Below are 72089 nucleotides of genomic sequence, written 5' to 3' on the forward strand. Positions count from 1 at the left end.
CTGGTCAAGTACCTCCTTGGAACCCTTGTCTCCCAAGTACCACGATTCATAAAATATTGTTGCACTTATGTTATGGTAAATTGTATGGGCCATTTTGATGTATTTCTTTCTAAAGCCACTTCTGCCCATTTGCTCTTTCTCTCCATTAATGCAAAGAAGTCTGTGATGCTGAACAGAGGCCACACTGACAGTCACAGCAACTGCTAAGGACAATAGACCAAAGCTAGAGTTGGGGCTTACAGTCTCTCTGCAGCAGTGACAGTACTGTCTGCACCCTAGAGGTTTTGTGGCATCATTCCACCATGATCTTGAACTTTTCCAGCAGAACAGGAATCTCATTTTCCAAAAACCTTCATGACTTTCTTCTAGCAACTCTATAGATGTTCTCTATTCTTCCAGTTGCTTTTTTCTTAAATCAGCCACATTTCAATTTTTTTTTCTTCCGAATACCAGGTAGAGCTTCCCTCCTCACTTCCCAATCACCTGCAGAGAAAACTTATGTTCTTGTCCACAAGTCACGTTCTGAGGAAAGTATCATGCAATCTTCCTCACTCAGAAACACCATTTTTATTCTCCCATTCCCTATTATAAAAAGGATCACCCTAGGCTACGTCTGACCATTTGCTACTCTTCCCTTTAAGTGCTGAATTACCTGCAAAAGTACAAAGGAATTCTATCTCTCATTTTTAAACCCTGCTGGGCACAGACACACAAAAGATATTCAATAAATTTTTGATAAGGGATTAAATAAATATTTGAGTTAGCACACAGATTCACACTTCATCTCTAGAATACCCTGAAAAGGTACGAATGGCACAGTTAAAACATCATCACTGACCTTTGTCTTGTTATGTCAACTTAATATACAATATCCTCCTCGAATATTCTTTTATTTAAAAGAGGACCTTGGGTGGGGCTGGAGAGATACTATAGCAGGTAGTGTGTTGTACTTGTACTTGGTTAACCCAGGTTCGATCCCCAGAGTCCCATGTAGTCCCAGTAGTTCTTTGAGCAATGCCAAGAGTATTTCCTGGGTGCAGAACTAGGATTGACCCCTGAGCACTGCTGGGTGTGACCAAAAAAACGAAACAAAAAATTAATAAAAGTAAAAGAGGACCAAGAGGCTGGAGAAATAATATAGGGATTATGGCATTTGCCTTACTTGCTACTGACCCTATTTCAAATTCTGGCACCCCATGTGGTGCCTTCAGTTCTACCAGAAGTGACCCTTATGGCTAATAATTGATTAATAAAAGGGAACACAAGGCCAGCAGCCTAAAGTGTTCCTATTCCAAATATTTCTCCACTCCACTTCAAGAAAACTCCTGTGACTTCCTAATTGGGGTTTTAAATGTAAGTGGAAGTTACTCTTTTGCAAATTGTAATCCGTTGATGTGTAAGCAAATGCTGAATTCATAATCATACTTTCCCTTCGAAATCCAGATCTTTCTCCATCCATGCTCTTCATTCCAGCTGGTGGCATCAGGAGGCACGAAGTGAAGCAAATGTGCCCATTTGCAGTCTCTCTGATGCCCCTCATCTCTTACCCCGTTTTCTAATGAGAGTGCCACTGAGTTTATGGCTAAACTATACACAGACTTCACTTTTTTGTATATTACTCTGTCAAAATTCATATCCTCTCTCATCACTTCTCCTGTCTACCCTATCCACTCTTCTGCCTTTCCAGTCTATTCTCCATAAAATAGCACTGTGACTGTAGCACTGTCCTCCCATTGTTCATCGATTTGCTCCAGCAGGCCCAGTAAGTCTCCATCGTGAGACTTGTTGTTACTGTGTTTGGCATATCGAATACGTCACGGGGAGCTTGCCAGGCTTTGCTGTGTGGGTGAGATGCTCTCGGTAGTATCAGTAGTATTTCTTGAATTTAGGAACTTTACTCCGAGAGGGGTGGAGAAATCAAACCCAGCTGGGCCGGGCTGGCTGCGTGCAAGGCAGACGCCCTACCCGCTGTGCTATCGCTCCATAAAATAAAATTTAAAAAATTAAATGCGCAATAGAATTCACAACCCCTTTTCTAAAAGCTCTTTGTGGAGAGGGGTTCCCATTTGCCGTTTCAATAAAGCTAAAGTCCCTAGCATGACTATTTGTTCCTCTTCCAGCATACTGACTGTCAGCCAATATACTGATTATCCCTCTCCTGTTCAGCCTCTGGCCAAAGGCTGAACAGTATTATAATACTTTATAACACATAATACTTTTACTTCATAATACATATCGCCCTTTGTGGTAACAGTAGTGTGAATATTTGCTTCATTTCTCCTGATTATGAAAATGTGTGGGCTATGTCTATGGGTTTTACCACAAATTTACCTTATCTGGTAATAAGTGAAATCTCAAAAAAAAAATTTTTTTTTCATTGAGTGAATTTTGTGGTTGGAAGGACCACAGGGCAAGAAGTCCCATGAGACACAAAGGAGTGGGAAGTAGCATCTCCAATGAGGGTGAGTACACAGTTTTTCTTGAACTTAGGATAAATCAAAACTGTGCCTATAGAGATTTCTATTCTGACTGCAGAGATGAGAAGAAATATTGCAGCTGAACCGCCTAACATTGCAGCAGTGTTTAGCGTGATTTATGAAGCTGTTCTTTTGTTTTAACACACTGCATTCATTGTAAAGGAGAGTCATCCCCAGAGTTTCCGTTAATGAAGGCATTGTTATATCGTGAGACAGCATGAAAGCAAATGAGAGCTAGGGCTGTCCTTGCCCATGTATAAAGATTGTATTCCAAATCCTTTCTGGCCTTTACAAGCCCACCATGCCCTCCTTTGAAGGCTTTGCACCCTAATGTTCCGTTTCTCCAGGAATGTCTGCTCTTAGTCTTCTCTGCATACTGGAGTGCAGAAGGCTAATGAAGATGCCACGTGGGTATTGGAGTCGGAAGCACTGAGACCGGAATTTTTAGGTAAAACACATCCTCTGTTCTATCTGAGGTACTATCTGATACAGAGACCAGAGCTTTCAGTTCATGTTCTAATAGCTCGTTTTCTCCCCAGCATACATGGAGTTGCTTGGTTGGACTCACATAAGCAAACATACTGATGTCATGGAAAATGAGTTAGTCCTGTTTGTTTCCCCTTCCCAGCATCCCTCATTAGCCCTGTGCTTCTCATGGACTGTACTCTGAGGCCTACAGAGAGGACATGATGATTTTTTTATCATTTTTTTTATTAGTGAAACACCATGAGGTACGGTTATAGACTTATACATTTTTGTGCTTGGGTTTCAGTTATACAACGATCAAGTACCCATCCCTCCACCAGTGCCCATCCTCTCCCACCACGGGTCCTAGCATCCCTCCCACCCCCCCATCCCCCCCCCCCCCCTGTCCCAACCTGCCGCTGTGGCAGGGCATTCCCCCTTGTTCTCTCTCTCTTCTTTTGGGTCCTGTGTTTTGCAAGAGAGGCATTGAGTGGCAGTCATGTTTGGTCTATAGACTACTTTTAGCGGGACATGATGATTTTTGATTTGTCTGGGGCCTGTGCTGCCAGGGGAAGCCTCAGTGAGCAAGGCCACGTTTCTTTTACTATCTTGAGGTCATTCAGAAAATTCCAGTGACAGAAAATGTGATCCATCAGCTTTGTGTTTATGGTGTTTTCTGCTGCTTGAGGTCAAGACCAAGAAAAGTCAGGGATCAGTAAGATTCTCACACAGGAACTGACATAGAGCATAGACCCAACCTAGTCAGGTCATAAATCTGTTCCCAGCTTGGCAATCTCAGAGCTTTTTGTTTTCACATTCAGTAGTTATTCGCCAAGATGTTTCTATCCCAAACATATTCATCTTAGAATATTTGTCTCGCAAGGAAATTATAGGCACACTTTACCTGATACTACAAGTCATTCCAAAAGATGACTACATGTATAGTGACCATATAAAAAGTTTATATATGGTTCTGAATTTTTTTTTAATTTTTTATTAGTGAATTACCGTGAGGTACAGTTACACATCTTCATAACCAGGAGAAATGAAGCAAATGTTCACACTACTATTACCACAAAGGGCGATATGTATTATGAAGAAAAAGTGTTCTGTGTTATAAAGTATTATAATACTGTTCAGCCTTTGGCCAGAGGCTGAACAGGAGAGGGATAATCAGTATATTGGCTGACGTATGCTGGAAGAGGAACAGTAGTCATGCTGGGGATTTTAGCTTTACTGAAACGGCAAATGGGAACCCCTCCCCACAAAGGGCTATTAGAAAAGAGGTTATGAATTCAAAGATTAGGTGATCATATATTTGGGGGGCGGTGTCGATATATTCAACCCTGTTCCATTGGTCTGCGGCGCTGCTCTTGTCCTAGTACCATGCTGTTTTAATTATCACCGCTTTGTAGTAGAGTTTGAGGTTGGGAAGGTTGATTCCTTCCACTTCCTTTTTCCCAAGAATTGCTTTAGCTATTTGTGGGGGCTTATTGTTCCATATGACTTTTAGGAGTGTTTGTTCCATTTCTTTGAAGAATGTCATGGGCATCCTTATAGAAATCGCATTGAATTTGTACAGTGCTTTGGGAAGTATTGCCATTTTGACAATGTTAATTCTCCCAATCCATGAGCAGGGGATATTTTTCCAGCACCCATTTATGATGAAAACCCTTGCCAAAATGGGTATAGAAGAGACTTTCTTCAATATAGTCAAAGCCATCTACCACAAGCCTATGGCAAGCATAATCCTCAATGGGGAAAACTATTAGCCTTCCCTCTAAGATCAGGGAGGAGACAATGATGCCCACTCTCTCCACTTCTGTTCAATATAGTACTGGAAGTACTTGAAATAGCAGCTAGACAAGAAAAAGATATTAAGGGCATTCAGAGAGGAAAGGAAGAAATCAAGCTCTCACTATTTGAAGATGATATGATACTATACTTAGAGAACCCTAAAACCCCTACGAAGAAACTCCTAGAAACAATAGACTTGTATAGTAAAGTTGAAGTCTATAAAATCAATAACCAAAAGTCCATGGCTTTCCTATATGCAAATAACGAGAGAAAAGAAAGTGACATGAAAAAAGCAATCCCGTTCACAATCGTGCCTTAGAAAATCAAGTACCTAGGAATCAGCTTAACTAAGGAGATAAAAGAACTGTACAAAGAAAACTACAAAATGCTACTTCAGGAAATAAAAGAGGACACGAAGAAATGGAAAGGTTCTGAATTTTTATATACTTACTTTAATGGAACCCAACTCTTAATGTTTTGAAATAATGTGTGAATAGGATGACAGAACACATTGTTTTTGGACCACACCAATAAAGCTCAGTGGTTACTCCTGGTTCTGCACTCAGGAATTACTCCTGGTCGTGCTCAAAGGACCCAATATGATGTTGGGGATCGAACTCGGGTGAGCTGTGTGCCCCAAAATCACCCTACCCTATATATTTTTCTAAAATTATTTCATCTTAATACATCAAAATGGTCCAGAATCTTCTAGAACCCTTTCCCATACATTATAGCTTGTCTGTCTAATCACAGTACAACTAGATGAGTTGCAAGTTCTGAATATATTGCTTATTTTCTTCACTCTCTATTAGCTTACCACCCAAACTACGTAGTTCTCTTAAAATAGGAAATGTTCTATTCTCTGCTATAAACAAAGGTTTCAACTCTTGAGCATATTAAGGTGTGATTTGAGGGGCTGAAAAGAGAGTACATTGGGTATGGTGCTTGCCTTGCATCTGGTCTACAGGAGTACCTGGCATCACATATGTTCTCCTGAAACAAAAAGAAAGAGATGTGATTTGAATCCAGTTTTGCATGTTTGAGGAAGTGGAAAGTTGTTTTGATGTTCAAATAACCAAATTTCAGTCCAGGTTCCTTTTCTTTCTTGCTGTGTAAATTTGGTCATGTTCGGGGGACCATATGGGATGCTGGGAATCAAACCCAGGTCGGCTGCGTGCAAGGCAAATGCCCTACCCGCTGTGCTATCCCTCCAGCCCCTGCCTTAGTTTCTCTAGCAAATAAATAGGTAGTAATGATTACTTCTATTTTGTGGCACTGCCAGTAGTAACTGCAATTTTCTGAGTTCCAATCACAGGTTTGTCATTGTGCAAAATACTTTATGTAGGATGTCTCATTTTAACCTTCCAAACAGGCCTCAGCTAGGGTCACGATCACGATCACGACCATCCTGTTATTCGTCGATTGCCTCGAGCAGGCCCCAGTAACGTCTCCTTCTTCCTAGCCCTGAGATTTTTAAAAACGTGCCATATTCAAGACTCTTTCAGGGTTAGGAGAATGAGACCCATCATTGTTACTGGTATTTGGCATATTGGGTACGCCACGGGGAGTTTGCCATGTGGGCAGGTTACATTCGGTAGCCTGCCAGTTTGTCCAAAAACTGGCACAGGTTTGTCATTGTGAAAAATACTTTGTGTAGGATGTCTCATTTTAACCTTCCAAACAGGCCTCAGCTAGGGAACCAAAGAGGAAATGAGGTTGAACTCTCATGATGCTGCTTCCCTTCCTCCCTCTCCAGGGCAGGCCCCTCATACAGCTGCCTGAGAACAACTAGAGGAAGCTGTTGGCCGCAGATGAAGAAAGAAATTTGGCTGTGTTACTGGAGTAAACCTTTCTTCGCTCTGTTGCCTCTGAACAGGACTAGGGGAGAACAACAGGAGTGGGTGTACCAAGTTGCTCAGAGTTGGCACTGGTCCGGGGACATGTTTTGGGATTGTGTGAGACTTTCTCTGAAGGTTTATGCTTAGCTGCTACTTTCATCTTCTCTTTTCTTTTTTTTTTTTGTTTTGTTTTGTTTTTTTTATTTATTTATTTATTTTTTTTTTATTAGTGAAAAACCATGAGGTACAGTTATAGGCTTACAAATTTTGTGCTTGGGATTCAGTTATACAATGATCAAGTCCCCATACCTCCACCAGTGCCCGTCATCCGTCCCCATGGGTCCCAGCATCCCCCCCACCTTCATCCCCCCCCCCCCCTCCCATCCTGCCTCTGTGGCAGGGTATTCCCCCTTGTTCTCTCTCTCTTCTTTTGGGTACTGTGATTTGCAAGAGAGGCTTTGAGTGGCAATCATGTTTGGTCTATCGACTTCATCTTCTCTTTTCTCTAGACCTTTGGTTTTTTGTTTGTTTCTGGAGCGATAGCACAGCGGTAGGGCGTTTGCCTTGCCCGCAGCCAGCCCTGCTGAGCTGGGTTCGATTTCTCCGCCCCCTCTCAAGAGAGCCCAGCAAGCTACTGAGAGTATCTTGCCCGCGTGACATAGTCATTATGCCAAACACAGTAACAACAAGTCTCAAAATGGAGACATTACTGGGCCCGCTCAAGTAAATTGATGAACAGCGGGAGGACTTTGTTTGTTTGTCTTGTTTCTGATGACATTGACACACTGTCAGCAAATGTTAGTACCCAGTCAGTGTTATATTTCTCCTCCTAATTTCTCCCCAACGTTTTGTGTTTCTTTGTTGGTTTGTTTGTCCTCCCAAATGATACCCAGGAAACTTAGGGGCCCCTCTCAGCAATTCTCAGTGCTCAGGGGGCAATGCAGTACCAGGGATGAAACTGGAAGTGATTTGGCTACAGGCAAGGCAGTACCTTAATCCCTGCTCTATCTCTCCAGTCACCAAACTTGTAAAATGTAGAAATTAGGTTTGTGATATGTGTCAACTGTCGGGATCCTGGCCAGTCAGCCCGGCACACTGGAGTATGATCCCCCAAGCCTCCAGACTTACTCCCTATAGGAGAGGGAGTTGGAAGGGGAGAAGCCTCTGGCCTGCCCCTTAGCGCATCATGGACCCCCACCGCCACCGAGACAGAACCACACAGAGTGGGAGAAGCTGGAGGTCAAGCAGCTCTCTCTTTATGAGCTCCACACATGCATTTCAGGGCAATCCCACATTTGTCATGTTCACCTCCTCGGGCTCAGTATAGGTGTTAAGTAATAATTTACATTTCCCGCCTTCAGGGTTGGGTGTGTTAACATGGGCAGATGGTAACAGTTGCCTTCTCAATCGAAGTGTCTTTCTGGGTGCACTGCTGGCACAAGGCCCTGGGCCCTGTGAACAGAGCCAGCTCCTGTTTCCAGGGGCAGGGGATTTGGCCAGGGTCTCAGGCTGGCTGCTGAGACCCCAACAGTCAATGACGCCATGATTTGAAACACCTAATTTCTGATGAGGGGAACCTGATTTGAAGGAGCCTCTTTTCTCTCCAAGGTACTTTGTTCATCTTTAGCTATCTCCAATAGATTAACTCTTGAAATCGAACCTTTCCCTTCCTCCTGTGGCTGCTCCCTTTGCCTTGGATTCATATTCTGCTGAGAAAACTGCTGAGCTTCCCAGTATTTACTTCAAAAGCACAAAAAGCTCTGTTAATAGCTTCTATGAGTCCAGCCTCTACTAACTCAAATGCTCTCAGAGTGCAGCGCTCTTGGCCTCTCAGAGACAGCAAAGAATAGAATTACAAACAATGGAGGTCTGGAAATGTCCCTGAAAAAACCAAAGGTTGCTTATAGGGCAGGGTCCTGAGAGGAGCTTTGCAAGACCCAGACTCAGTTACCACTTCCACCAGCAGAACCTTCCAGGGATGAAATGTACAGCGACAATTTTTTCTCAGAACCTGCATGTGTATCATGGCACAGACCAAAATGCTTTGCAAGACTGACTTGGGAGTGGATCCATTCGGGAAACTAAATGATGTCTAAAATCCAGGCAAAGAGGCTCAGAGCTACTGTTATGTATTACTTTTTCTTTTTCTGCTTGTACCATGAAAATTGGCCAATATATCGTTCAGAGTTACTGGTGCAATTTGATTTTGGTCTACATTAATCCAGGTTTGAAAACTGACCACTGCTGATGCAGATTGATTGCTTTCCTGAGCTCTTCATTCCTCACATATATTATTCATCAGCACTAACTTCAAGTATTCTGTCTTCCTAACATACCCTTTGTTTTTCCCCCTATTGCTTTTTTAAGCTTCATTTTGAAAAATAATGCACTGATCAACTTTCCTCAAATTGTCTCTATAAAACTTCTAGCCTGATGCTAGATTGTAGCTTCCTATTTCAAAATTTTCAGTGACTCCTTTTTATGATCTCGTATTATTATTGTAACTTTTAAGAATAACTCACTGGGGACAGTGTTTGTTTATAGGAAAGTAGAGATTTTTCTCTTTAAAAAAAAAAACCACACAGCTGTAACATTTCTTAATTTTCACCCTTTTGCATTGCCACAAGTTTTAGTGGGTGCTATCTAGTTTTTGAAATGATGGACCAAAGAGCAGCCATTTTAGTTGTTATTATTAGCCGTTTTGTTCGTCTGTATGATTATGTAACTGACAGCTCAGCTGGGCATGAACCTGAGACCACATCTTGGGAAAGGGAACAGAACGAACAAAAATTTTTTTTTTTGGCTTTTTGGGTCACACCTGGCAATGCACAGGGGTTAGTCCTGGACTGCACTCAGGAATTACTCCTGGCAGTGCTCAGGGGACCATATGGGATGCTGGGAATGGAACCCGGGTCGGCCGTGTGCAAGGCAAACGCCCTATCCGCTGTGCTATCACTCCAGCCCCAGAGCGAACAAAATTTACAATGCTTGCAGAGAGTACCAGTCAGTCAGTAATCTAGTGGTCGGCTGGGCACAGAAAGAATGGAACAGAGGAGCACCCACAGATGGCACTAACCAGTCAGCTTACAGATGAGTTAGGGAGAAAGGACATTGTGGTTTTAGGGTACTTAAACCCTTCCACACAGTTGCTGGGGGTCGTACCCCAGCCATTTCTTTATGGGGTGCGGCCCTGGCCTGTTAGTCTGCAACACTCTCTCTCTCTGTAAAATTATCATAAAAAGAAATAATTTCTCAATACAGGTTTGAAAGAAGGAAAATAAAAGATGAAGACTGAACCCATGAAACCTTCACTACAGTCAGTATGACTTACAGCATTCTTATATTTATTTATTGGGGGGGGTAACTCTGGGAATGACACCCACAGCTGCACACACACAAGTGCTCCCATTGAGCCATGTTCCAGGCTCCCCAACATTTAGTTTGTTTTAATAATTGAAGGGGTAAGCATGTTCCTCATTGATATTTACCTTCCTTTTCTTTGATTACTAGTAGGTTATGTTTTACTAGCTGTAGATGCTCTTTAATTTCTGACTTTCTGCTGTCCCTAAAGTTGCTACAGAAATAGACCCATGGGGGGATGTCCTGGCTAGAAAGCACTGAGCTTCACGGTGATAAAAGAGCGATTTCAAAGGAAATAGGTTAATGAATTTCAAGCTGAGAGCTGATGACTCTATTAGATTCTGCGCCCCTCCCCCACTCCCCTTCTCTCCTCATGTTCCAGAACTAAAAACAATTGGTGCAAAGCTAAATGTGACCTGATGAGAGCAGTGATTAACCATGTCGCTTTCCCTTCCTTGCGGCAGCATGGTGGTTCAGCATCCATTTTGGAAAAGTTGGGAGTAGTTGGCCTTGATAGACTAATCCTGGATTGTTATGGTCTATACGTTAGTCTTTATGCTTTTTTTTTTATGGTGGAAAAGAAATTGTATTTAGGATTAGCCAGCTGGACTGCTTAGATGATCCTAATTTTGTTGGCAACATCCAAGGCATTAGAATCAGGAGCCAGAAGAACATATGCCTTTTTCTCTCCATCAGGCCTCATCAGGGTGTTGACCTTGGCTACATCAATGTCATAGAGCTTCTTCACAGCCTGTTTAATCTGGTGCTTGTTGGCCTTGACATCCACAATGAACACAAGTGTGTTGTTATCTTCTATTTTCTTCATGGCTGACTCAGTAGTCAGAGGAAACTTGATGATGGCATAATGGTCAAGCTTGTTTCTCCTGGGGTGCCCTTCCGAGGATATTTGGGTTGCCTTCTCAGCCACAGCATTTGGGGTCTCCTGAAGGTGGGTGATGTGCGAATCTTTTTCTTTTTCTGGCTGTGGATGCCTTTCAGCACTGCTTTCTTGGCCTTCAAAGCTTTGGCTTTGGCTTCAACTTTGGGAGGGGCGGGGGCTTCCTTCTTGGCCTTCGGCACCATTTTGTACAAAGCTCTTGATGCTTTTTCCTCTCCCCTTTCCCCTCCCTTGTTTGCGGTGGTTGCGGTGATGTTCTGGATGGTGGTGTTCTCACATTCAGTTGTGGCCCCTAGTGGAATTGCCCCTCAGGGGGCTGCTTTCACTCCTTTGGCTGCAGTGCTCCAGGGATCACAGGGTCAAACTCCTTTGGAGAAGTCGCTCAGACACATTCTGGTTATCATGTTTATAAGAGGTCACAGACTTTAGCTGTGGTGCTCACACACATGTTTGCTGAGCATGCCATTCTGGCTGTGGGGCTGGACCATTTTCTTTATTTGCAATGTTCACGGGAGCTTTGTGCCCGCTAATTGTGGTGCTTGCACACAGCTGATTGCAGTAGCTCCCCCCGTCCCCCCCTCCCCTGCTGCAGAATGGCTTGCAGGACCAGGAGTCATGGGTGGCAGAGCTGCCAGGATCAGACAGTGGAGGCAGTACCAGGGATCAAACATACAACCTTATGCTTGCAAGGCCCATGCTCTAGCCAATGAGTCATCTCCTGTAATCGACATACAGGGACTGAGATGGTGGGAGTGTTTGCGGATCCGTTTGTGAAGCATTAGTATCGATCCTCAGCATAGGAGCTATGTTGGAACAAAGACTATTCCGTGTACAAGGCCAAAATAAAGCTGGAACCACGAAAGAGGGATATGGGAAAATCCAGTCATGGTGCCTTCTCGGCCCATTCTCCAAAGACATCAGTGTGGAAGAGGCTGTAGGAATAAGACCAGAACTGGGTAGAGAGGCTGTGCTTAGGGCTTACTTCTGACTATGTGCTCAGGCAGTGCTCTAGCAACCGTGTGCAGTGCCAGAGATTGAATCAGGACTTGTCGCGTACAAGACAAGCTCCTTACCCACTGTCCTGTCTCTCCACCCCGGTCAGTGAAACAGAGGTGTCTTAAACACTTCTGTTGAAGCTGGGAGGCTCCAGGAGGCTGCCACCCAGAGACAATTCCTTATAATATCATTTCATGATCTTGCTTGCATTACTGATGTTAGAACATCTCTACACCCTATTTTCTAGCATCCTACAATGATCCTCTGAGTTTCCGTGTCAGTTCCCCCACCCCCACCCCACCACAAAGTTCCAGATCATCTGGATGTGCACAGCCATCCTCTCTTTAGTTAACGAAAGCGTTTCTTCCCCTCACAGCACTGGTCTCAGTGTAATGTCCCGAGCCACTTACATTACTGCTGAATTGTTTAAGATTTCTTTCAGATCCCTCTCAGGCCTGATTCTTGAAATGTCTGTTCACGGATAATAGCAAGCCACACTGTAGAAATGCCAAAGAATGGAAACAACCAAATCAGGAGTCTTGGCACCATCACAGCAAGTAGCAAATGCTTTGGGGATGGGCCACTTTCTTATTGTTAGCCCAAGGCTGTCATCTGGTGGCCATCAGAGGAAGGACACTCTGGTGTACAAATCTGAAGGCTCTTTTAGAAGACCCATGTATGTCTGTCTGAACATAGATGTAAAGTCTTTACATTTTCTTTTCATAGTCTCCACCAAGTTTCATTTTTTGAAACACCTACTTTAGATTATATTTTTACTTCAGATGATTTTGAAGAGACAATAGAACATCTACTGAGAAAAACCTAGAAATTGAGAACAGATCTTAGATATCACTTTTACAGAGCCAGATTTTTTCTAAGACTATTTCACCAAAATGCAAAAGCTCTGCTAGATCACTCTACTAACTCACGAGACATCAGATTGGACATTTTTCACAGGACAAATTTGCTTTGGGGAAGTCTTTTTTCTGAAACGGAATCACTTCTAAGAAAAGATTGCATTTGCTGCGCACAGCAGAAACCCACCTTCCTATGTTTGAAGTGCTTTCCCTGACACATTTTCCTTTAGGGCTTCCACTATACATTCATATCGACAGTTCTGATGTTTTTTCTTGAGCAAAGGAAGTCCTTCTTCCAAGCCCTTGTTATACACCCATAGTACTGTGTCACTATGTTGCTTCCTTTCTGAAATAACCTGTAAAGTTTAACTCTATCACTAAAAAAGCACAGAACTTTACACACAGACACACACACACACACACATACACACAACAAATAGGTTTAACAAATACTTCAGTTGTTCTCTGTACAATTTTGGATACTGTAGCAAACGCATAACCAGTATCAAGGTGTTTTTAAACTGTTCTTAAAAACCTAGTTGACACCTCCATCACCTCATAGATCATAAAATACCATTTCCTCTTGGAGTTTTGCATTTTGGTGGATGTGGTGAGAATATTTAAGCTGTACTCTCAGCAATTTCCAAGTATAAAATACAATAGTATTGCCCACAGTCACCAGACTGTACCTTAGATCCCTGGAACTTATTCAGCTTATTACTGGAATTTGTCCCTTTGACCAACATCACCCATTTTCCACACCTTCAGCGCCCATTTGGACTATCTTTCTATGCTCTTTCTATGAGCCAAATTTTGTGAGTTCCACATATGCGAGCACGTTGGATTTGTCTCTGTCCAGCTTACTTTTCACTTAACATATAGTTGTAAATGGCAAGACATGGTGCTTTCTTATGGTTAAAAATAAGATTAAATATAATCTAAATATATTTAAATGTATAGAGACCCGTGTAATCTAATCTGTTGGGCATCCTCTGTTTGAGCCTCCTCCTCCTCCTGCCTCAGTCTTGGCTCACCATAGTCCTGTGCCTCCTAGACCTGAGTCACTCCTCGATTCTTCCTTGTCTCCTGCCTTCTCTCTCTTCCAAGCTTGCTCCAGATTAGTGATTCTCAGAGGGAGGGAATAGGGAGTGGACAAAATGAGTAAAGGAGATCAAAACACCTAAGCTTCAAGTTATAAAATAAGACAATGCTGTAACAGATGGCAAGATGACTCTCGTTAATAAGACCGCATTGCTATATTAAAATTGGCTTAGAGAGTCGATCATCAAAGGGCTAAGCCCAAAGGGGGACAAAAGATTATTGAGGCAGCATGGGTTCACCCAACTGTGTTCGGGTTATACTTCTAAATATGTCACTGCACCATAGCCACCACCAGTACCCTCCCCGTAACCCACTGAGCCCCACCCCGCTTTTGTACCCCTCCCCCTCCTGCTCTGCACTCTCCATTCTGCAAAGTCCAAGGATTTGGTTCCGTTTGGCTTTCCCTCTTCCCTTGCTTGGTTTCTCTATATCCTACAGAGAGGGAGATCATTAGATATTTGTCTTCCTCCAGATTTATTTGGAGGAAAAATACCTAATTATATTTTAGGTGATTACAGAAGTGATCATCTTACCACCTATATAAATATCAAATTCTTTTGTATATACCTAAATGAATATGTCATATTGTTATTATACTTCCATTTACTGAAAAAAATAAATCAGGGATCCGATAAATCACTATACACACTATACATAAGCTACAAAAAAATTTTCCTCCCAAGTACACTAAGTGTAGTCAAATCTTCAAGCTGTTCTTTTCACTAAAAATACTACTCTCACTCTTATTCAAGCCCTTCAGCCTAAGGAATTTTATATTCTACAAAAGATAGCTCAAATATCCACACATGTATGAATCCTCTCCGAATCTCTCCTCTTAAGGCTGACTTAGTCCCTTATTTACGTCCATCTGGGCTTTGGCCAGACAAAGTGCTCTGCTAAACCACTTCTCCAAATTACACCATCAGTACCTGCACTCGTGTCCATATCTCCCACTAAAAGACTTGAGGGGAACAATAGCATTAATCTGTGCCTCCTGAGACCCTCGCACAGTGCCTGGCATGTGGAGACCACTCAACAAATGCTTATTGAATGAAAGAAAACTTAGAAGGAATGAATGAAAAGGGAACAAAAGAAGAAGAATCATGAGATCAAAAATAGTCAAAAATAGTTAGTATTTAGCATCAGGAAAGAAAGATATACCCAAGGCAAACAACTGACCTTGGCAAGGCTGAACTGAATAGTTTGAATTTCAGTTCTCTGGCCTTCAAGCCTTTTTTCTGGGTTATCACAGTATCTAAACTCCCAGATTTAGGAATAATGTAATAGTCCATACTTATATTTCTAGTAAAAGACAAGACTTGGTCTTTTCTAATAGCGGAGTAGTATTCCACTATAAATATAACCATTTCTTTATCCACTCGTATGTTCTTGTACACTTGGGTTGTTTACAGATCTTGGTTATTGTAAACAATATTGCATTGAACACAGGTGTACATCCTCTTTTCAGCTTTCTGTTTTTGTGTTCTTGGCATAGACACCTAGGAGTGGATTTGCAGGATCATATGGTAGACTTTTATCCCATACAGGCTAAACTAACATACATTGCACTAGCAGTGAATTAGGGTTCCCTTTTTTCATTTACATAAAGAAAAGTAGTGGACTTGACCAGGGCCTCCTAGCTAATAATTTCTCTTTCCGTTTTATTTGGTGAACAACTTCCCGGGTCTACCTTCGTGTGAACTTGATTTCTAAACATTTTCACACCACATTTCTATTGATAGAGTTTCTAAAGCAGCATTTTAGCCAGGCCTCAGCCCCGCCCCCCCCCCCCCCCCCCCGCCCGTCCACACACACAAATCCAAGATTTTTTGACCCCTCTGTCCCAGATGTACTGTGAGGGCAAAACCGATGCCATGACAAGCTGCAGCTAACATTAAGTCTCAGCTAGGCCTCAGTTTCTGTTTCCCTGGAGCAGGACTTACAGTTTCTTGTAAACTCCAAGTTGAGTCATCTGCCAAGACAAGGATTTGGGCAGTTGGGTCTGACCGGTCATGAGGGGTCACTGTACCCTCTTTAGAAACTGTTACTAACCATTACCTAATTGCTGACCACCATTGTAACAGGGCCAATGCTAAAAATAGTACTGTAGCACTGTCCTCCCGTTATTCATCAATTTTTGCTCAAGCGGGCCCAGTAACGTCTCCATCGTGAGACTTGTTGTTACTGTGTTTGGCATATCGAATACGTCATGGGGAGCTTGCCAGGCTTTGCCGTGGGGGCGAGATCCTCTCGGTAGCTTGCCGGGCTCTCCGAGAGGGCGGATGAATTGAACTCAGGACGGCCTCTTCGGCTGCGTGCAAGGCAAACACCCTACCTGTTGTGCTATCGCTCCCCGGCTGGAGCAATCGCTAAAAATAGACCAGTATGTAAATTGTTTCTTAACTCTGAACCCTATATAAGCTTCTTGTGATTTGGAGTTGGAGTCCTTGTCTAGACTCCATTGCGTTGGATGAGACTTGGACCCTAGCTCAAGCTAGCACTGACTCGGGCTAGTAATCAAGTTCCTTTGCTTCTGCGTTTGCTCGAGCGGGCCCAGTAACGTCTCCATTGGAGACTTTGTTGTTACTGTGTCTGGCATAGCACAGTGGGTAGGGCGTTCGCCTTACAAGCGGCCAACATGGCCGACCCGATTTCGATTCCTCCGCCCCTCTCGGAGAGCCCAGCAAGCTACCGAGAGTATTCGATATGCCAGACACAGTAACAACAAAGTCTCCAATGGAGACGTTACTGGGCCCGCTCGAGCAAATCGACGATCAACGGGAGGGCCTTTACCTTTACCTTTTACCTTGCTTCTGCGTTGTCATGTGTGGCCTTGGTCTCTCCAAGTTGGGGATCTGAAACTCGGGCACAACAGCACCTGTCCTGTAACCTTTCCTGTAGGTGGGGGAGAAAAAAATTCTTAAAGAGAAGGACAGTCTGACAGAGACTGGGCCTGTTACTGTACCCGGTCGGGCTTTGAGGAGGTTTCCCTGTGATTAAAAAGGGTTAAAAAGCAGATAGCTGCTGGGAAGCTTCAAAGTTTGGTACCATCCTCAGCATCACACGTAGTCCCCAGAGCACACATGAGCCCTGAGCCCAGAGCATGAGTAGCCCCTGAGTACTGCCAGGTGTAGCCCAATCCTTCCCCCACACACAAATAAAAGCAGCTTGGGAGGAGTGAGATTGCAGGCAGCCGCGTCCTTTGTTCCCGATGCAGGTGCTCGGTGCCAGGCTGGAAGCGGTGGAGCCACAGAGGCTTGTGCACTGAGCAGCTTCTGAGAGCCTTCACGGAAAATGGGCAGGCTCCTAGGCATGTCTGGATCCATACAGAGCAACTTTGGGGTGACAGGGAGACCCCTGGACATAACTGGAGGCACAAAATGGGAGCTCTGAATGCCTTTATGTATTTCCAAGACATTAACTGTTTCACTTGTTTTTTTGCTTTTTGGGTCACACCCACCGATGCACAGGGATTATTCCTGGCTTTGCACGCCATGCTCGGGGGACCATATGGGATTCTGGAAATTGAACTCGGGTTGGCCCCATGCAAGGCAACTACCCTACCCGCTGTGCTATCACTCCAGCCCCGACTGTTTCACTTCTAACCCTGTATTTCTTTTGCCCACCACTGTCTTCAACTTGAGTTGCACATCAAAGTTAGCCACAGTTGTGAAATTCAAAAATCTTTGTGATTGCCAATGTGACCAAAAATTAAAGCCTCTGGGATGGGACCCAGACATCGAAGTTTTCATGTTCCCCAGAGGAATTCCAAAGTGCAATACTAATGGTTTGGGGGAGAGGGATTATCTGTTTTCTATATTCTACTGTGTTTTCAGAATGTAACAAAAGTTACTAATTCTTCAGGAAAAGGAAGTTAGTTGAGAGGTTCGAACAAAACACATGAGAGTGCTTTGGAAAGATTAATACATGAAATGTTCTCTAAAGACAAATCACGGTTATCTTCATAGGTGAGGTGCTATCAAGAGCGGCATCAGCCTCAGCTGAATATGAAAAAAGATACTTGAGGTGTTTGGGCTGATGTATAAGATATTCCTATCTTTCTCTTTCTATCGCTGCCCGTTTACTTAAAAGAATGGCGTGAAAGGAAGTTATTAGAAAGATGGAGAGACACAGTCTCTTGCTCCTCTCTCTTGTCCTCACCACCTCCCACTTTTTGCTTATACACTCCTCATCAGCTCCCACCTGACACCCTACACAGGCCACCTCTAGACCTGGTTCCCGCCATGATCCTGGGTTCTACTAAGGGAAGAACGTGTCCAGCCTCAGAGAGAAGGAACTGGATCAGAGCGTTTGCGCAATCTGCCTTATGTTTCACAGCAAGTCAGAACCAGAAAAAGAGCTAAAGCCCCATCCACCTAACCTAGATTCCACAGTGAAAACATTTGCTCTCGGCATCTAATTAATAAAAGAAATCACAAAATTAAAAAAAAACCACTGGAAGAAATGAAAGAGCCAGAGTGGAAGGAGAATGGATGAGAGTGAGCTGCCTGGTGCGAAATATTCTCCCCCATTGGAGCTTAAGTGACAACAAAGAGCTGAGAAGTAATAATACTGAAGACACAGCCACACTGATGCATATCGCAGAAGCTGAAATTGAAGGGAATTGAAGCCTTTCATTGTGAGGCATTTCATCATTTTCTCAGTAATTGCATCAGTTTTACAATTTCTTCCATCACTGACTCCCCAGCCGTCCTGGCATCTCTTTTGTCTGTGATATGGAGGTGGTGGGTAATGGTGTTTGTCTCCAGGAAATTAAAGACCCCTCTCAATAACTACATTAGTCATCAACACTTGCTGCTGTGATTGATCTTGTAACCACCATCAGATCTGTGCTCAGAAAAGATATGAAAATTCATAAGCAGGAAAACAACCTTATCTTCCTTCCCCTTATCCTGCTTTCTCTTTGCAAGAAATATCTGCAATTTTTTGTTTCTAATTTGCTCATCAGGAGACATATTTCTGACAGGCAGGAAAAAATGTACATTGGGACTGAAAGCTATTTGGGATCATAAGAAATTATGAACTCTGCCTAGGTTTTCCACAGTTGTCCCTTACTTAAAAGCAAAAATATTTCAGCATTGTCTTTCATCATCTCGAGACAACCAGAAGGCAAGAAGCTATGGCACTGGAGAAAAGGCCTGCTCTCTTCTGGTTTCTGGGGAAGATACCAACGAAACGTAGACTCTGCTGGCATGATTGTTTTATGTCTCAGGAACACTCTGGAATTAGAAGTTAGGAAAGATGCTGGATACATCATTTTACGAACACTGTTGACTGAATGACTCAACAAAAGCTAGCCTAATGTGAAAAAGACTCAAGACAAGAATCCCAGAGTACAAGCACTAGTTCCTGAATTTTCCAATGCTTCCAATGACTCTGTGATTTCTGAAACCTGCCAAATTGTATTTGTCGTTTGCTTAAGAATCTGGTACTCAGGGCTGGAGTGATGGTACAGTGGGTAGGGCATTTGCCTTGCAGTGGCCGACCCGGGTTCAATCCCTGGCATCCCATATGGTCCTCTGAGCACCGCCAGGAGTAATTCCTGAGTGCAGAGGAGCCGGGAATAACCCCTGAACATTGCTGGATGTGACACTAAAAGCCAAAAAAAAAAATCTAGTACTGAGCCTGGAGCAATAGTGCAGTGGGTAAGACACTTGTTTTTGATGTGCTCAACATGGATTTGATCCGACATCCCATATATTCCCCCAGAGTACCACCAGGACTAACCCCTGAGCATCACCAGCTGTGAAACAACCCCTCCCCCCAACACACACAGTCACACAAAGAATCTGGTACCAAGGCCTAGAGGATGCCCGCATGTACCAATTATGGTCCCAGCACCACAACAGTGTTTACACAGCCAGGTGTGTGCACCCCCTAGTGATCACTGCAATGGAAAATGTGTAAGCACCATGACCAGCAAAGTAATCTTGGCATAATACCCAGAGAACAGTAGGCCACAGAATTTATGGAAGCACCAAAACCAGCCATGTGCCATCCCAGGAGATTGCAACGATAACCAAAAACAAAGAAGGGGAAGGGAACGGGGAAACTAAAGTAAAAATACAAATATAAAGAGTGCAGTCCTATGGGCAGGAAAGACAGCACAGTGGTAAGGCACTTGCTTTGCATGTGGCCAACCCTGATTTGAATCTTGGCTTCCCATAGGGTCCACCAAGCCCCTGAGTTCAGAGCCAGATGTAAGACCTGAGCACCTCTAGGTGTGGTCCCAAAACAAAACAAAACAAAAAAGGAAATAGGTACTTCATTGTTTCCATACTCAGTATGAGAAAAACTAATCATCATTAGCATTTAAGGCTGAATTAAGAGTTTAAGAACCTTTAGGTATAATGATAATTTCATAGTGTTTGCTCTGCTAGGAAGTTGTGCCACAGACTAAAATAAATGGCTTTGAAAAGGTGCTATTCTACTTAGGTAAAATTGTATTGACTACATTGGGAAATTTAAAATAATCATTAAAACCGTGTTGTCCAGTTTTACCCTTTCATGGGTACACCCTGACATGCTTACTCTTGGCTCTGTGCTCAGGGGTCACTCCTGGTAGTACTCAGGGGATCATATGTGGTGCTGGGCAACGAGCCAGTATCAACCACATACAAGGCAAATACCATATCCCTGTACTATCTCTCCAGTCTTCCCCAGACTTTTAATTCAAAGAAAAAGAAAAACCATAAAGGTCAAAGCAGTATAGTACAGTAGGCACTTGCCTCTAATGTGGGTAACCCAGGTTCAATCCCTGACATCTCAGATGGTCCTCTGAACATCACCTGGGGCGATCCCTGGGCACAGAGTCAGGAGTAAGTCCTGAGCACAACTGGGGGTGACCCAAAAACAAAAATTAATTAATTAATTAATTAAAATAAAAAGAAAGATTATCGAAGCACAGTTCTTTCCCTTTGAAAAGAAAAATAAAGATGAAAAATAAAAATAAAAATAAAATAAAATAAAGATGAAAAATAAAAATAAAAAATAAAATAAAAATGAAAATAAAGATATCTTCAACTAAGTTGATATTCAGGTATAGTATACAGTGTGCTTCGCATAAGCATGGCATCACATTCTAAACCCCCAACAAGAGGAGCTATTCTTCATTTCTTATTTAGCGATTTCAGGTACCATGGGAGAGAAAAGTAAACAATAGTTAATGTCCAATCTTACCTACAATTGGGAAATGTGTCTGTAACAAAAGCAAGGTGGATCTTGGGAATGTTAAGGGGGAATATTTTCCCCTTTAACAAGTCATTATAGTCATTTAGTGCCATAAATTAGACAGTCTGTAAAAAGAACAAATTAAAACCCTGATTCTCAGAACAAAGGTCTCACTTATTCAACCAAGAATTTTTAAATTTGACTATACCTATCCCAGAATTTTTTAATTTGACTATACCTATCCTTATGGCAGGCCATTGTAATCCAAAGCTCGTGTCATCAACTGGACATAATGTATTTTTTGCCATTAGTTCTCTGTTTCAAATTTTCCCATATGATAACTTGTCAAATAGCATTTTACCGAAGTGCTTAAATATTGTAAGAATAATTGTCTAGAGCAGGACAGAGAGCTCAGTGGGCTGAAGTACATGACTTTCATACAGGAGACTTGTGTTCAATTCCCAGCACCACTGGGTATGATCCAGACAAAAAGAAAAGAATTTTCTCCATGGCTGTCCCTGGTTTAGAATTTAACAAAGCAGTAAAGATTCAAATAAAGTCAACAGAATGACTGCAGGGTTACAGTTTTTAGAAAATTTCTTTTTTCATCTTTTTATGAACTAAATTGTGTTTTCTATAAGTTCACCTATATTTAAGTCCCAACCTCCAGTACCTTCATTAGAAATAAGACCTTTATTTAAATGTGAATAAGTCAAAAGGAGGTTTTGCTGGTAGGGTCCTAATCCAGTATATCTGATATCCTTGTGCAAGGAAGTAGAAACACCAGAGATACATGTGCACAGAGAAAGAGCAAGTGAAGACACTAAGGAGGCAGCCAGGTCTTTGTCTATCTGTTTTTGAGAAAGCCAAGAAACAAATCCTCCAAAGAAACCAAACCTGCAGACACTCTGAGGATCTTTAATGTCTTGCCTGCAGAATTGTGATAAATGTATAGGCCATCAGATCTGTGATGCTTTGTTATAGGATATCATATTAATCAAGCCTGTTATTATACCATTTAATAAAATAAATGCATTTCCTTCATTTCTTTTTTCTTTATCTGTTGCATTGGATGTGACAGTCAGTGGTGCTGTGGGGATCATGTAGTTTTTCTCATTTTGCTACAGACTAGTGAAAACTGTCACCAAAAAACCTCTGCTCTACAGAACATTTTCCATATTAATTTTTCATTGTCTACAAACTAAATAATAACTATAGGCTGCACATGCCCATAAATAATTCAATCTAAAAAGGGTATGTTGCCTAAAAGCAATAGAATGTAATTTGTATTTTTTTCACTGACTATATTACAAGAGAAATCTTGTAAGATAGATTTCCTCAAATATATTACAACCTCTCAAATGCACAATCATTATTAAAACTAGAGAATAAATGATAAATACTTATTCAAATTGTTTTTTAAATTCAGTTGAACTCTAGACCCATTATGGATATTAGACTATTTATTTCATTCTATGGAATTTGACAAGTAATTTCACATTCATTTTAAGACAAAAGTCAGGAAACATTCTTCATGCATTCAGCACTAAGAGACATCATGGTATATCTATGAAACATTTAAAGACATAGAGTGATTTTTAATGGGTTTCTGTAAATAGCATTCACAGGAAAACAAACACAGATTCTGCTCTGAGTCTAAGAGCCTTCATTTATTCAAATGTTGAAAGAAACTATTCTAAACTTTCCTCATTTGAAAACCAGTGTAAGGATAGGTTCAAGTTCGGTGCGATTAATTTGTACTCAGTGACTGACAAACACTATATATGAACAGACATTTTAAAGATTTGAACAGAGACTTTGGTTAGCACAGGAGATGGTCTTGTTGTTTTTCTTTCCTATGAAGCAAGGACAGTTCATATTTCGTAGTTTCTGAATTTTCTTAGGAGCTCTGAGGGAGCATCCCCAGACCAACGGAAGCGAAGATGCCAGCAATTCACATCCGAAAAGCCTTTAGAAGAGAAAAGAGAAGAGTTTCACATCAATGGTGGGAAAAGAAAAAAGCCAAGCTTAAAATAGTGAAGCACTATGGTTATAAGATTTCAGTGCAATAACTGAAATTTACATAAATAATATCTTATAGAAATAGATTGACTAAATTCTTAAGAACATGAATTCCAATTTAATATGAATGAGAGGACCCACACACACACACGTTAAAATGCTCAATAATAATACAAAATTTATAGATGGTTGGGGAGGTGGGAATTTTGACAATTCACCTGTGAAAAAAAATCGCAAATCTTAAACAGCTGCCAAAAGTAAAAGGTCAATGGTAAAGGGATGCCTGGAAATACAAATTATTTGTTCTACAATAGTAATTTTTTTAATCCAATAATCAACTTTCTTGAAAACTAGAGAAAAGGTCATTTTGCTTTTCTACTGAAAGAAGTGTAAATTGGCAAATCTGTTCTGGCAGACAACGTGGTAATATTTATCAAACTCATTAAAATGTATAAACCTTTTTTTTCTATGTAAGAGTACTGCTATTTATTTAGCTGATTGAATTGGGCATGAATTCCACCTTACTTTTTTTTCATTTTTTTATAATTTTATTTATTTAATCACCATGAGAGCAGTTACAAAGCTTTTGGGTTTAAGTCTCAGTCATACAATGAAACACCCATGCCTTCACCAGTGCCCTTTCCCCCGGTATATCCCCATGCCACACCCTCCTCCTACCTGTGGGACAGATGATTTCCACATTACTCTCTCTCTACTTTGATTACATTCAATATTTTGACACCAGACCCACCATTATTATTTGGGATTTTGCCCCAACACTCAGATCTGCTGAAAAGGCAACAGTAGACAATTTGTCTTCTATTGCTGGTTATGAATAATATATGATGTCGCATGGCTGCAGTAGTGGCCACGTGATTTTGAAATTCCAAAATTTTAACAATTAAATCTGGAGGGATTTCTACCAAAACCTGCTGGGTTCCGATATTTGTTCCTGAGTTTCTTAGATCATGGCCATTAAGCAGGAGCCAGAAAGGCCGTTTGTGGGCAGCGACTCGGGGTCTTGTTGGGACAAGGAGGTAAAGGCCGGTTCCACCCCCATCCCATGAGGCCCCAAGTGTCTCATCACTGAAGGCCCAAACCTGACTGTACAATGGCCTCTGGAGGATGGCAGCCACCAAGCCACCTAGGGGGAGCAGGCGGAGGGACAGCACCCTTCCCCCCTGGAATGGCCCGGGGCGACAGTAACCTACTGCGGGGTCCGGACGCATTTCTGCCAAAAGCCACTGGGTTCCGAGATTTTTTTCTGAGTCTCTGGGATCATGGCCATTAAGCAGTTCAATCAGGAACCAGAGAGACCATGCCTCCAATTATAACTATATATAGCTGAGCTGGAGGTGGTTTGTGGGTGTGTCTCCCACATACCTAACTTTTGGCCGTTTACTTTCTTGGTAAACTTTGCCCCAAGTTTTTGGGGTCTGGCCAAAGGCACAGCAGCAATTTTGGGGTATCTGGAAGTCTGAAGGTGCCACCAGGCTGCTGTTGCACTCGCCTCACAGGTACAGATTGACCTGCTGGCAGCACCATCCCCCCGAAAATGTATAGACCTTTAACCCAGTCATCTACTTATAAAAATTTATCCTAAACAAAAAAGCAAGGATGTGCTCACAGATTTTACTATAAGGAGTCTATCATGATACCAAATGTCCAAAAACATCAAAAAATTAACTCTTCAGAAATAGAAAATTGGTGAAAATCTGTTACTATCAGTACCAATATTTTTGTTTTCAGAAATAGAAAACTTCTCATAACAATGCTAAGTGACAGGTAGCTAGAAAAGAATGTAGATATTATGCTCTCATTCCTGAATTCATTAGTAACCTAAGTATTTATGTAAAAAAAAATTAAGCTTGGCATATAAGGAATTACACTTATAGGTTAAGTTATCCTTGGAATATTTGTGCACAGATAATAATTTATTATGCTCATAAACTTGCTAATGAAAAAGCAGGATACATACATAAAATATACTTTTGTTGACTCTTAAGTATTATCTAAATATCTAGTCATTAAAAACATAGGCATAATAGTTGACAGTGGTCTATCTCAGGAAAACAGCAAATGGTTGTTGGTTTTCGTTTGGGGACCACACCCAGTCAGTGCTCAGGGTAACATGCAGTGCCAGGGACCAAATGTGAACCTCCCACATGCAAGGCTTCACAGCCTCTGTGCTGTCTCTCAAGCCTTGTCTGTGTCTTTGTTAAAATCTTTTCCAGTTTGCATTGCCTAGAAATCAACTCCCCAAGCAAGAAAGTGGCCAATTTGGGAAGCAGATCCCTGGAGTATTGTAGGGAAGAGAAGGAACGAAGTCAAAACTAAATTGAAAGGAAGGAATGAAATCAAAAGATACAACAGTACAAAGGTACAAAGGTATAAAGGTACAACCCCTTTTGATTCTCAGCATCACACAGTCCCTCACACAGTCCCTCTGGGCGCAACCATGAAGCCCCCTGAGCACTGCTGGGTGTGGCCCTGGAGACCACTAGCACCACTGAGGCAACGAAAGTATCTGTAGCACTATAGCGCCAGAGCAAAACTACATCCCTGGGCCCTTGTGCTGAACCTACTATTTGATTGGCCAGGAACTGTCAGTGCCCTCCCTCCCCCCCACACACACATACAACTTAGACCTCCTGAGCATCATTTGGGAGCACCCCCATCAAATAAAATGTATCGGGCAAGACCTATCCTAGACACCTGGCACTGAATCCCACTGGGGAACCCTGGGAAACAACATAAAATCTCCTCGGAATTATTCCACCTACGGAGAAGGACCAGAGGATGTAGCTTTCCATTCCCAAACACCGTCTGATGGCCATACCCACAAGTCTTTGCTCCCTGGCTCACTGCACCTGCTCATGTGCTGCTAGCCAGGCTCCATGGCCAGAAACGATTTGATCCCTGCCAACCCATATGGTTCCCCAAGTCCTGCCAGGAGTGATCTCTGAGCACAGAACCAGGAGCTCCCCAAAACAAACAAATAAATAATTTTTTTTAAGTTTAATTTTTTGTGTGTTTTTGTTTTGATGCCCTCCCCGGCGGTGCTCAGAGCTCTGCACTGAGGGCTCATTCCTGGTAGGGCTCTGGAAACCGTATGAGGTGCTGAGGATTCAACCCAGGTTAGCCACGTGCAAGGCAAGTGCCCTACCCACTGTACTATCGCTCTGGTCCCCAAATTTTTCATTTATGAGTTGCAAGTTCACAGTGCTTTGGGAGTTTGGTTGTTTGAATACCTCTTTTTTGCTTTGTTTTTGGCTTCCTTACTGTGAATTACTTATTTTTAAAGAGCATTTTATCAGCAACTTTCCACTCTGGAGAAAATTATGTTCTCTTTTGTACATGTATATTTTTCTCTTCTTTTTGTACATGTATGTTTTTCTCTTCTTTCCCCTTACACTTCATTGCTTAAATTTCTTTCAGTAAAACTTTTCTTGCTTCAGAGAGAGAGGGAGAGAGAGAGTGCATGTTGTAGTCATGTGGGGCTGGTGTGTGAGTGTGTGTGTGTGTGTGTGTGTGTGTGTGCGTGTGTGTGTGCGCACGCATGTGTTTGTGTGTGTGGTGGTTGGCAGTGGCAGGGATCAAACCCAGGGATCAAACACATGCAAGGCAAATATTCTACCACAAGGCTGCATCCTTGTCCTTTCCAGAATCTTGTAAGAGGGATTCAAGTACTTTCTCAGGTTATGCCTGAAACCCTGAACTGTCAACTTCCCCCAGACCTGATAAACTCAGACTAGCTCTGACTCTGCGATACAAAATTTCAGAGGATTCCAGCATTCAGAAAGCTCTGGGATAAACATTTCAGAGCTGAATGGAGAAACTTTTGCTTGTTTGCCTGTGTGTGTGACTGGGAGTAGGGGGAGTATTTGCATGCTCGTGTTTGCTTAAAACACGGCTTTTCTGAAATCCCGGCTTCTGCTTTGATCAGTGTGTTATAACTATTTCCAATTATGAGAATGATGCAACACCCTGCTGGTTCGAGAAAAAAATCTCTTGAGTAACCAACATTACTAAAACAAACTAAAATTCTTCATTCCCAACAAGTAATGAACACACATAAATCACAAAAATTCTTTCCAGAGATATTTTTTGGGGGGAGGGTCACACCTGGCGATGCACAGGGGTTACTCCTGGCTCTGCTCTCAGTAATTACCCCTGGTGATGCTCAGGGGACCATATGGGATGCTGGGAATCAAACCTGGGTCGGCTGTGTGCAAGGCAAACGCCCTACCCGCTGTGCTATCACTCCAGCCCCTTCCCAGAGAGATTTGAAGTGACCATTTCTTAGGAAGATTACAGTTCAGCACAAAGCATCTGATTCTCTTCTTTTTAAAAAATAAGATTCACAGGGGCTGGAGAGATACTACAGAGGGCAGACACTTGTCTTGCATGCAGCTGACCTGGGTTTGATCCCGGGAACCCCATATGACCCAAGAGTCCCATCAGGAATAATCCCAGAGCTCAGTGCCAGGAGTAAGCTCTGAGGACCACCAGGTGTGACCCGAAAACAAAATTTAAAAATATGCGAATAAAAATAAATATTCACAGATGTTCAGGAACTTTCTGCTTAAAGGCTAGATTTTAATGGGGTATTATGTCAAACACTGAGATTCAAATAGGAATTTGAAGGATGGTTACAGTGTGTGTGTATGTGTGTGTGTGTGTGTGTAAGCACAGTGGGATAGCTAGAGAGACAAAGAAATGGCAGTAATAACTAACAATTAACTTGAGCTTAGCAAGTCTATACTAAGTATTTTGAATGTTTAATTCTCATGATACTCCATGAGAAAAGATAGTTATGATCTGTATTTCATAGACAAGGAAACTGAGCTCTAGAGAAGTTAAGTAACTTTGATGAAGCAATAAAGACAATAAATAGAACTAGAATGTGAATTCATAAAGGTTAAGTAAAAGGTTTAACTGAGGGCTGAAGAGATAGTACAAGGACTAGGGTATTTGCCTTATGTGCAGCTGATCCTATTCAAATACTAGTGCTGCATCTGGTCACCCAAGCACTGCCAGGATTATGACCCCTGAGCACAGAGCCAAGAATATTCCCAAGGACAGTGGAAATGGGTTCCCCAAAACCCTCAAGTGTTTAACCTCCATATACCGTGTTTTGACAGATCTGTACATAATGGAGAATGTCCACAGAGTAATTTACAGTAAGTATCTTCTCAGGAAAGTACAGTGACTTAGAATACAATTTTTCTTCTGAAGAGTACAATTTCTAAAGTCAAAATTTTTTAGTTCAGACTCCTTCCCTATACATACAACTGAATAGGCATTAATATTTTAATATAGATTTTTTAAATAACAAAATGAATTGATATTATTTAATTAACTCTCAAGAAAATTATTCAACTCCCCTGAGCTTCAGTAATCTCATTTGTAAAATAGAATATTAGCAGCAACCTCACAAAATTGTAATAAGAATTAAATCTATTAATGACTGCAATATTAATGTTAAGAAAAATTATAAATGTTAAATAATATATGTAAACAACATTCCTGTATCTAGTAAATACCCAATAAATTACTACTGAAGAAAATATACTCCCAGAAATATCTCAAAATTGTCCTTGTGTGGAACGTATTTTCTGGTTTCTTTGTCAACATTAAGAATCCTTTTAAGTGCCAAACCAAATCATTAAATTTGGCACAATTTGGGGCTGGAGTGATAGTACAAAGGATAGGGCATTTGCCTTGCACAGAGTCAACCCAAGTTTGATCCCCAGCACCCCACATGATCTCCCAAGCCCTGCCATGAGTAATTACATGAGTTCAGAGCCAGAAGTAACCCTTGAGCATTGCTGAGTGTTGCCCCAAAACAAAACCAAGAAAAAGTTGCCATGACGGTGCAGCTGGGAAAGGATGAGGACACAGTATAAGCCAAGTCTTTTTACTTCCAACCTTCTTTGTTCTGCAAGCTAACATGACATGACTTACTTGGGGAATCTGGATTTTGTGAGGATGATGACTTCTCCAGAGACTGGGATTCTATTGGCTCCGTTTTCTCTGTGCTCACACTCAGATCCTCTTTCTTGACTTGTCTTTGCTCATTCCATTCTTCATTTTCAATCTTGTTGGTGTGAGTCTGGTCAGATTCTTCCAGCATAAGATCTTTTTTACCTCTGACAGCCCAGTGCATTGACTATATGAATTAAAAAACAGACCAACAGTATGAAATACTATATACTTTCCTGTATTTAAAGCTCACATCTAACCTATGATAGTGCTCATTAGCGGAATGGTAGAGTAAAATGGGCTGGAGTAATAGCACAGCGGGTAGGTGTTTGCTCTGCATGCAGCCGACTCAGATTCGATTCCTCCGCCCCTCTCAGAGAGCCTGGCAAGCTACCAAGAGTATCCCGCCTGCAGGGCAAAGCCTGGCAAGCTACCTGTGAGGTATTCAATATGCCAAAAACAGTAACAACAAGTCTCACAATGGAGACGTTACTGGGCCCGCTCGAGCAAATCGATGAACAATGGGAGGACAGTGCTACAGTTCTACAGGGTTTCTCAGCTGGGGACCATAGGAAGAAAGCAAGATGAGAAGGGGGAGGCATCTGGTAGGAAAAAGGAAGAGAAACATTGGTGTAGACTATTAATAAATTAAACCAGATACTGATTCACTCTCACTGATTGTAAGACTAATACATAAAGAAAAATCCATTTCATGGTACAAAGCAAAAGGACCATCTTCATAAAGCTTCAAAGAGTAAAATGTTTCCTCAGAACATTACAGACTTGCTATGATTGAGCAATCCCATTTCTCGATTTTTACCCAAAGGTACTGAAAACAGCTATTGAAAGAAAAAAATGTACACAACTGTTCATAGCAGCACTATTCGCAGTCAAAGTGAAAAATCATAGTCAAAGTCAAAAAGAGGAGGCAACCAAATGTCCCTCAACTCATGGTTGAATAATCAAAAATGTGTTCTAGCCAGAGTGTGGGGAGATAGTAAGCCAGGGAGGATGTTTGCCTTGCACATGGCCAATTCAGGTTTGATCTCTGGCACCATATATGGTACCCAAACACTACCAGGAGTGATCCGTGAGCACAGAGTCAGGAGCAAGCCCTGCGCACTACAGGATATGGCCCAAACCTTCCCAACTACACCCCTCCCCACACACACACACAAAAACGCTCAATCCCCAAAATAGGATCATCCTGAATTTTCTTCCTTAAAATAATTCATCCCAAGATCCAAAAACACCCCATAAAGCAGAAATTACAACTAATCACAAAATAACATTTTGTAATATTTTTAAATGTTTTGTAAAATTATATTATGTATAATTTTGTAATTACAAATAATTACAAAAATGGGCTGGAGCAATAGCACAGCAGGTAGGGTGTTTGCCTTGCACGTGGCCGACCTGGGTTCGATTCCTCTCGGGGAGCCCGGAAAGCTACCAAGAGTATCCCACCCGCACAGCAAACCCTGGCAAGCTCCCAGTGGCATATTCGATATGCCAAAAACAGTAACAACAAGTCTCACAATGGAGACGTTACTGGTGCCCGCTCGAGCAAATCAATGAACAATGGGAGGACAGCGCTACAGTGCTATGTCATAGACGTGGGCCCTTATCCACGGGAAGTGTGTGCTGTACCACTGAGACACATCCGCAGCTTCCCTTTGTCACTGTCACTATCCTCCCATTGTTCATTGATTTGCTCAAGTGGGCACCAGTAACATCTCCATTGTGAGACTTGTTGTTACGGTTTTTGGCATAGTTTCTAAATTTTCTAACAAGATTCTGTATAAGTACAATTTTTAAATTCTGTTTTATAAATTAGATGTAGTGATGATTGCCCAGATATCCAAGTGCAGAGCCCCCAGATCCCAATAAGAAGCTTGGGGGGGATGGTTGTCGTGTCCACTTCCCAAGCAATTGCTAAATTGTAAATGTCATTGTCATTCAAAATTAAATAACTGTTGGTGTTAGCTCAAAATTAAAATCTCAAATCTCAGTTCCTTAAAGGGGGCATGGTTTCAACTGGTGTGGAATAAATAATCTTATTTGCTAGATCTTTTCTGTTGTTGGAGCGATAGCACAGCGGGTAGGGCGTTCGCCTTACACGCGGCCAACATGGCCGACCCGAGTTCGATTCCTCTGCCCCTCTCGGAGAGCCCGGCAAGCTACCGAGAGTATTCAATATGCCAGACACAGTAACAACAAAGTCTCCAATGGAGACGTTACTGGGCCTGCTCGAGCAAATCGACGATCAACGGGAGGGCCTTTCTGTTGTTACTGTTTTGGTTGTTCCTTTCTTCGGTTTTTTTGTTTTGTTTTGTATTCCATGCTAAGACAAGACTGGCTTTCTTGCTAAAGGAAAAGATAGTGAAAAACAGAGTCAGAAATTCAAGAATTTAAAAAAAAAAATTCAAGAATTCAGGGCCAAGACATAGAGAATGTCAGCTCTAAACCTCAGAAGCCAGCTATTGGGCCTACCTGGGACTCTATGCCTCAGTATTTCTCTCTTAGAATAAAAGTGCCAGCAGTCAGCCTTAGGTGGTAAGGACTGATGACTCACCCCAGTAAATGCTTTGAAAGCTCCCAGTGAAAAGCTATCTGAGACTGTAGCCTTCTCACCCATATATGAGTAAACCAGAATAAAGTATTATAAGACCCCCACAGCTGCCGATCCCAATTAAAAATATATGTGGAGAAAAATCCAAGCTATCTGTCCTCAGATACAGAAATGCATCACATTTTGCAGTCCAACCAAAGGACCATCATAAGTGAAATACTGAACAGCCTGTTTGCTGTGGCACATTAGATCACTCACTTTGGAGCTCACAAGGCTTATTTCTCAGTACCTCTATAGTAGTGGAGCAATGTCAAAGCTTTTCTGCCTTCTCTTTCTGTCATCCCCTCTCCTCCCAGAGAAAACTTAGAAGGAACTCTCTGGGGTTAAAAAATAATATAGAAGCCAGAGTGGTTGTACAGCAGCCAGGGCATTTGCCTTGCATGAGGCCAACCAGGGTTTGATTCCCGGAACCCCATATGGTCCTCTGAGCACTGCGAGGAGTGATCCCTGAGCACAGAGGTGGGAGTAAGCCCAGAGCACCACCAGGTGTAGCCAAAAAAACAAGAAATGATAAAATAGATTGACTTGAGACCTGAAGTGTGGAGTGTGTATCAACTTCCCCTTGGGAGAAGCCACTTCTTTATATCCTGACTGGGCAAAAACAAGCATTTAAAAATACTTTTGCGGGGCTGGAGCAATAGCACAGCGGGTAGGGCGTTTGCCTTGCACGCGGCCAACCCGGGTTTGATTCCCAGCATCCCATATGGTCCCCTGAGCACCGCCAGGAGTAAGTCCTGAGTGCAGAGCCAGGAGTAACCCCTGTGCATTGCCAGGTGTGACCCTAAAAGCAAAATAAATGAATAAATAAATAAAATAAATAAAAATAAAAATATTTTTGTATTCATAAGGCAAAAAGGCACTGATCAATGGAAATCTCCCCAACCTCCAGTTCCTCTTCATTGCCATGCTAAGAAACACACCATATTTCTCTGTCGTTTTCTGTATGTATGCATTTTCATGCAACGTGTGTCCATTTCATGTTCCTCGGCTGTGCATGCTCCCTCAAGAATATGCTTGCAATTCCTGGAATGCTACTAGAATGTATGTAAGTTGTTTTATCTATTTGGCCTAAATCAAAGCCCCACTTCGTCTCTCAAGACTTGCTATGGAGCTAGTGCTGGTAGGCATCCTTCTCAACTTATTTTCATGCCAATAAAGCCCCTTTGCGATTCATTGTCCCTGTGCTCTTTTGGATAACAGCAGAATAACATCGAACATCAGGTGAACGACTGTGAGTTGAAGCATGTCAATAGACTATATATCAATTAAAAGAGTAAATGATGGCAGTTGATAGCAACTAAGGGAGACTAAGAAGGGAAGAGTCTGCAGAGAAAAATGATGAATTGCAGCACACAGAAAATCACTGAGTATGTTGAAGGAACTAGCACTCAACAGACACCCAGCTTTAAGGGGGGCTTTGTGGGCCGTCCCCCCACGCCCCACCGAGGTCGCCAGCTGCCCCCCACGAGCGGCTCTCCGGCACGGCCATGGCCCCGGAGGCACAAGGACTTAGCACAGAGAACCAGCCGCTTGGAGCAGAAAAGCAAATGGACTTGTGTTGATCCGCGCCACCAAGCCTGCCCGGAGGGGGAAGGGCGTTGACCGGCCCGCCCGCTCCTCTCTGGAAAGAAAGATGGCGGCCGCACGGGAGCCTTGTGGAAAGCGGGTTTGAGCCGGGCTCGGGGGGGGGGGGGAGCGGCGGGGACCTCATGGGAAGGGGGGCTTTGTGGGCCGTCCCCCACGCCCCACCGAGGTCGCCAGCTGCCCCCCACGAGCGGCTCTCCGGCACGGCCACGACTCCAGGGCACAGAAATCAATCTCTTAACTAGCTAACTTTTAATAGAAATTCTTCCAGGGTCAATAAGTAAAATAGCAGAAATTCAAAACCGCGCGGCCGCGATTTTATTTCATTTTATTCTTAAACCAAGTTGTAGAAAGCAAATCATTTCACAACGCTGTTTCAGCATGTCTGATTGTGGGGGGTGGGTCGTAAACTCTAAACAATAATTGTGCATCTTCTATCGAAATAATCTATCTAGTCAAAGTAGATAGAGTATTAACTAGAACTCATCTGCCTCACAAGAATTGGGAGGGGTGGGAGGTGGGGGTCTATTGGGGTTCGGGGTTAAAAATGAGTATTGGTAAAGGGAAATGTGTTTGGTATCTACATGACTGAGACCTAAACCCGAAAGCTCTGTAACTTTTCCCACAGTGATTCAATAAATAAATAAATTATAAAAAATAAATAAATAAATAAATAAATAAAAAACAGACACCCAGCTTCTAGGTACAAAGGCCACAGGTGCACAGTCTGTGAAAAGCTTGTCCTGCCTTCTCAATTAACTTGTTTACCAGTTTTCTTTAGTGGGTGGTTGTTTCCTCTCTAGGCAGTGATTTTTCTTAAATTTGTCATCTTGGTCAATACTGAATATAAAAAATTGTGTCTCTGTGCCAGAAGACATTGAGATTCAATTAAATATTCAATTTCAATTAGGATATTAGGGGAAAAAAGTCAATTGACTCAGTTGAGCCATGAATCAGGCTGAATAACCATACAAAACTGACTGGTTATTTTTATCCTGGATCACTATTGCATGACTTTTTTTCTTGCCTGGGTGATTTCTGACCTGTTTTGGGGCAACACCCAATTAAGACAGATTACTATCTGAACGGGCTGGAACGATAGCACAGTGGTAGAGTGTTTGCCCAGCACACAGCCGGCAAGCTACTGAGAGTATCTCGCCCACACGGCAAAGCCTGGCAAGCTCCCGTGACATATTCAATATTCCAAACACAGTAAGAACGAGTCTCACGATGGAGATGTTACTGGGCCCGTGGAGCAAATCGATGATCAATGGGAGGACAGTGCTACAGTGCTACAGTGTTACTATCTGAACAGGCCTAGAAAGTGCTGGATTACAGTTTCCCCCCTAGCTGGGGAAACTTTCTATAAAGGCACGGTCACCAGTTCGGACTGGAAGTTTATCACCAACTGGACTAACCTAAGGACACTTTACCCAGTCTGGAAACTCAGCAACAATTACTAGACAGAAAGGACACACAAGGCCAGGATATGACTCAGCAGTAGAATAAGTTGCCAAGTGAGACCATGGCATTGAGAAGAAAAAGCAGCACCTTTTCCCCACAAATCCACAGGTCCAGGGCCAGAGAGAGAGCTCAATGGGCTATAGTAAATGCTTTGAATGTGAGAGGCCCAGGTTTGAGCCCTGGCAACCAATGACATTCCTCAAGTACCGCTGGAGTGACCCCTGAGCACGAGCTGGGAGTATAGCTCCCAAGCACCACCAGGTATGTCCTCCTAAAATCAGACCAAAAAAATACAGTGGTCCCCATTAGAATGCCCAACTACCCTCTAGAAGAGATCAGTCTCCTAATCACCTCACAAAACATGTGTTTCTATAAATTCTTTTTTATAAGTATATGTGTGTATATATATATATATATATATGCAACCAATCAATGAATAGAGAGCTTTTTATAAGAGGGACTCATCCAGTAGTGTTTCGGGGCTGGAGCCATTCTGAGGCACTATGGTAACCAAAACGTTACCTGAAAATAAGTAACTTGGGGCTGGATGGGCATTTGCCTTGCATGTGGCCTGATCCAGGTTCAATTCCCAGCATCCCACATACTCCCCCGAGCATGGCCAGGAGTAATTCCTGAGTGCATGAACCAGGAGTGACCCCTGCGCATCACTGGGTGTGACCCAAAAAGCAATAAATAAATAAATAAATAAATAAACTTTACAAAAAAGAAAAAAAGAAAGAAGTAACTTATTTTTTTTCCTTCAGAGAGAAAGCCAATCTCTCCATCGTGAAAGAAATAAACCTCAAGAAACCAACAATCAAATCAAAAACAACAAACTAAGACCTACTAAACCAGATTGTTTATAATCTGGTCATAAATAAGTAACTTCAATAAGGTAGGTGGGAAGCCTACACAATACTGAGATTGAAACTGACCTCACATATGCTAAGCATATGCTCAATTTCAGAATTTATTGATCTTCTCCCCAGCCCCTGATACGACATTTTAAAGAGTCTTTGAGAATTTTCTTAGAGTTTTATTTTCTCTGTAGCTTTGTTTTAATCGTTCTCCACAACCACCCTAAAGGCAATCTGCCATATATGTTTGGAACCAGGAGAGCAAGTAAGACTCTGGATCACTTAGGGTCAATGTGCAGCATGATAATGAATGTCCCTAAACTCTTATTACTTAGTACTCCTAAGAACTACAAGATGTGTGTGTGTTGGGGGGGGGGGGGGATGGAAACACTCCTTTTTTTCCCCCAGAACTGAAGAAATATAAAGGGGCTGCAGAGATAGGGGTTAAGATGCTCTTGCCTTGCAAGTGACATAGTAATACTAAGAGCAATCCCTGAGACAGAATCAGGGGTAAGCCCTGAGCACCACCAGGAATGACACAAAAACAATAACAACAACAAAAATGCTTTGTGATTTGTTTTGCCTTGAAGATTTATAGATTAGTTTTGTTCCCAGTCAACTTTTTTTTGTTGTCTTTCCCCAACATGGATCATACCGCTTAAATAAAAAGCAGAACATGGTACTGATGATGTAAAGGGTAGGGATTTTATGAGATTTACATGTTTTTAGACAAACATGTTTAGCAGGTGAACATGAAAATTTATCTTAGATCAATTCAATTTTAATTTATAGTCATTTTGTTGTGAGAATGGCATATGTTATCTATTTAATCCCAATACCCTAATGTGAAACTTACTTATAGAAAAAGTAGATGATGATCTATTACATGATAATCAATCCTGGTATCATAATTGTTTGTTTATAGTTTTGGGGTCACACCCAGCAATGCTCAGGAATCACTCTTGGCTCTATACTCTACTCCTCACAGTGCCCAGGGGATCGAACTTGGGTCAGCCGCATGCAAGGCAAGCATCCTACCCACAGTACTCTCTCTCCAGCCCCTGGTATGATAATTGTTAAATGATTTTTCTAGAGTTGTGACTATGAAAGAATATGCAAATGAAATGCACATATACAAAAAGCAACAACTAAAATGTTACAGGAGTGAGAGTTTCATATGCAGAAGAAACTATGAAAATAAGAACAGAAAGAAGGGTCTGAGAGATAATCCAGCAGGTAAGATGTTTGCCTTGCTTGCAGCCAACCCAGGTTCAAGCCCACAACTCCAAATGGTCCCCAAGCTTCACCAGGACTGATGTCTGAACAGAGATCCAGGAATAAGCCCTAATAACAGCCAGATGTGCTCAGACCCAAAACAAAAACAGAACAGAAAGAAATAAGAGGAAATTCACAGTAAATCCGTTGAATGTGATTTTTGGTAAAAGGAATTCGCCAAGAGAAAAGAAAAGCTGGGGCTGGAGAGATAGCACAGCGGGTAGGGCGTTTGCCTTGCACGCAGCTGACCCGGATTTGATTCCCAGCATCCCATATGGTCCCCTGAGCACCGCCAGGAGTTCCCAGCATCCCATATGGTCCCCTGAGCACCGCCAGGAGTAACTCCTGACTGCAGAGTCAGGAGTAACCCCTGTACATCGCCGAGTGTGACCCAAAAAGAAAAAAAAGAAGAAGAAAGAAAAGCAAAATCAAGTCAGAAACTTGGTTCAAATAGAATAAAATATTAGTGCTTATTTAAACCAGAAAGATATACCTCTCATTATCTTAGTTCCACAAATAAAAACAAATTCAAACCTAAACACTAGTCCAGCATGCTATTTCAATTTTGCTGACAAGATAAATGATAGTAAGATCTAAAATGTAATTATTGTAAGACCTCAAATGGTTCATAGTAAAACTCAAGTCATAGCAGAAGTGATTTGTTCGGAGACAGGAAATTAGTATTTAATGGAAAGATTTTGGCAATATAAATTAGGGCAGGAATTGGGAAAGAGATATGAAAAACTCACAGATAACTTGATGTTAGCATTTAAAATTAAGAAACAGAGCTCAGTGGATCATCTAGAAAAAATGACTATAAATCAAGAAGCACTTGAATGGCAAAGACTACTGATTCAGCTGCTGTTACAGTGTAGTGTACTGAGGATAATGGAAATGTGCTTATGCAGAAGTAGTAGAAGAATGTTCAATCAGAGTTAACAAGGAATTTTGGTCATACACAATACAGAAGGGAAAAAATCTTAATTTTGAGTTTGAGAAGTCACAGGTATTTTTTCATTTTTCATATCAGCACCATGATTTATAAAACTGTTAACAGCAGAGTTTCAGGCATACAATGTTCCAAATCTACCATCAGTGCCCATGACCCTGCATTTTCCACCAATGCTCCAAAATTCCCTCCTATCCCCAACCTCAACCCCCTCCTAAGAAAAATCATTTTTCAACTAATTATTATAGATTTATCTCATGCTTACAATAGTGTTGATTTGTATGGTTTTGATGTGCACTGTTATGTCACCTCTATACTACTGGGCCACATCCCTGGACCCTGAGCAGTATTTTTGTTTTTGTTTTTGTTTTTTTCCTTTTTGGGTCACACCCGGCGATGCACAGGGGTTACTCCTGGCTCTGCACTCAGGAATTACTCCTGACGGTACTCGGGGGACCATATGGGATGCTGGGAATCGAACCTGGGTTGGCTGCGTGCAAGGCAAATGCTTTAACCACTGTGCTATCACTCCAGCCCCTGAGCAATATTTTTAATGGGATTGATTACTTGACTTCTAGTTCATTGTTCACATATTGAAATGTGTTGTAGTTCATTGTTCCGATATTGATTTTTGTGTGCTGATTTTCAAACCTACCATATGTTTGAACTGGTTAATTATTTTTAAAAGTTTTTCAGTGGAGTCCTGAGAGTCTTCTATGTCATGTACAAACAGTGATAGCTTCTCTTCTGTCTTTTCCTTGCTAAATTTCTTTTTTTTTTTTCTTTTTGGGTCACACCCGGCGATACTCAGGGGTTACTCCTGGCTTTGTACTCAGGAATTACTCCTGGCGGTGCTCAGGGGACCATATGGGATGCTGGGAATCGAACCCGGGTCGGTCGTGTGCAAGGCAAACACCCTACCCGCTGTGCTATTGCTCCAGCCCCACCTTGCTAAATTTCTATGGCTGAGACTTCCAGTTATGCATAGTCACTTTACCTATATACTGTGAAAGCTTTATATTGTTCTCCTGCATTACTTCAAAGACCCTCCCTTGGGGCATACTGGTGGTGAAAAATAAGTACTAGTGAAGGGAAAGGTGTCTGATCATCTATGACCGAGACTTAATCTGGAAAGCTTTGTAACTTTTCCCACAGTGATTCAATAAATAAATATAAGAATAATAAAAAAAAGACCCTCCCTCACTATTACAAGTATTTTATTAGTGAAAAAATAATTTGCTCAAGTTTTCTTAACATAAATTTTGTTTTTGTTTTTGTTTGTTTTTTGGGCCACACCTGGAAATGCTCGGGGGGTTACTCCTGGCTCTGTGCTCAGGAATTACTCATGGTAGTGCTCAGGGGCCATATGGGATGCCAGAGGTCAAACCCAGGTCAGCGGCAAATTCCCTACCTGCTAAACTATTGTTCTGGACCCTACAATGATTCAGGATTTTTTAATGGCATGAAGAAAGATAACATAATATTTAGTCTTTAGTCTTTGTATCTATCTAAAACTTTTTTCCAAGGCAAAGTGATAGTACAACGGGTAGGTGCTTGCCTTACATGCAGCCAACCCTGCTTCAATTCCCAGCACCCTCAAGCACCACTTGGTCCCCCCAAGCACCACCAGGACCAATCCCTAAGTGCAGTGCCAGAAGGAATCTCTGAAAACCACCAGGGTGTGACCCAGAAACAAAACTAAAAAAACAGAAAAAAAATTACAAAAATTTATAATTGGAATGATATAAGCATCCTCTGATTAATCAGACCCTGCTTTGTTTTGTTTTGTTTGTTTTGTTTGTGGGGCCAGTTCATCATACATGCCAGGCAAGACTCTACCGCTAAGTTATATCCTTGCCTCAGAAGCTGCTTTTTGGCTTGGAAGATTTTTATGGGATTTATAATCCCCTGAAAGAGAAGAAGCTGACATAAACTACAAAGATCGAGGAGATGAGTTTGCAGGGGTTCAAAAGTCAGTGGTATATGTGTATCTTGAGATGCACAGTGGGGATTTAGAGGTAGCTCCATGGCAAATTACCAGCCTTGCAAGCTTGAGGCCAAGAGTTGGATCATCAGCCCTACCCTACATGTACCAAGCAGGGTCCTAGCAGCACTGCCATATGGGACACCCCATGATCACTTCTTTGTAGAATGGTGAGATCCTGGTAGTGAATCCGCAATACAGCTCACGGAGGATCCTGATGTATTGGGCTTGAATGCCCTGATTGGCTAGGGCTTCAATGACCGCTTCCATCTCAACAGAATCAAAGGCCTTCTTTAAATCAACGAACGTTAGACAGAGCGGCTTCATTTTGTTACTTAATAAGTAAATGAGGAGAGACAGACAGACAGACAGACAGACAGACAGACAGACAGAGAAGAAAAGTACCTGCCACAGAGGCAGTGGGGGCCAGGGGAGGGAAACTGGGGACATTGATGTTGGGAAATGTACACTGGTCAGGGGACAGGTGATGGAATATTGTCTGACTGGAACTAAATTGTGAACAACTTTGTAACCGTTTATCTCACTGTGATTCAGTTTTGAAAATTAAATAAATTTCGAAAATTTTAAAAATACATTTTAAAAAGTAAGATATAACAGTTAGAGACATTCCAATGTAGTCACGGTTTTCTTGACAGATCCAGTGGTACCAAATTATACTTATATTCCACCAGTTTCTTTGTCTTCTCCTCACTGTTATGTATTGACTCTTTTTATTTGTTTGTTTTTGAGCCACACCTGGAGATGCTCAGGGGTTGCTCTTGGCTTTGCACTCAGGAATTACTCCTGGTGGTGCTCAGGGGACCATATGGGATGCTGGGGATTGAACTAGGTCAGCCATTTACAAGGCAAATGTCCTACAGTCCCACTGCACTATGGCACTGGTCTCTCTGCTGACTCTAAGTGAACACATGATCTACAGGCTTCCTAGCATCATTGATTCATATTACCCCAGACAGAAACCTACCGTTTTCACTGAGTCACTTAAAGCTTCCCACTGTTGGAATGGCATGGCTATCTGGCTCCTTCGCCAGTGGTCATAGCGGGCTCGACTCTCTTCGTTCGTCAGAACTTCCTTTGCTTTCTGCAGTTTCTGAAAAGTTTCCACTGGAAAAAAAATCAAGAGATGAGCACTTCTCTTTCAGAGGGGTTATTTTATTGTTCTGTTTTTAGTGTTTACTGTAGTTTACATAACATGGTTACAACCGTGTTAATGTTTATGGTATGTATGGGCAACTATATTGTACTTCCACTACTGCCAAAGTGCCCAAGACCCTCAGGAAGATGATTTTAAACTTCCAAACAATCAAACTGATCTTGCTAAAATGTTTCTGCTACTTACTATGTGGCCTCGGTCCAGTTTCCCTCCTCTAAGCTTTAGCTGAGCACTGCTGGGTGTGACTCCAAACCAATAAATAAAATTAAAAGAAATACACATTCAGATACATTTTTCTTTCTTTTTTTTTAGTTACAGGGGACACACCCAGCAGTTCTCGGGGTACCATGTAGTACCAAAGATATGACTCAGGGCCTTGTACATTCAAGGCAAGTGCTCTACCACCTGAAGCTACATCCTAACCCTAGAGCCAAAACTTTTCATTAATTTTTTTCTTTGAAGGGCCACATTCAGGGGTGCTCAGGTGTTGTTACTCCTGGATATGCACTCAGGAATTACTGCTGGCAGTGCACATGGAATCATATGGGATGCTGGGGATTCAAACCCTGGTTGGTCACATGCAAGACAAGTGCCCTGCCCACTGTACAATCACTCTGGCCCAAATCAAAACATTTTCATAGAATGGTATACCAGACGAATGTACAAAAATCTATTTGTGATTCTATACATTAATCATGAGCAATCTAAAAATGAAATCAAGAAAATAATCATACTAACATCCAAAAAAAAGGGATAAAATGTAGAACCATTATGTAACGCAGTGATACAGACTGTGCCTTGCATATATGGCATTTGGGATTCAATCTCCCAGAACCAAAAAAAGAGAGGAAGAGAAGAGAATTGAACTGGAGAGATACTACAGTAGGTAGGGGCTTGCTTTGCATGCAGCCAACCTGGGTTCAACTTCCACAGTTTATGGTCCTCCAAGCACTGACAGGAGTGATCCCTAAGCACTGGCCAAGACTAAGCTCTGAGAACAGTTGGTATGATCCAAAAACAAAGAAAGAAAGAATGAAGTGAAGCTTGGAGATGTAGCTCAGTGGTAGTAAACATGGTTCACAAATCTGAGGCCCTGAGTTTTAGCCTCAGGATTGTTTCACATATAGATCTATATTTTATATGATATGCACATAGCAACATGTACAAATGATATGATCAAAACTGATAACTGTCACTGTCACTGTCCTCCCATTGTTCGTTGATTTTCTCAAGCAGGCCCAGTAACATCTCCATTGTGAAACTTTGTTGTTACTGTGTTTGGCATATTCAATACGTCACGGGTAGCTTGCCAGGCTTTGCCATGCGGGCGAGATACTCTCGGTAGCTTGCCGGGCTCTCTGAGAGGGGCGGAGGAATCGAACCCGGCTTGGCTGCGCCCTACCCGGCTAGGCAAATGGCCTACCCACTGTGCTATCGCTTCGCAAGATCAAAACTGATCATAAATTTAAATTTTCTTTAGATATAAGCCATCACGAAAGCACAAGCAAAAGCAATAAAGGGAAAAGAAATATTGACGATCATCAAAACTGCAATGTTTGCATTTCAAAGAACACCAAAAACAAATTTAAAGGATATGACACGGAATGGAAATATTTGAAAATCACAGCCCTGGTGAAAGCCTTGTATCTAAAATTTAAGAAGAATTCCTCTAGTTCAAACAGAATCCCAATAACCTCACTTTTAAATGGACCAAGGATTTGAATAGACATTTCTCCAAAGAAGATAAGTAAATGGCCAATGATAACATGTTCAACATCACTAGTCATTTGGGAAACACAAAGCAAAATTATAGTGAGATGTCACTTCGCAGCGACTAAGATGATTAAAATTTTTAAAAATCTATAATTACACGTTTTAGTGAAAGGGAGGAAATATCAGAAGCTTCATACAGTTCGATGGGACTGTAAAAAGCAAAGTAGCTGCTTTTAAAATGTTTGGCAGTTCCTCAATATTCTAGACATAAAATTAACCAGTGGGGCTGGAGTGATAATACAGCAGGTATCACGTCTGCCTTGCATGGGGCTGACCCGAGTTCAATCCCCAGCATCCCAGATGGTCTCCCACACACCGCCAGGAGTAATCCCTGAGTTTGCAGTTTGTGCTCAGGAGTAATCCCTGTGCATCACCGGGTGTGACCCAAAAAGCAAAAATTAATGAATTAATTAACCAGTGACCCTAGAATTGCAACCCTAAGTATCTACTAAAGGAAACTGAAACACTATGCCGACAAAAAATCTTTCATATGAATGTTTACAGCAGCGTTAATCATACTAACGAAAATAATAGATACAACCTAAATATTCATACAACCATGACAATATGAACAAAATGAAGTACACGTATATCAATGATATACCATTCAGGTATAAAAAAGAAATTAAATACTGCTTCATGTTGTGACTTTGATGAGCCTCGAGAATCTTATGTAAGAAGCCACTTGCCACAGGTCACATGTTCTATGATCCCATTTGTGTGAAATACCCAGACTAAACAAACACATAGACTGTGAGTGGTGGTTTCTAGAGAGAGTAGGAGGAAGTGAGAGATGATTGCTTAGGAGTTTGAGGTTTCTCCCCTCCACCCCCACCCCCCACAGCTTGCCTGGGAGGATATCATCATCCTTATCCTCACCTTCATCACCATTATTCCCATTTTACAGAGTGTAAGCCTGGAGGTTAGAAGATCAATGTGGCTTATCTGAAGTCCCCAAGCCTCAAGCAATGGAAATGGCAATTTATAAGCAAATCTTCCAGGCTCCCTAGCCAGTGCTCTCCAGGCAACGCTTAAGGGCCTTCTGCCATTTCCATTTTCCAATGTGATAAGTAGAAATATAAAGGCCATAGCAGTTCTGCTCGGAGTTTGGAAATAGTTCAGCTGTTTTCTACAGTTATTCTCTCATCTCTTATCTCTGATCCATTAGTAAACCCTGTTGGTTCTACCTTTAAATCACGCCCACTATCTTCCCTCTTGTCATCACCTTCACTCCCAGAATTCTGGTCCTAGTCATTGTCCTCTAGTCTCAGTGGATCTCCCTAACGTCGCCTTGGTCTATTTTCTATAGAGCAGTAATTTTTTAAAAAATTAGGCACATTGGGGGCTGGAACGATAGCACAGTGCGTAGGGCCTTTGCCTTGCATGCGGCCGACCTGGGTTTGATTCCCAGCATCCCATATGGTCCCCTGAGTACTGCCAGGGATAATTCCTGAGTGCAGAGCCAGGAGTAATCCCTCTGCATCGCCAGGTGTGACCCAAAAAGCAAAAAAAAAAAAAAAATTAGGCATATGACATCCCTTCTCTTTACAAATTGATGTCCAATGCCTTCTGTTTCTCTTAGAATAAAACCGTAAGTGATCTTAATTTAGCTTTTTTTATTTGTTTGTTTGTTTTTTGCCACACTGGCTATGCTCATGGGCACCAGTACTCAAGAGTAGTGAAAGGCAATCATGTTTGGTCTATAGGCTACTTTCAGCATGCATCTCCCATCCTGGGAGGATCCTCCCAACACCCTTTATTTGGTGCTCCCTTCTCTATCTGAGCTCCCTTTTCCCCTAGCATGTGTGGCTGGCCTCCAGGCCATGGAGCAAAATTCCTGGTACTAATCTCGACCATTCATGGGTATTAGTCTCCTATTTTGTTACTTTATGTTCCCCAGATGAATGCAATCTTTCTATGTCTATTCCTCTCTTTCTGACTCATTTCACTTAGCATGATACTTTCCGTGTAGTACTAATTGTATGTAAATTTCATGACTTCATCTTTTCTAACAGCTACATGGTACTCCATTGTGTAAATGTACCAAAGTTTCTTTAACCAGTCATCTGTTCTTGGGCATTCAGGTTTTTTCCAGATTCTAGCTATTGTAAAGAGTGCTGCAATGAACAAACAAGTGCAGATGTCACTTCGACTATACTTTTTTGCCTCTCTGGGATATATTCCCAGGAGTGGTATTGCTGGGTCAAATGGGAGCTCAATGCTGAAAGTAGACTATGGACTGAACATGATTGCCACTCATTGCCTCTTTTGCAAACACCCAATAGGAGAGAGAGAACAAAAGGGAATGCCCTGCCACAGAGACAGGGTGGGATGGGGGGGATGGGGGGTGGGAGGGATACTGGGATCCGTAGTGGTGGGAAATGGGCACTGGTGGAGGGATGGGTATTTGATCACTGTATAATTGAAACCCAAGCACAAAAATTCGTAAGTCTACAACTGTACCTCATGGTGTCTCACTAATAAAAATAAAAATAAATAAATAAATAGAAATTTTAAAATATATAAAAGTAAAAAAAAATTTTTTTAAATGAGAAAAAAAGAGTAGTGAAAGGGTTGGGGCAGGGCAGAGGAGACCTCAACAAGATAGCACCTGAGCTAACGTCTGAAGGAAGTAAACCATTTGAGCATATGAGGCAGATGTGTTCATAAATGCTCACTTCTGGTGGTGCTCAGGGTCTCATGAACCTAAGGCCTCAAACATGTGGAGTAAGAGCTTTACCTTTGAGCCGCATCCTGGGCCTTAAGAATTGAAAATTCTTCCCAGGACTAACGAATCACGAATCATGACCATCCTGTTATTCGTCGATTGCCTCGAGCAGGCCCCAGTAACGTCTCCTTCATCCTAGCCCTGAGATTTTTAAGAAAGTGCTATATTCAAGGCTCTTTAGGAGAATGAGACCCATCATTGTTACTGGTATTTGGCATATTGGGTACGCCATGGGGAGTTGGCCAGACTCTGCTGTGTGGGCAGGTTACATTCGGTAGCTTGCCAGTTTGTCCAAAGTAGGAATGAGATAATAAAATGTCATAATAAGATGTTGCGTGGCCGCATTTGCGGCCGCGCGGTTCCGGGAGCTGGTTTTTTTTTAGTCTCTGATTAACAGGACTAACAGGTCTGACATATCTCCTCTGCATTCCTTATCTCTCCCCCCTTCTTCCCTTTTTTCTTTTCTTTTTGGGTCATACCCAGTGATGCACAGAGGTGACTCCTTGCTCATGCACTCAGGAATTACTCCTGGCGGTGCTCGGGGGACCATATGGGATGCTGGGAATCGAACCCAGGTCAGCCGCGTGCAAGGCAAATGCCCTACCTGGTGTGCTATGGCTCCTGTCCCCCCAACCCCACTTCCCTTGCTAAACTGTATTTTCTACTCTGATATTCCTTGAGGACACCAAGCACACACCAATCCCCAAATCTTACTATTTCTGTTATTTTCACCAAGAATACTTTTAGCCCCGATGCTATCTTGTGGTCTTCTCTGCCCCTGCCAACCCTTTCAGCCAAACTCTCATCTCCCGAGTCCTGCTTTATTGTTTTTCATAGTACTTATCCTCTTACATGTTTGTGCTCTGTCTCCTCCAACAGAATATGAGACTAAGCTTTGTTTCTTCGGCCTTCCTTCACAGGAGCAGAGTCGGAGGTGCTCACTAATTGAACGAGTCTTCCCTGTTTTGGCTATGAATCTAAAGGTGTCCACAGAGTACTATTTCCCTAGCTCCAAGCACCAAGGCAATGATATAAATCCTCAAAACCTTTTGTGAATGTGGAACATTTTAATCATGTTGGGAAAAAAACAAGTAAAATGACCTTGAGAGTGCTTTAAGAGACCTCATGACAGGCCAGAACGATTGAATAACAGGTAGGGAGTCTGCCCTGCATGAAACTCACCCAGGTTCCATCCCCAGCACCCCCTTAAGGTCCCCAAGCCCACCAGGAATGACCCCTGAGCACTGCTGGTTGTGGCCGCAAAACAAAACAAACCAAAAAGAGTTAAGCCTTGAGTACCATGAGGTATGGTCCCAAAACCTAACTAAAGTATTTCATGAAAAGTAGTCAAGATCATCTGTAAGAGAAGATATTCGGACAAAATTTTAGTTAATACTGACAATACCTCCATGCCAGGTGTGAAAATATTGAAATGCTCCCGAACCCCTTTTGGTGTAGAGTGTTGTTCCTGAATTCTCCACCCTCCCCCAACAATGCCATCACTTCTAGTGTTCTCCCAGCAATCAGCGGTCCCCTGATCAGCAATCAGGGGTTCCCTGATACCACAATAGGGCACCTCTGGGACCTGATATCACCCTCGGAGGCAATGGAAATTCATGAGTTAAAGGGACGATCCCAAAGATGGGGCTCTTTGACACTGCAGATAAACAAGCCTACTGGAAGCTTCTTTCCTTAGCAGTCCAGCGCAGTGAACAAGACTTCCTGCGTCTGACAGCAATGCGAACGCCCCACTGTAGAAGTGAGAGGTCACTTTTTCCATCAGGAGTAAAAAACTCATTAAATCATCACTGTTGACAGACAATCCAGTTACTACTAGCAAAGATTTACATATTTATCTCTGAGTCACCTCTTTTTATGTACTGTTGGCCTCCTTTTCTAGCTTCCTGAATGAAGGAACACCTCTCAGAATTGTCCTGACGTCACTCCCTCCACAACAATTAATAAGCAGAAAGAAAAAGAGACTTTATCTTTCCTGTTAGATGGACTGTTCCTTGTTCCTTCCTCATCCCCACATTTAATGAGCTTGTGTTTGTATTTGTCTTTTGAAACATCAGCTCATCAAACGAATCACAGAAGATAAACATTTGCCAGAGAGGAGAGATCTCATTGTAATGTTTGTAGAGGCAAATGATGCTGGGGTCTTTGAGAGGTATTCTGATTCAACCCCTACGTCCACCTTGAAAATACAGAAGCTCTTTTAAATCGATATTTTGTGATAGAATTATATTATTAGAGCCATGTGTTAACATAGGCCATTTATAGTTACATTATAAATAATAATCTAATACAAGATCACAACATGCTTTGAAAACATCAGAAGAAAAATCCACCATCTGTTAGATACTGGTTCTCCATTGGAGAAAGATAAAAACAGACGTCCACCTTCAACATTATCGATTACCGTCTGTTAGGGTTTATTGCAACAAATGGGGAAGCAATGAAGCAGGGATTTTTTTTTTAATTTATTTATTTATTTATTGAATCACCATGGGAAAGGTTACAAAGCTTTCAGGTTTAGGTCTCAGTCATGCAAATATCAAACACATTTCCCTTTACCAAAACTTATTTTTTACCATGAAGAACCCCAATAAAACCCTACCCCCCACCCCTCCCAGTCCCTGTGGGGCAGATGAATTCTAGTTAACACTCTATCTGCTTTGATTAGATTCATTGTTTCAATAAAAGATTCACCACTATTATTTAGAGTTTACCCCCCCCCCCCCAAATCAGACATGCTGACAAAGCATTGTGAAGTGATTTGCTTTCTACAGCTGGGTTCAAGAATTATATGTTGGTTTTGGATTTCTGCTATTTTACTTATTGACCCTGGAAGTATTTCTATTGAAAGTCAGATAGTTAAGAAATTGGTTTCTGTGCTCTGGAGTCGTGGCCGTGCTGGAGAGCCGCTAGTGGGGGGCAACTGGTGGCCTCGGTAGGGCGTGAAGGGCGGACCGAAACGCCTCCCTTCCCATGAGGTTTTAGTCACCCCCAGTCCCCCGGCTCATACCTGCTGTCCACAAGGCTCCCATGTGGCCGCCATCTTTCTTTCCAGAGAGGAGAAGGTGACTGGGGCAACACCCTTTCCCCTCCGGACAGACCTGATGGCCTGGATTAACGCATAGTCCGTTCACTTTTCTGCTCCAAGCTGCTGGGTTCTGCATTAAGTCCTTGGAAGCAGGGATCTTTTGGGTTTTATTTCCTTGTTTCTTTGTGGTATAGTGCCAAAGATCCAACCCAGGGCCTCCTACACGTGAACCATGTTTATACCACTGAATGACATCCCCAGCTCAAAAGAAAATGCTCCTTTTCTCCTCCCTCTCTCTTTCTATTGTGGCTGCTACAATGACCAAAGGGTCACACACTTTAGTGATGGTATCAAAGACCCAGCTGGCAGTGTTTCTGAGTCCCACTCAGCGTGGAGGACAGAGCTGGGGGACGCTTGCTGGTCAGTCTGCTGCTCTACCACTGTACCAGTCACCTTGCCCTGTGCCCCTCCTAAAGAGGTTTAGGCTTTCTTCCTAAAGAGATTTTTGTTTTGTTTTGTTTGGGGGCCACACGTGGTGGTGCTCAGGGCTTACTCCTGTCCCTGCATTTGAGATCCCTTCTGGTGGGCAAATGTATGGGGTGCAGGAGAATGAACCTGCGTCAACCGCATGCCAGGTAAATGTCCTGTAAAGAGAGATTGGTGCTTGGTGCTTGGTGCTCTGGCCCTTCTAGAGAGATCTCTTATGTAGGAATCCATTGAGACATTCAAAGATACCCATTACAAGGGGCAAAGAGCTCTCTTTCTTTAAATATCCCAATGTCTTCTCTGGGTTTTGTTTGTTTGTTTTTGGTATGGGTACCATGCCTGGCAAGTGTTCACAGGCTACTCCTGGCATCAAGCTTAGCGAGCTCAGGGGACTTATGTGGTGCCAGTGAGGGAACCAGCCTCCCATACGCAAAGCTGGAGCCCTATCCAAATGTCTCTAAAGCCTGTAAATCAATAACACAAAGGCCATTTCACGGGGCCTTCATTTAGTCTGAAGTCCCTTTTTTCAGGGTCCAAGAGAAGTTAATAAAGCACTGGGCTGAATCTCTTCTGCTAACACGCACACACAACTAGTATGAGCACCAGCAAGGAACGTCAGTGACAAAATTTCTGTAGCAGCCATAAAGGCGAAGGGAATTTTGAGAGAGCGAGTATGAGAGTGAGAGCGAGAGAGAGAAAGAGAGAGAGAGAGAGCGAGAGAGAGAGAGAGAGAGAGCACTATCCTGTTTTTTGGGTTTTTTTTTTCTTTTTGGGTCACACCCAGCGATGCTCAGGGGTTATTCCTGGCTCTGCACTCAGGAATTATTCCTGGCAGTGCTTGGGGGACCATATGGGATGCCGGGGATTGAACCCAGGTCAGCCGCGTGCAAGGCAAATGCCCTACCCGCTGTGCTATCACTCCGGCCGCTATCCTGTTTTGTTTTAAAAAATTATCTTGGAATGCTGCATAAAAACAAGAAAAGAAATCCCATTGAACCAAGACTGCCACCATTCTCTGAGCTCTACCTGCATGCAGGATACCTCCTGACATCTTCACTGCAGACACAGAATGTACTGTTAGTTTTATCATTTTCATTTTTTCACAACTCCCTCCGCCTGCCCCCTCATTATTGCTGTTGCTGATGTTACAGGGTGGCACACAGATTTGGCTGTGGTGTCCCCTGGGATCACACAGGGGGCTGCAATGCTCACACACTTGGCTTGGTGCTAGCTGAGGCCTGTGTACCTTTAGTTGTGCCCTTTGCACCTGTGCTCACAAGGAACCAAACTCTTCAGCATGCTTCCCTGTTGCAGTGCTTGTGAAGGGGTGTGTGGAGAGGTCACTTTATGGTTCGTTCATGTGTTCCTAGGGGTCACCCTTCCTGAGCACCACCAGGTGTGACCCCCAAACAAAACAAAACAAAAATCTCTTTAGGAAAAAAGCCTAAGCCTCTTTAGGAGGGACACAGGGCAAGGTGACTGGTACGGTGGTAGAGCAGCAGACTGACCAGCAAGCGTCCCCCAGCTCTGTCCTCCACGCTGAGTGGGACCCAGAAACACTGCCAGCTGGGTCTTTGATACCATCACTAAAGTGTGTGACCCTTTGGTCATACACTTTATATTGGAAAATTTTTCTTTGTGGTCTATCTTTTGCGTATCTTTTTCAGCTGTGGTCCTCGCTGGGGGGTGCACACTTTTAAACGGGGTGTTTATTAACACCCAGCTGAGCACCACTGGAAATCACTTGTAGGGTCAGAGATTCCAGACAGCAAAGCTGCCGGGATCACGCATGGTGACGTATATATGGTGACACTGGGATATGATCTCAAGACCATATGCCTTTGCAAGGCAGGTGCCCTAAGCCCCTACACTATTCCTCTGGATGTAATCTGTTCATTTTCCATCTGGAGAATCTTGAGTCTCAGAGGAGTTTCCAAGGTGTACTAGCTTGTGACTGGAACGGAAAAAGATCCAGTCTGTGTTCACATCTGCTACTTTATTGGGCTAACAAACCAGTAGGTGTTTGTTGGGTTTTCTTGTTTGGGTTTTTGTTGCAGTTGTTTATTTATTTGTTTTTTGAGCCACGCCCAGCAGTGCTCAAGGCTTTCTCCTGGCTCTGCACTCAGGAATTCCTCCTGTTAAGCTGTGGAGGGGACCACCTGGGGTGCCAGTAATTGAACTGGCCAGCTGTGTGCAAGGCAAATGGCCTACCCACTATACTACTACACCAGCCGTACAAAGCAAGAGTTTTAATGATGATGGCTAAGACTATATTTAGTGCATCTAGAAGGTATACTGGTATCCTCCCTTCTTTTTGAAAATTCACGGGAAGCCACTTTACTGTTACAGAAGACCCACATTGGTACCTGCGTCCACCCATGGAAAGAAATTCAAAGAGGACTTTTGCTTTTAAAGAAAAAAAAGTGAAAATAGCATTTGTTTCATAGTGAGTCATTGTAAAAGTAGCATGTGCTCTGAGCCTTCCCAGAAACCCTAGGTAGGGGCTGTGCATTTATTATGTCCCTCCTCTTTCACTATATTTTAGTGTGTTTTGGGTTGCTGAGTTTTTTGGCATGAGAGATGGGGGATGCTCAAATTTTTTTTCCCCTATGTATATTAATGGTGGTTGGTGCTTGCTTCTTATTTTACCATCTGGCTTAGGAAAAGTTTCACAGGAACTCTTGACTTTTGGAGGGGACGCAGTAAGCCTCAATATACAAGTTTAATTTCTCCTGCCTAGCTGCCTAACCGGCTGTTCGTGCACCTGACCGAAATACATTTCCAAGTCTGTTCAATGTATTATGGATTTCTGTCAGTTACCTTTTAACATTTGCTAAAATTCACCATTTCAACATTTGGGTGAATTTTTGTTAGCATTTGGAAGTATTTTTATCAGTAACATAAATCTTGCTCCAAGTAGATAAAGAAACATTGAATTTTTTTCAGAAAATTTTGCCAATATAAAGTTTGTAAGTGGATACTTAAACCTTTGAAAATAATGTCTACTCGAAGATCAAATCACCCATCAACTGCAAACCTGACAAAGGACAACATTGGTGTCTATGGACTGTTTTGTTTTAAACAATAAACTCTGCCCGCTGTTTATCTGAACAAGAAGCCTTAAGGTTACCTGTACATGAAAACAGTCATCGCTACAGCAATCAAAAATGGCAATAATTACACAGTGATTCATCATGGATCCTGAATGGAATTTGTTTGCCAGGAACAGAAAACAACTCAAAGATGGGCTTCACTGCTAGTGGTGGTTGGGGAAACAGCTAAGGAAGAACCTGTGAGGGGCTGGAGCAATAGCACAGCGGGTAGGGCGTTTGCCTTGCACGCGGCCGACCCGGGTTCGATTCCCAGCATCCCATATGGTCCACTGAGCACTGCCAGGAGTAATTCCTGAGTGCAGAGCCAGGAGTAATCCCTGTGCATTGCCGGGTGTGAACCAAAAAGCAAAAAAAAAAAAAAAAGAATAACCTGTGAGGGGCTGGAGCAATAGCACAGCGGGTAGGGCGTTTGCCTTGCACGCGGCCGACCAGGGTTCGATTCCCAGCATCCCATACGGTCCCCTGAGCACCGCCAGGAGTAATTCCTGAGTGCAGAGCCAGGAGTAACCCCTGAGCATTGCTGGGTGTGACCCAAAGAGCAAAAAATAAATAAATAGATAAAAAAGAATAATACTTTTTATACTAGAATATCTACCTGAATAACTCCAGTTTGTAGAAGTAATGAATACATCTCCCGAGTAAGTGTTTAATAATTCACTCATTCAAGAAATTCTTTGTGGGCTAGGAATGTAGCTCAGTGGTAGAGTACTTGCCTTGCACCAGGTAGTTTCCCAAGCACTACCAGGAGCAATGCCAGAGCACTGAGTCATGAGTAGCCCTGAGAGGTTGTACGTAGGTAAGGCACTAGCCTTGCACACAGCTGTCCTGGGTTTGATCCCCAGCACCACAGAATGTCTCCTGAGCCCCACCAGAAGTGAACCCTGAGCACAGAGCCAGGAATTAAGCCCTGAGCACAGCTGTATGTGGCCAAAAAATTTTTTTTCAAAGACACAGACATAAGTCAGTCTATGACAATGGAATTTAAATTATAATAAAGAAAAAGACAAAATGAAATACAACATGGCAAGATTCTTATCAAGAAACCAGGTGGTCATTAGCATAGTTAAGCTTATGTTAACACTTAAAAGATGTTAAAAATGAAATTAACTGGATAAATTTTAAAGCATGAATCAGGGGTTGAAGTAATAACACAGTGTGGAGTGCCTTGCCTTGCACATGGCCAACTTGGGTTCGATCCTTGGCACCACAGATTGTGCCCGGTGCACCACCAGGGGTGATCCCTGAGTGCAGAGTCAAAGTCCTGAGCACTGTCAGATGTGGCCCAACAACCAAAACAACAATAGAAACATGAAGCAGCACATTTCACAGAAATAAAAACATCTTCAATGACAAATAATTAATATTAGAGAAAAGGTCTTCTACCATCTAATAATGCAAAAAATTCCTGACACTGAATGAATAAATAAATAAAAGAAAGCGAAGTTTACTGTTCGTTCACTTTTTTGTTCCATATTCCATTAATTTACATGAGAAATAGAAATTATTAAATACCTTACCAGCTTTAGTATTTTCAGGATGCTTGTCGGGATGACATTCCAGAGCTCTGATCTTAAATTCTGCCAGAATTTGTTCGACCTAAAATAAAAATCGGTATTTAAAATAAGGACTACAACTTAAATATCATGAAAGAAGAAATTGGATATCAAGCTTTCCCAAACCAGCCATGATCCACCCAAGGTTTTAATTTTATTTTTGTATGTGTACTCTAAATTTACCTTTTTTACTGAAAAATAAATTATTTCCTCAATATGAAAATTCAGAAAACATTCAACAAAAGCTTCCTTTTTAAAAGTGGGGGCCAGAGGGATAGTACAGTGGGTAGGGTGTTTGCCTTGTACATGTCTGACCTGGGTTCGATCCCCCAGCGTCCCATATGGCCCCTCCCCAAGCACCACCAGGAGTAATTCTGAGTGCAGAGCCAGGAGTAACCCCTGAACATCACCGGGTGTGACCCAAAAAGCAAAAACAAAAAAAAAAAAACCCAAGTGATCTATGATGACCATTTAACTTGCTCCAATATTTAGATGATGGTTCAAGACACCAATGAGTTCAATATATTTAAATGATAAAAATTATATGTTTATCGTAAGAATATATAAAAGATGTATTGGTGTGTCTGGGACTCTTCAAAAGATGCTTAGCAACTATTCATTATTCAGGCATGACCGTCCTGTTTATAAACTATCCATATAAAATTATTTTTTCCTGCCTTTTGATACTTTTCTTTTTTAGTCAAGAACTTCAGAGTTGAGGACCGGAAAGATAGTACAGTGGTAGGGTGTCTGCCTTGCACACAATTGACCTGGATTTGATCCCCAGCATCCCATATGGTCTCCCAATCACTGCCAGGAGTAATTCATGAGTGCAGAGCCAGGAGTAGCCCCTGAGCATTGCCCTGAGTGTGACCCAAAAAGCCAAAAACAAACAAACAAATAAACAAGAATTTCAGAATTGGGGCCTGGCATATAGTACGGCAGGTAGGATGAGTTTGTCTTGCATGTGCCCAACCAGGGTTCAATCCCTGGCACCACATAGGGTCTTCTGAGCCCCACCAAGACTTTGCCTGAGTACAAAGCCAGGAGTAAGCCCTGAGCACAAGTAGGTGTTGCCCAAACACCCCATCCCAACAAAAAAGAATTTCAGAAGTAATAGAAAAAAGATAAAATACATACCAGTAAATTTTGTAACTAATTAGCAGCGTGGGCAGAGATTTTGACTGGGATAATAGAAACTGAAACCCAAATTAAAATGAAATTTGGGGGGCCAGAGAGATAGTACAGTGGGCCTGAGAGACAGGACTTACCCTGCATGCTGGTTTGAAGCTCCACTGCCCTTGAGCACCACCAGGGGGCACGCCTGAGCACAATGCCAGGAAATTGCTTTGTCAGGCCCAAACCCACCCCCCCAAAGTATCACTTTCTCAATCTAATAAATAAAAATGTTTAAATGAAATTTGTAGGTCTGGAGAGAGAGTACATCAGGTAGGGCACTTGCCTTGCATGTGGCTGACCTGGGTTCGATCCCTGGTATCTCATATGATTCCCTGAGCACCACTAAGAGTGATCCTCGAGCACAGAGCCAGGAGTAAACCCTGAGCATCACTGAGTGTGATCCAAACCCCGCCGCAAAAAAAAAAAAAATTTTATAAGTAAATAATAAAATGAATTTTGTGGGCCACCTATGATTTCATCGACGGTGAAATATTTGTCATCAATAACACACCTAAGATGATTGGTTTTATCAACTCTCATTGTGATAATAGCAACAAGATGGTTATGTAACTATGGGGTCCACCCACTCCCGTTACTACTTGGTCTAGCTCTTCGGGCCCAAAGGTTCAAAGCTCAGGCCCAGTGCTACAGTGGTGCTCTGGTCAGTGGTGCTGAGGGATGCTTACATCTGACGGTGCCCAGTCCTTTGAGCCCTGGCTCTTCCCTTGCCTTTTCTTGTTGTTCTTATGACTGGGAACCACACGTACTTGATTATGGTGCTCACACACTTGTCAGTAAAAAGGCTCACCAGGGAGCACGTACTTCAGTTGTAGTCCTGCTGCACACTTTGGTTACGGTGCTTACCAGTGGGGTCACACATTTGGCTGAGCTGCTTGCTTATCCTTGGCTGCAGGGCAGCAGAGATTTAGGGTACCGGGGACCCCAAACAGTAGTGCAACCAGAATCAGGCTCTGTGTATATGGGGCAGTACAGGGGTGAAAGCTCAGGCTGCACTCATGAGGAGCACGACCATCAGGTTATTCCTGGGCCCGGGGTGGCTTCTCTCCTTTCTCTTTCTGTTTATTTGAACGACACCCAGCAGTACCCAGCGGCTCACTCCCAGAGGCGATCAGGCACGGTGTAATGCCTGGGCCCGATCAAACCCTGGGCCTCCTGCATGTAAAACATCATTTGCATGGACTCAGTCCATTGAGCTATCTCTCTAGCCCTGACTGCTTTTAATTCCTATTTTGGGATTAAGTAAATAATAAAATGAATTTTGTGGGCCACCTATGATTTCATCGACGGTGAAATGTTTGTCATCAATAACACACCTATATGATTGGTTTTATGATGATAGCCACAGGATGCCTTGCACACAGCTGATCTGAGTTCGATCCCTGGCACCTCATTTGGTCCCCTGAGCCCACCAGGCATGACCCATGAGCACAGAGCCAGGAGTAAGCCCTGAGCACCATTAGGTGTGGTCAAAAAATAAAAACAAAAAAGAAACAATCTACTGAGAAGTTCTTCAGAGAAAAAGAACGATGATTCTTTTCTTAGAACGATAATTGTGTTTCCTCTACCTGGGTGCTCCCTTTAGCTCTCAGTGACCACAGTCTGTCCGTATAATAAGGAAAACTGAGAAAGAGACTTGTTTTTAATTTTTTTTCTTTTTTGGGTCACACCCGGCGATGCACAGGGGTCACTCCTGGCTTTGCACTCAGGAATTACTCCTGACGGTGCTAGGAGGAGCATACAGGATGCTGGGAATCGAACCCAGGTCAGCTGCATGCAAAGCAAATGCCCTATCCGCTGTGCTATTGCTCCAGCCCCTGTTTTTAATTTTTTGGACACTAAATACTCCAAGAACTCTTATAGCGGGAAGCATTTTTAAACTAGCAAGTAATTTATACTCTCTTTGAAGCAATTTCTATTAATACAGTATAAAAATGAACATCCCTTTATGCCTCTTCCCCCAAAATAACAGGTTATATACTTTAAGACATATTTTTTTATAATTTTATATACAAAGTCATGTATATATCCTGGGTAATCTTAATAATAGGAAAGGAAAAGAGCAAACTTATATGTCAAAGATTTTTTTTAAAAATTTGACTTTCTGGCTTGCTGAAGTTACTGTTTTATTTCATTCCTATCCCATTTAGATATATCCCGATCTTAGCCAGTGAAAGCAAACGTTTGTACCACAATGATTAACCCTCAGTAGTGCTGAGGTATGACCTTTAGTTCTTTTATCTTTCCTGTATTTTTCCAATTTCATATTTTAAAAAATTATTAGTAGTCTCCCTCATTGCTTCAGAGTTTGAGTAGCGCAAAGTTATCAAACATCTTTGATACAGGGCTGCCTCTGTGTAGTGATGACATTCTCCCAGGAGCACAGTGCCCAATGCAGACCAGGGGTGGCGGAGGCCCTTGAAGTCAAGGTCCACTAATGTCTAGTAGGCTGGAAAACTACCTACCCTATTAACAAGCATTTTTAAATGCTCAATTTTATTCTTAATCTGCTAAAGCAAGAAAAAATATCCAAGGATGGTAATAACCAGTGTAATTGAAGATGCAAAGAACATGTTCCTGGTAAGACCGTGAATAGGTGCAAATTTCCTAGAAAACAATTGGAATTGATACATACATATCTATGTATATACACATAAAAATGCATATGAAATTTCATTCTCATGCTCTTAATCATACATTACTATTTCTAGACATTATTTCTACCAGAAATCGAAGGTGGGAAAAAGATTTAGTTATAAAATGTTTCAGTGAACGTTAGGGAGATGGTTCAAAGGGCTGGAGTGCATGCTTTGCATGCAGGAGACCCCGATTTGAACCCAGGCACCACACGGTCCCAAGTACTGCCAAGATCAAAAACAGAAAAATAATTTTTCCAGAAGAAAAGGATTTTAATAATTTCTATGTAAAATGAACATTTTAACATAACAATAGTTCATACTCATCTCAACAGCATTTAAAATATGGAAATACTGGAATTAAATGAAATATTTGACAAAGAATAATTCATTTAAATCTATGAAATCATTAAGATTTATATGAGGAATACTTAACAACCATAGAAATCATTGTTCAAAAGTTAGTAGACCAGGGTGGGAGAGATAGTCCAGCAGGGAGGGTATTTGTCAGGGCTCTATCCCCAGCCCCATATGGTGTATGCCTCAACAAAAGTGATCCCTGAGGGGCTGGAGTGATAGCACAGTGGTTAGAGCATTTGCCTTGCACGCAGCCAACCCAGGTTTGATCCCCAGCATCCCATAGGGTCCCCCGAGCACCACCAGGAGTAATTCCTGAGTGCATGAGCCAGGAGTAACCCCTGTGCTTCCCTGGGTGTGACCCAAAAGAAAAAGGAAAAAAAAGTGATCCCTGAACACAGAGCCAGGAGTAAGCCTTGAATAGTGCTGGAAGTCACCAAAAATAAATAAATTAAAAAATAAAAAGTTAGTGGATAAAAACAGGAATCAACAGGTATATAACCTCCTAAGCATCTTCAAAGAATATAAACAGGATAAAAAGTGGAGATTAACAGCCCAAACATTAATAGTTGCCCTTGGGAGGCAGAGTTATATGAGTTTCCATAAACTTTAAAAAGTATACATGTCTCTATTATAGATCAAGGAAACCAATAGTGTTTTCACGTGTTATTTCAGAAACTATTCTTTGAAAAAATTTTAATTTGTGGAGTTCATGCCCAATTCCATCAGCCTAATCAGTGGCTGAATAAATAGCAGAACTCCTACATAAAAAGGGAAAAAAAGCAAAATTTTTTAATTTTTTTTTTTTTGCACTAAAGTTGATCTACAGGACTGAATGTCTATATGTCTCAGGGCTACAGTGATGAGCCAATATCCCTCCACACACTTCACGGGACTCACATAGGCACCCTTTCGGCCCAGCCCCATGCCCTTAGAACTCTCAGTTTTGTGGTCTAAGATTTTCTTTTGCTTAGACGCCGACTACCCCCTTTGTTTCCTTATACCACAGAAGTAAAATCATCCAGTATTTGCTTTCTCCTCTGACTTCATAGATGCTACCCCTATAGGAAATAACTTCCCTTACACAACATGACATATTAACAGAAAAAGGATGCTTCTTGGCATATATAATTTAACGGCTTATATACAATCACATAAAAATTCTAAAATCACCAATGACAAGAAAATTATATTCTGTATCTCAATCACAGTTTAAAATCACTATAACATATAGATTGTGCATATCATGAAACTCTGCCTAGAGCCATTGCAATAGAATTTTAAATACGTATTTTAGTTTCTTGTGAGTGTGTGTGGCCAGATGCCAGAAATACACACATTCATCAGAAGTTTGCATAAAATTGCAACAGGAAAACAAAACTCAGCACACATTTAAATCTTTCACTTCCTCTGAACCAAAATTGCTTTAGAACAATACAAGAGTAGGTTTTAGGCTATGTGAGTAGAAGTTCAACATTAAAACCTTAAACAAAAACTTGAAACACTGTTGCAAAAAAGAATATTGTCCACTGTCTTACCGAAGACAGTTCATCGCATCCCAGTAGCTCGTAGTAATCTTCAGTATCTGCAGAACTGTACTTCAGTATTGCGTCCATTTCAATGGCTAAAGCAGCCTGTCTACCTTCTGAAGCTAGAGGCGCCACAAGCTCTAGGAAAACTCCTTTAAATCTGGTTTACAGCGCGATCCGGTTTTAAGGCAGCTCACTGTCAGTGCACCAGATGTCGTCAGAGACCTTTGCAAATTGCACCTTTCATTGGCTGCTTACAGGGAGAACAGATCAGACCACGTGCCCCCCAACTGCTGCAGTGCTGCCTGGGACCTGTAGTCTGAGTTTATGGAGGCGAGACTGACAAATCCTAGGTCTTAGGAGTTCACCAGAAACACCCACTTTAACCCCAATTAGCCAACCCTCCAACTTCTATATGCTTTTATTCTTTCCTTCTCCTTTTTTTGTTAAGAGCTAGAAGAAAACTTGAAGCCATGTTTTTTTTTTTATTTTTTAAACTGTTAGCTATGTTAGTGATTCTGAATCTTAAGAATTTGAGGAGCTGGAGAGATGGTACAGTTGGGTAGGACACTTGCCTTACTCACAGCTGGCACCCCAAAGGATCCACCAAGCCCTGCCAGCAGTTATCCCTGAGCCCAGAGCCAGGAGTAAGCTCTGAGCACTGCCGGGTATGAGCCCCCTCAGAAAAGAATTTGAGTAAGGGTTTGTAAGCCATTTGTAATTCTTTTCTTTTTATAAAGAGAATATGCCCCCCGACCCTTCATCACTGGTGTTGTTGCAATGACCTACAAGTGGTGCTCACCAAAAGTCATACACCAGGTTGCCACACTTGGCACGCATACTCACCAGGGATTATACTCTTAGCTGAGCAAGTCCATTATGGTAGGGGTACTCATCGGGGGGCAAGGGGTGCGCACAGTCTTCCCTCATGGTTATGCTTCCTGGGTAAGGTGCTCCCACGTCGTTTTTTGAGTTAGTGCTCCACAGGAGGTTGAATTCATTTTTCTGTTTGGCTTTGGTTTAGGATCACACCTAGTGATGCTTGGGGCTTACTCCTGCTCAGTGCTCAGGGATCTTTTCTGGCAGAGTTCGGGGGACTATATGGAATACTGGGGATTGAACCGCCTGTGCTATCACTCTGGTCCCATTTTTAGGGTGCTTACAAACACCTCGCCATGGTGCAGCTGGAAGTTGTATGACTGGGGATTCAAACAGTGGTGCTGCTAGAATCACACTGAGCACATGTGGGGACACAAGGGATTTGAACTCATGACCACACACTTGCAAGTAGAGGCCTTGTACTATTATTCCTCTAGACTCCACTGGTACATTTTTTAGAAAAAAAATTGACATGTAAATCATAGGGGTTTACTAAGCACTTACTGGACATACATTGGTTCAAGTGTCGATAGTCTCTTCTTTTTTGTTAAATAACTACCATTGCTTTCACTCCTCATACATCCTAGAATTCAATTTTATCACAACTACTATTTCATAAATTCAAACAAAAATTACTATTCCAAGTAAGCTAATGCATAAAATGAAGATTAAAATCAGCTAAAACAACCAATCTAAATTAAGAAAATATTAACAAACAAGGCTTAATCTGTAACAACATGTTACTTTAATCTCTAATACAAGGGCTTAATTGCTCCAGCGTGAGATACAACGATCTTCACATACTTTCTTCTAAACAATCTTTACCTAATTTCTTCTAAGGAAATCTTGTATGATCATTTTTAGTGAATTATTCATAAGAAGCAATGCAAAATTAATTGTCTAGGGCTTGCTATTGGGGCAGACTTGGGTGGTGGTTGGGAAAATTGTAAATAATGGCTGTAGGAAGTAATGGTGATGGGATGGGAGTTGGAATATTGAATGTAATAAATAATCATGAACAACCTAATAAAAATAAAAGGCCCTCCCGTTGATCGTCGATTTGCTCGAGCGGGCCCAGTAACGTCTCCATTGGAGACTTTGTTGTTACTGTGTCTGGCATATCGAATACTCTCGGTAGCTTGCCGGGCTCTCCGAGAGGGGCGGAGGAATCAAACTCGGGTTGGCCATGTTGGCCGCTTGTAAGGCGAACGCCCTACCCGCTGTGCTATCGCTCCAGCCCAATAAAAATAAAATATTTTAAAATATTTTTTAAAAAATCAGCTGAGTAACTCCTGTGCATCGCCAGGTGTGACCCAGAAAGCAAAAATAAATAAATGAATAAAAATAAAAATCAGCTGAAAGGGCTGGAGAGACAGCACAGCGGGTAGGGCGTTGGCCTTGCACGCTGCCGACCCGGGTTTGATATCCAGCATCCCATATGGTCCCCTGAGCACTGCCAGGAGTAACTCCTGAGTGCACAGCCAGGAGTAACCCCTGTGCATCGTCAGGTGTGACCCAAAAAGAAAAAAAAAATCAGCTGAAAGTTTTCACACACTTCCTCAATAATCTTAAAAATAGGGAATTCTAGAGAATAGAATATAACTGTACTGTATAATATGTAATATAACATAATATAATATTATACATCACCCTGTTTACCAAACTATGGCCTACATTTCTGATAACTTGCCTCTGAATGGCTCCTTCACACTCATGCCCCCTAGTTCACAATATTTTGGGGGCGAGAATAAGGATTAAAAGGAAGAAGTTCAAGGCTGGAGAGATAGTACAGCTGGTAAAGCTTCTGTCTTGCACACGGTCAAAACGGTTCAAAACCCGGCACCTCATATGGTTCCCCAAACACTGGCATCAATGTGTGCACTCACAAGCTACACACGCATGCGCACACACACACACACATACACACACACACTTTAACACTGATACTATCATAAGATATGTCAAAGTATTTCTGTTTCTAGGCCTGGGAATGGAACTCAATAGAAGAGAACATGATTTGCACGCAGGAGACCTGAGTTAATCCCTAGCATTTCTAAACAACAATTTCTGCTCTTTAAAGGTAATTCAGTGAGCATACAAGGAAAGGTGCTCTTCATGGTGAGATGCTAGAGGTTTGGACATGATTCCTTGTTCTTTTCCTCATTTTGTTACTGGCAACTTTTTTTCACTACCGCTAGAATTTGATAAAAAGCCCCTTTCCATCTTGTTTTGAACTTTTGAGACTTTTTATTTTCCAACAATGGTATTGACTGGTTCCATTTTGAAATCAGATTCGACAAATGAAAATGCTGGTTTTGGACAGGGTTTTTATGAATTGCCTGCTGTAATTTTATAATTAGAGAAAAGAACATCTTGAAGGGAGGGGCCATATGGGAAGATAGCTCAAAGGACTGAAATGAATTCTTTGCATGTGCAAGGCCTGGGCTCAATTCCTGGCACCACTTGATCCCCTGGGGTAGGACCACCAGGAGTGTCCCTTGAGTACAGAGATATGAAAGGAGCCCACAGCATGTGGCCCAAAACAAACTGACAAAAAATTATTTTCAGACTGGGAATGTGGTTCGGTGATAGAGTACTGGCCTTACCTATCTGAGACCCGTTGGCTTCAATCATTGACGCCACCTACAACCCTGAGCATCAAGTCAGGAGCAGCTCCCAAATATCACTGGGCATTGCTAAAACACAACAACAACAGCAACCAAAAATGAATAAGGGAGCGGAGAGAGACTATAATGGATAAGATGCTTGCTTGGTAAGAGTGCAATTCCCAGCCCCATATATGGTCCCCAATCCCCACCAGGAGTGATCCCTGAATACAGAGCTAGGAGTATGTCCTGAGCACCACTAACTGTGGTCCAAAGTCTCGCAAACCCCCCCAAAATAATCATTTTGGGGGCAGGAGATGACTCAAAGGCCTGGCATGCAGACTGAGTCTGTTTCCTCCAACTCATGGCACCTGGGCACTAAATCACTAGCCAGAGCTCTGAACTATCTGGATCAAATAGTCAGGCCACCTATCAGCAAGAATGGTGCCCAGGTCTCCTGAGCACTGCTAGAAGCCCCCAAATATTTTCATAAACGTTTTTCTTACAGGGGCCTGCAGTGTTTGGGAGCTCAGAGGCCACTCTGGGTGATAAGAGGTCACGGGATCTGACAGTGAGGTGATCCGGCCTGCTTGAGCAGGTAGGAGAGCCACACCCTATAGTGCTCCTGTTGGGGGCACAGGATTGGTCATGTAATGCCAGGAATTGAATCTGGGGCCTCTTAAATGCAAAGCAGGCACTGCAACTCCTTTGCCTATCCTCCCAGACCCAGATTTCTTCGTTTTTGCTTTTGGTATCTGGGTCACAGCCAGTGCTGCAGGGCCACTCCCCGAACTCTCAGACGTTGCTCCCCAGTCATGCTCCGTGAACTCTGCAGTACCAGGGATCAAACCTGGGCCTTCCACATGGAAAGCATGTGCTCCAACCCTGTCTCCCTAGCCTTCTTCCCCCATTTGAAGTTGCGTATTGATTAGAAAAATTTTTGTTACTCGCTTTAATAAATATTAGCAACATTTTATGAATAGTCAGAAACAATGCAGAGATAATAGATGTTTGAGAAATTGAGAGTACCATTTACTTATTTGTACTCCTATGCCCCATAACTAACCTTTAAACCTGCAGCAGCATCTCACAGTAATGTATATTCTTAATGTTCATTTGGTTTTTCATCTTGAACAACACATTAACGAAATCATATTGAAGCCGATCACGATCACAATCACGACCATCCTGTTGTTCGTCGATTGCCTCGAGCAGGCACCAGTAACATCTCCTTCGTCCTAGCCCTGAGATTTGAAAAAGTGCCATATTCAAGGCTCTTTCAGGGTTAGGAGAATGAGACCCATCATTGTTACTGGCATTTGGCATATTGGGTATGCCACGGGGAGTTTGCCAGACTCTGCTGTGTGGGCAGGTTACATTCGGTAGCCTGCCAGGTTGTCCAAAGTAAGAATAAGATAATAAAATGTCGCAGGGCCACCAATGTGGCCGTGCTTTCGGGAGCTGGGTTTTATAGTCTCTGGGTCTTGGCCGTTGATGGGATTACATGGTGGGGGGGGGGGGCAGTTGGTGGGTGTGACCCCTGCCTACCAGAAGATGGAGGATCTGGGTGGAGGATGCTCAGCCCTGATCTGAGTAGGCTTGGAGATCTCAGCCCCGGGACCCTCATGCCTTTGTTCCTCTGCCAGTACCTTCATGCGTGAGGAGAGTGGTCTCAGCATGGTTGTGGCTGGTTCTGGAAGTCTTCGGCTGCCGGAGCTCTGCTCAGGGTGGGGAGGGAAACTCAACCCACCCCCCTGCAAGGGGCCCCAGTGAGGACAGCCAGGCACGGGGGCAGGAGACTCTGAAGCCACTAACTAATAATTTTGGAGAAACAATGATAAAGTTAGAGCCATTCCTTCTCATATCAAAACTAGAGAATTGAGTGGCTCAGAAGCCATAGGGAAAAAATGAGTATACACAACTATATGAAAATTATGCAAGCTGAGGCCAGAGATAGCACAGAGGGTAAGGCACTTGCCACGCACAGAGCCTACCCAAGTACGAAATCCCAAGAACCGCCAGGAGTAATTTCTGAGTGCAGAGTCAGGAGTAACCTCCGAGCATCACTGGTGACCCAAAAGCCATGAAAGAAGAGTCAGGAGTAACCCCTGTGCATTGCCAGGTGTGACCCAACAAGAAAAAAAAAAAAGAGAGAGAGAGAGAAGACAAGTAATATATAAAGGGGTAAAAATCACAATTAGCATTTCATTTTTTTTCATTTCATCATCCTGTTAATCGTCGATTGCCTCGAGCAGGCCCCAGTAACGTCTCTTTCATCCTAGCCCTGACATTATATTCACGGCTCTTTAGGAGAATGAGACCCATCATTGTTACTGGTATTTGGCATATTTGGTACGCCACGGGGAGTTTGCCAGACTCTGCCCTGTGGGCAGGCTACATTCGATAGCCTGCAAGTTTGTCCAAAGTAGGAATGAGATAATAAGATGTCATAAAAATAAAGTTTTGATAAGATGTCGCACGGCCGCAAATGCGGCCGCGCGGTTCCGGGATCTGCATTTTATAGTCTCTGAGTCTTGGCCGCTGATGGGATTACACGGCGCCAGGGGGCCAGGTGGTGGGTGTGACCCCAGCCTGCTGGAATTTGGAGGATCTGGATGGAAGATGCTCGACTCCAATCCGAGTAGGCTTGGAGGTCTCGGCCCCGGAACCCGCGTGGCTTTGTCCCTCTGCCAGTACCTTCATGTGTGCGGAGAGTGGTCTCAGCATGGTGGTGGCTGGTCCTGAAGATCTTCGGCTGCCGGAGCCCCGGTCAGGGCGGGGAGGAAAACTCAACCCGCTCCCCTCCAAGGGGTCCCGGCGAGGGACACCCAGGCACGGGGGCACAATTAGCATAAGACACAAAAGGCTATTCCTGGGTCAGAGTAATAGTACAGTGGGTGAGTGGGTAGGGTACTTGCCTTGCACGTGGCCAACCTGGGTTTGACTCCATATGGTCCCCCCAGCTCTGTCAGGAGTGACCTCTGAGCTCAGAACAGGAGTACGTCCTGAGCATATGCCTGATGTTGGTGGACCCCATGGGTGGCTCACATGAGTCAGGAGGAGAGGAGGGTAGTTACCTTCTCCCACTCCGCCTCTGCCACCCGGGACCCCCTGGGAAGGCTAGAATCAGTCAAGTCTGCGACGAGCCCCTTTTGGGAAGGAACCTGAGCCCCACCAGCATCACGAGGTGGCTGTCAGGCCACACCTGAAGTCCGCTTGGTCTCCGCACCGCACGGGAGTCGATCCCCACCCCCTGATCTCTTGGGGAAACAAAGACTCAGATTTGCTCTTTGCAGGAAAGGAGAAACCCGTCCCAGGCCTTACCCAGGGTTTTCAGGGTTCTTGTCTCGCTCACAGAAAAGACTTTCAAGAGTAGACAAGCAGTAAAGAGGTTTTATTTGGAGGGGTTTTGAAAGGAAGGAGGAAGAAGAGAAAAGTGGAAGAGAGCGAAGAGTAAGAGGGACAGTAACACGCTCAAGAGAGAACGCAGGATTCTCCAAGAGCGGAGAAAGCCCCTATATACATCCCACCGTTGAACAGGAAAGCATAAAAGTCCACATCTCAAGAGGGGAGATGGGGCGACACGTTCTCGGGCACCACATGTGCTCGGCCACGTGGCCACAAGCAGCACGCGGGCTCGGGCAGCATATACGCGCCCTTCCTTTGTTCAAGGTGTCTTTTATAGGCTCTTCTCAGGTTGTCTTGATCAGGAAGTTCTGGAGACTTCTTGGGGCTGGATCACATTTTAATCAGATTAAGGGAGAGGTCCCAGGGTTTGAGGAACTTCATGGGGAGGGGTCCAACCTCCTCAGGGTCTGCTGAAGGTCTTATCAGCTCTGTTTTCTGTACCCACAGAGTGGATCAGTCTTAGGATTTTCCTCCCAGAAGTTCTATTGACCTAAGTTTTATTGCCAAGGGCCTTTTCCTGTCTACCTGCCTACATCATGCCTATTTCGGATATATAAAGGACCAAGAAAAAGGAACAGGAATGTAACCTCACTCAACAGTTATTACAAATCAAAGGAAGATCAGCAAATTTTCAAGTTTCATGATACCCAATTGTTGAGTAGAAGTAAATAAATATCTGCAGAATTAGTTAAGTGTGTATATATATATAAGGCAAGTTGGTGGTTTAAAAGAGATATTTTAGTTTCAGTTTACATCTTTCTGAACTGTTTGCATAAACTAAATACAATTACCTTTTTTCCTTCTTTATGCATCTTCGTCCTTTAAAAAGCAAGTAGAGGGGCCAAAGCAATAGCACAGTGGGTAGGGCGTTGGCTTTACACACGGCTGACATGGGTGGCTGACATGGGTTGGGTCTCCGGCATCTTTCTATGGTCCCCCGAGCACCGCCAGGAGTAATGCCCAGAGCAATCCCTTGAGCATCACCGGATGTGACCCCCCCCCCCCCAAATCCAAATAGTGCTAGAATCTTGCCTTGCATGCGCTGGATTGGGGTTCGATCCCCCCCCACATCCCATATGGTCCCCAAGCCCGCCAGTATTGATTCCTGGGCGCAGAGCCACGACTAAGTCCTGAGCACAGCTGGGCATGACTCAGAAACAAAATAAAAAATAAATAAGCAAAAAAAAAAAAAAAGGGCAAGTGTAAAAACGCGAGATAGGGCTGGAGAGATAGCACAGCGGGTAGGGCGTTTGCCTTGCACGCGGCCGACCCGGGTTTGATCCTCAGCATCCCATATGGTCCCCTGAGCACCACCAGGAACAAATCCTGAGTGCATGAGCCAGGAGTAACTCCTGTGCATCGCAGGGTGTGACCCAAAAAGAAAAAAAAAAAAAAAGCGAGATAGCAGCTCAAAGCGCTACTGCACACGCTTTGCGTACTTTGGATCGCCCCAGGGGACCACACCCACCTGGGCTTGACCCCGACACTCTCTCGGCCCGGCTCTAAAAGCGTTCTTTGAACTTCAAAGTTGAACCCAGGGGCTGGAGCGACAGCACAGCGGGGAGGGCGTGTGCCTTGCACGCGGCCGACCCGGGTTCGATTCCCAGCATCCCATAGGGTCCCCCGGGCACCGCCAGGAGCAATTTCTGAGTGCAGAGCCAGGAGTAACCCCTGAGCATCGCCGGGTGTGACCCAAAAAGAAAAAAAAAAAAAAACCAAAGATGAGCCCAGCCAAAAGCGAGTCGTATTAACCAGAGCAGAAAAACTTCCCCCGCGGGGCGGATGTCGCTGGCCCAGGACTACAATTCCCACAAGGCACTGCGGGGATGGCGGGCCGGGCGCGGGAAGAGGACGTCACCTCCGGGCTCGGATCACGTCACGCGGAAGTCCCGCCTTTTTAAGAAGCGGCTGTTCCTGTATTTAAGGGGGGGGGGGAGGCGAGCGACGACGGAAGTTTTCGAGGCTAAAGGCGGAAGCGTCCCAGCGTCGGAAGCCCCGGGCTCGGAGAGAGCCCGGAGGTGGCTCCCAGGGGCCCTCGGCCCGACGCCCTTGGCTGCGCCCCCGGGGCCCCCCGCTCCTCCTCCCAGCCGCGCCCCTGGTTCTGCACGTGGCGCTTTCCCCGGGAGCCTCCCAGATCCCAGCAGGGCCCGAGCCCTGGGGACTCGCTGCACCGCCTCGCCCCGATTTCCCCCAGCGCCCGCCCTCGGCCTGGGTCCGGCCGGGCTGGACCCCTGTCGCCAGGCCCACGAGCCGCTGCAGGAGACCCCGAGGAAGGGAGCCTGCGGGAGAGGCCCCGGTAGCGTCCGAGGAAAAGCCCCCCCGCGTTGCTGCAGGCGGAGGGGGAGGGGTTGCCTGAAGTTCAGGGCCGGCCACGGAGAATGAGCAAAGGGTCCCTGGAAGGCCCCGGGAGTGCTGTTGGGGCCAGGGATGCGTGGTGCAGGGGAGAGCCACGGTCCTGCCCCAAGGCGGGTGCAGTGGAATGATTCCTTTTTTTTTTTTTTTTTTGCTTTTTGGGTCACACCCGGCGATGCTCAGGGGTTCCTCCTGCCTCATGCACTCAGGAGTTACTCCTGGCGGTGCTCCGGGGACCATATGGGATGCTGGGAATCGAACCCGGGTCGGCCGCGTGCAAGGCAAACGCCCTCCCCGCTGTGCTATCGCTCCAGCCCCGAGGGATTCCTTTTTGAAGAACCTTGAAGGTCGCATGCGGTGCAATGTCAAGTGGGAAAATGATTTATAACAGTATGCAGAAACACTGATAGTGGGGGAAGGGACCGTGTGAAAACTTTATATGAGATCCTGAAACTGCCCTGAAAGTAAAGTATTAATTTTATATGCAAGGGGTGGGAGAAATGGTACAGAGGTCAAGGTGCTTATCTTGCACCTGGCTGACCCCAGCTAGATCCCCGCTACCAAGTACAGTCAAACTGTTCCCTGGTCACAGAGCAAGGAGTAAGCCCTGAGCTGGGGCGAGTGCGGCATGCGCCAGCTGTCAAGCTAAAGCTGGGATTTGAACCCTGGTAGATGGGATTCAGAGTCTTGGAGTTTTGTTTGTTTTGGGGGGAGGGGGTTGGTGCCAGGGATGGAACCCAGGGCCTCAACATGCTAGGCCAAGTGCTCCTGACTGAGTCACATCCCCAATCCACGACTAATCTGCTTTTGAGAAAACCTGTGAAAAATGACCAACTAATGATCAGTGGAAAATAATCAACTAAAGATCTGTGGAAAATAATCAACTAAAGATTCCAATCTGAAGCCAAAAGGAAAGAAAGTGAAGGCTAGGTTGATGGTTCAGCTGGTCGGGTGTTTGCCTCACACATGGCCCATCTGGATTTGATCCCAGAAACTCCGTATAGTCCCCAAGGACCACCAGGAATGTCCCTAAACACAGAGCCCGGAGCAAGCTCTGAGCACAGCTAGATGTGCCTGCCTCCCCTCCCTCCCTTCCTTCTCACCCCTCCACCCAGAAGGAAAGAATTTTCAAACTGTGATAATAGTGTCTCTGGAAGAATACACAAGAGGCCCCTTGCCTTCAGGGCCAGAGGTGTGTTCAGAGTAGAATATCTGCCCTGCAACGGGTGAGGGCCCAGGTTTGAGCCCATTGGGGTGGGGCGGGGGGGGGAAGGAGTGGCCTTCAGAGAGTGTTTAGCTTTATCAAGCACAGAAATGGAAGGTAAACTGTACTTTTCTATCCTTTGAACTTTTACAGTGCATATTTTCTAGGTTTTTTTTTTTTAAGTTGTGTTTGGTGGTAGGGATCAAATCAAGGGCTTTGCAGATAATGAGATCTGTAACCTACCACTGAGCCATCACCCTTATTCAAAGTAATTCATCTTTAAAAAAAAATTTTAGAATCACAGGGAAATGATTGATATGCCGTTTCATAGTCCAGAAAGAAATAACCAGATTATTGGTTTGAGTCTTCTTCTATTACTACAGCCAGTAGGGTGTTTGCCTTGCACGCGGCCAACCCAGGTTTGATTCCTCTGCCCCTCTCAGCCCGGCAAGCTACCAAGAGTATCTCGCCTGCACGGCAAAGCCTGGCAAGCTACCTGTGACGTATTCGATATGCTAAAAAACAGTAGCAACAAGTCTCACGATGAAGACGTTACTGGTACCCACTCGAGCAAATCGATGAACAACGGGAGGACAGTGCTATATTACTCCAGCAAATTAATTTTTTAAGTGTAAAAAATTCCAGAGAGGCAGTACAGTGGGTAGGGTGCTCACCTTGAGTGCAGCCAACCTAGGTTTGATCCCTGGACTCCATAGGGTTTCCTGATCCGATTCACCAGTAATTCCTGAGAACAACTGGACGTGACCCAATGAAAAAACACAAAGAGAGCAAAAAACTTGAGTAGTTGCAAAGATGAGGCTAGAAATTCCACCTCAAAGGAAGGTAATGAGGGGCCAGTGAGATGGCCAGTGCAATAGTACAGGAGTTAGGGTATGTACCTTGCACATGGCTGACACAGCTTCGATCCCATTTGGTCCCTTAAGCCCGCCAGGAGTAATTCCCGAGCAGGGAGCCCGGAGTAAGCCCTGACCATGGCTCGGTGTTGTTCCCCCCACCAAAAAAATCACATGATGTCTCCCTGCCATTTCAACCTTTTTTCATCCCCTCTTAAATGTAATCCCAGTCGAGTATATTATTAATATGGTAGTTACATTACATTGGTAGTTTTAGGCAAATAGTTACTTAAGGGCACCCCTCCCTCCCAAGTCATGGCAACAACAAAGAGAATCGGTATTAATCTTTGGTTCTTATTAGCTTGTTTTGGTTTGGGGGCCATGCCCAGTGATGCTCAGGGCTTACTCCTGGCTCTACACTCAGGAATCACTCCTATCGGGGCTCAGGGGACCATATAGGATGAAAGGGATTGAACCCATTATACTGTCTCTCCAGCTTCCAAAGAATGTTAATTTTCTTTTAAAAAGTTTCTTCCTATGATAGTAATGTGCAGGAAGATATTACCAAGAAGATTATGTGACCAAGAATTTTAAACTGAGTCCGGAGAGAGGAAACCCTGATTACAACTGGTAGCACTGTAGCACTGTCCTGCTGTTGTACATCAATTTGCTCGAGCGTGCCCAGCAACGTCTCCACTGTGAGACTTGTTACTGTGTTTGGCATATCAAATACATCACAGGTAGCTTGCCAAACTTTGCCTGGGGGTGAGATACTCTCTGTAGCTTGTGGGGGCTCTCCGAGAGGGGCGGAGGAATGGAACCTGGGTCAGCCGCGTGCAAGGCAAACACCCTACTGCCCTACCACTCCAGCCGGAGTACAACTGGTATGACCCTCCCTCCCCCCCAAAAAGAAGCAAACTAACAAAAAATATTAATCTGGCACTTGGAAAAATTTTTTTTGCACTTGGGAAATATTAATGGGATAAAAACAAAAAGTTTTCTGTCTTAGATCCTGTCCTCTATAATAATTTGGAGAATTTTACTGTGATTTGATTTTGAATTTGATTTTGCGCTCAGTTCACCAAATTCATATAATTCAGTAAAAGCCTGAGCTTTTGAAATAAATGTTTGCCAAAATGAAGGGAAATCTAAATATGTAAGAGTGCTGTTAAATATGTAAGAGTAAGTCTAAATAAGCACCGAGCACTACTAAACTTACCTAAATAAGTTTTGAGCAGCATGATAGCGCAGCAAAAATCTAATGAGTACATGTTGTGGGCATAAGATGGTGGAACATATAAGATTTCTCATAAGGAAGTTTCACTGCAGCTAAAGGGACAGGCTTGAATTCGTAATCTACAGATTTGATTATGCCACATTCCTAAAAAGTTTTGAATAAGTTGCCTAAAATTCCAGGTTTCTATTTTATCTTGAAAAATTGGAGTGTAAAATAACTTGGCAT

At 43.2% G+C, this 72089-nt stretch overlaps 1 protein-coding gene and 1 pseudogene across 1 annotated transcript; both read right to left on the reverse strand.

Moving 5' to 3' along the window:
- Window positions 1–10550: 10550 nt before the first annotated feature.
- Window positions 10551–11020, reverse strand: LOC130022721 (60S ribosomal protein L23a-like; annotated as a pseudogene).
- Window positions 11021–22629: 11609 nt separating this feature from the next.
- DNAJC12 (DnaJ heat shock protein family (Hsp40) member C12) lies at window positions 22630–59505 on the reverse strand. The gene is made up of 5 exons (XM_056113480.1): window positions 59334–59505; window positions 53570–53648; window positions 40718–40857; window positions 28970–29174; window positions 22630–22949 (listed from the first exon to the last, which is right to left on the reverse strand). Exons 1-5 carry the CDS (start codon window positions 59409–59411, stop codon window positions 22855–22857), a joined length of 597 nt encoding a protein of 198 aa, XP_055969455.1. The 5' UTR covers window positions 59412–59505; the 3' UTR covers window positions 22630–22854.
- Between the last annotated feature and the right edge of the window lie 12584 nt (window positions 59506–72089).

This window comes from Sorex fumeus, unplaced genomic scaffold, assembly GCF_029834395.1.
Source record: "Sorex fumeus unplaced genomic scaffold, SorFum_2.1 ptg000020l, whole genome shotgun sequence".
Classification (NCBI taxonomy): domain Eukaryota; kingdom Metazoa; phylum Chordata; class Mammalia; order Eulipotyphla; family Soricidae; genus Sorex; species Sorex fumeus.

Bases quoted from the DNA above. Each gene is read 5' to 3' on its own strand.
- DNAJC12 (XM_056113480.1), bottom strand. From the start codon at position 59,411: ATGGACGCAATACTGAAGTACAGTTCTGCAGATACTGAAGATTACTAC. The intron at 40,858-53,569 runs GTAAGGTATTTA...TTTTTTTTCCAG, and splicing joins TCCTGAAAATACTAAAGCTG to TGGAAACTTTTCAGAAACTG. The intron at 22,950-28,969 runs GTAAGTCATGTC...TCTCTTCTAAAG, and splicing joins ACAAAATCCAGATTCCCCAA to GCTTTTCGGATGTGAATTGC.